Genomic DNA, 70548 nt, shown 5'->3' with positions numbered 1-70548 from the left:
ATTAAAAGGGGAGGGCGGGAGCTACCATTCATCTCAAGGGAGGGGGGAGTTATTTGACAGCAATTATGGGGTTTAATTTAGTCCCCCTGTCCCTTGTTCCCTGTGCGTGTATAATTTGGTGTGTTCTGTTTTGCTCTGCCCCCGTTAACCTGGACCAGAATACAGATGTCTGTCCCCAGACCCATAATCCTTCTCTTGCTTACAAATGACAATAAGTTTTGTGTGATATCCCCGTCTATCCTTAAAAAGACAGAAGCTCCAATAAAAGGGCATGTTTCGCTCTGCTGTAACTACCCGAGGGGCTCTGCCGTTATGCCAACCACCCCACAATCACCCCCGACCAGGTACCTACAATGCAAAAATGGCTATAGAATGAAAGCAGGGGTGCCGCGTGGCTTAGTGGGCTAGGATGCTGCGTCTGATTGGAAGGTTGATGGAGTGATGTCACCGTTGCCCCCCCCCCCCAAGTAAGGCCCTTAACCCCCAGTTGCTCCAGCGACTGTCAGACCCTGCTTCCAGTTACATATAGCTTTGGATGAAAACGTCTGTTAAATAATAAATAAGAATTTGTATAGCAACTGTACAATTTATCAACTTCAGAACAAAGTGCTCAGTGTAATGATAAACTTTCACTTTTCCAGTTAAAGTACAAACTATAGTAATGAACTATGCATATCATGTATATTTGTATCCAAATCTGTTGAGGCGTGTATCTAGACTAATGTGCTAAGTTGTGGTTAGCGTTAAAGCTAAAGGGCTACATGCTACGTGCACTGCGAAGAGGTCACTGAACCGGCCAGCTAACAAAGAATGCTTCTGTCTTATAACCAGGAGTTAAGCATTCTGAGGAGGGGGCTGATTTCAGCACCTGGGGAGGGTACCATCCACATTTTACTTCCTCCTCACTGTGCGGAAACCATTTCTCTGCCCTTCAGCTGCCGTGTCGTGCCTCCCCAGAGCCATATTTATAACTGCATGTAAAACAAATTACTTCTAAATATAAAAAAGTTTTCAACTCAAGTTCATTATTAATCTTAAAGGTTATGCAACGAGCAGTCACCTTCCACTGAGCGGCGCCGTATGAGGCAGAATAGGACATATTTGAGGGCATATTTTTGGATGTAGTCACGAGGGAGAGGTGGTGAGGTTAATCAGGTAGGAAAGCAGCGGGATTTCACAGGTCATATAGTCGCACTCCATGACGAGCTCGCTGAGTGCTCCGCCAGGCCGGAGTTCTGCCGCCATCCGCTATAGCGCCGCTATTCAGCTTCCAAGCATCTCAAAAGCCTTAATTCAGGCATCAAAACCGCCCCAGTGAATACCTTGCTTCACCAATGGCAAAGGTCTAGAAATCCTCGCTGTAGAAGAGCAGCTACTCATCAGGCGAATAAACCGCTCCACTTCACGGCTTGCCGCCCGATGTTGATGGGGGGAGTCAAAATACGGATTAATCTTCTCTCTTTCTTCATAAACATACATTTATGTCTCTTTCTAATTTTTTTTTGTAGCTTTTTCTGGGCTTTTTCTTCCGATTGGATCGCTGTACAGGAGAGTGGGGTGGGGGCGGGGGTCGAGGTAGAGCAGCTGAGCTTGGAAATAGGAGGGGGCCACACGCTGAGCCGCTTTCCAGAATTTTCTTTTCCCCTTTCAGGAGAAGGCGGCTGCCAGGGAGCTGCGATGGCTTCCACCTGCAGTGGAGGGGTGTTGCAGAAAACGCACGGAGCCGGCCGCCGAGGACATGAGTGGACAAGCCGCTTTCGGGAGCCATTAGCAGCTTGTGAGGGATGGAGCCTTGAGCGAATCGTTATCCAATCAGGCCTGTCTTACCTCTTCCAGCCAAGGCAGAGAAGGGACACCAGCTCTGTCCCCTGATACGGACACAGAGCCGCCCAGAGAGCCACACCACTGTGTCCTCAGTCCCTTTCGAGCTATATTCCATTCAGATTGCCATCCATCATTCGACCACACATGGTATTACGAAATAATGGGATTTTGTATTGTCAGCAATCTCAGGGGACCTAGTTCGAGACTCAGTGAGAAGAGGCTGGCCGGCAGGGTAAATGCTGCCATTTGAGCTCGTTTCTGCGCGGCTCGAATCATATGGCTATTAGAAAAAAAGAAAGCAAGGTGATCATTTGCGTCTCCACGCAGAGGCGGCGCATTTGAGTGGCAGGATAGCATGCAGATGGAGGGCGACCTCACCGTGGCACACAAATGGGGATGCAATCAGGAAAAAGCCCCGGACCGCATGGGGTAAATCATTATTCAGATTGCTTGTAAATAAGTTGCTGATTTACTAGATCCACAAAGCAGATGGTATCTCGAAGCCAGTTCACAGAGACAGAATGTGTTTCAGGATTAGTGCTTGATAATGAGATGCCTCATTAATGGTCGTATATGCCAGTTGTAGGCCTGTGAGATGCCTGCTCAGCTGGAATTCTGGGAACGGCACGCCGCAGTCGCCATTGGAAACCGCATGCGATCAAAAGCACGCTGCTGTGCTCAGTCTATTTGAAGGCGGTCTGCGTGAGACACCGTGCGCGAGGACGTCGGCCCTGTCAAACCGGACCTGGCGGGGCTACACGTCACGGTCCACAATCACACAAGCGTATAATGAAAAAAATCAGATGCATTAAAAGGTAAATAAGTCAAAAAGCAAATAAATAAAGAAAATGAGCAGGCAGTGAAATCTCAAACCCTGTGTCCTGCCCAGACTTGAGCGAAGGCTCCAAAGCCGAGTCCTTTTTGCACATTAGCAGACTACATCACTGTGTACAAAGCATCTCCTGCAGCCTCTGTGAAAACAGAGGAAACTGCAGTTCGGACACGTCGCATGTGACCTTACGATGGCTCCCGGATAACAGCTTCTTGTGCTCGAATCCACGCCATTATTGACGCAACTTTATCAGTTACAAAATACTTACTTCCATAAAACCTTGAATCAACACATCACTTGTATACACAAGGCAGCCAGAGGAGCTACACAAATATTCTCAAGTTTAGCTTCCCAACAGAAAACACGTCCAGCACTTCCTAATGAAAGGCACTGGACCAGAAAAATTTCCAGCTGCAGAAATGCATAAAAATGTATAATGAAATGTATATGTAAAAAATGCATAACTAAAACTGTCCAAGTTCCATCTATCCATTCATCTTCCAGCCACTTACCCAATACAAGGCAAAAGGCAACTTGTTTTGGGTAAAAAGCGCCTCGGCTAAACAAATGAATAACTAATAATCTGCCGCCTGCTAAGCAGCAGTCTGACATCTATCTGCTTTTAGGCGAGAGGCATTTGCATTCATGAGCTTGTGCACAGACAGTGTGGATCTTCTAAGTTCTGCAATCACAGACACAGGTCCCTGCTCATTGGACCCGGTAGATCCAACACTGGGATCAGAGTTCAACAGTCCTGCAAAAGCAGTGTAAGCAGCGTGGTACGATACCACGCACCACACACGATGCACTGGGTTTACAGTACCTACGTCAGCAGTTATGGAGGATTGTGTACAATTACTCCAGGCAGCTTTGTAATCCCCAGCAAGGCCGAATCCAAAGAGTAACTTTAATTCTCCTCGATGTCACAGCTACTTGTCCCTTTATTTAATTTACCCGGAAATGCGATTTATCTGCAGGCGACCGCAGCCATGTGGGAAAGGGACTCAGACTCCAGGCTGCTGACTCCCTGATGGGGGGGGGGTCACGGGGAGGGCACGTGTCAGCACTGCACAGTGTTCATACCCACCTGTGTTGGTGCCTTTCAAAGCCCCCCGTAAGTCACGCTAAAACGGGTAATATTCCACTCCCACAAGCACTGAGAGGGGTGCAGGCCATTCATCTCAGACACCCTGTGGGCTTCCATGTACTTTCATGTCCTTATTCATCTCAACCTTGTTCTTATGATCTTCATTTTCTGCTTATTGCAATTCCTTTGAAAAAATGATCTTCTGCCTTCCGTATTTCAATCAAAGCAACACAACTGCCAACATCTCTAATTCTACCGACTCGTTGGTCAACGTCAAACTATTTCTGTGACTACTTGGTTACAGTGAATGGGCATTTCCTGGTGTCTATCTATCTTTATCATGCAAAACTCATTGCTCTGCTAAGATGAAGAACACCAGTAGTAAATACCGATTCCTTGCATCTCCATAGCAGATTTGTGCATTTAGTGTACGTGGGCCCTGTTTTTGGACATAGTTCAGGTGTGCAGCTCAGAAATGCCCTCAAGGATCGCAGCTCATTACAAAGTGTATAAAAAAGGAGCCCGATTTGAGTCACAGCACACATTTTCATAAGAACATCTGCTGTGTGTCATCTGCGGAGGAGGAGATACAAGGGAGAACCTCGGCGCTTTTCACTTTGGAAAGGACGGCTTCATTATGCCGCAAATCACAGTGATCTGCTTCTTTCATGCATAAATGGGGATGTCGTGTAGAATCCCTTGCAATGTTATACAAATTAAACAAACTAGCCATGTAAAAACCGGTGCAGTTAAACCAGATTTGTGTTGCCGTTTGCCTGTGACTGCGCATTGCTTTTCGACTGCGGCAAGCTGGTTCAGTGGGTAGCACTGTAGCCTCCCACCTCCAGGGCTGTGGTTTGCTTCCTGCCCCTGACTCTGTATGTGTGGATTTCACATGTTGCCATGTGTGGGTTTCCTCTGGCTATTCTGGTTTCCTCCCATAGACACGTGCTTTAGGTGCCTCTGCGTTTTTATGATTGTGGGCCCTACGATGGGCTGGCATTGCATGCAGGGTCCCTGGGATCACTGGACCCTGCACTGGACGGGTTTCTATACACACACACACACACACACACACATACACAGATTCTGCCTACATTTTAAATACCTTTTACAAATTTTCGGGTGCAAAACACAAGGGAAATGCAAAAGGTGTTTAAGCGACGTATGTATGTAGGATTCAATTAATGGCCAAAAATGGTTGTTTGTCCAGTCTACACTGGAGAAGGAAAGAATGATTAAGGGTCTGTTTCTTGCAAAGAGAAGAGAGTGTTTTCTGAATTATTGATGCATCACCTATTTAATTGTTTGCACCCTGTGGACAACTGATGCACAAAGAAAGATCTAACGATGATGCTTGCTTTCTTAGTCATTACTTTACAGCACCATAGAGGATACTAGATTGATTTCTCAGTGCAAAATCGTTGCGCGTTTATTCATAGACCGAAAAGCAAACATCAATGAGAAACATCAGAGGCAAGAGCAGAGACACGTATCAGCACATGACGGTGCTGAGCGGCGATGAGAGAGCAGATCGCCAGCCCCCGGACACCAGCCCCTGTGTGACATCACGCCCTGGTCCTTTTCTGTGCTTGTGCAACAAATATACTCCATTATCAAGAACACATGAATACTTATGTTACCCAGACACGTCGGTTTGAGTACAAGGCTTGAGGACAGAAAGAAAGTTATTTATGAACTCTATGTGTCGGCTGAGGGATTTTTTGTGATCCCTAGACTGCAGTCAGAGCCCCAGGTCACTAGAGTAGAGGGTCTTTCCATGGCACGTGGTCCCTGGTGACTCCTGAGAGTTTGCAATAGCAGAACAAAGGAATTCCTGAGCTGCCATAATCTAAGCTTTTCCCCATGGCTGTAAAGAGGGTCTTGCTCGCTAAGGACTGGACTGTGTGCGGTCTGGAGCTGACAACCGCTTCCCCAGGCAAACGCCAGCCACCATGAGTCTAACTCCCCAGCAGAACGTGGCAGGAGACGCAAAAGGGGCGTGGCTTTCTAGGAAAGCCCACCCTGCACCACCTTGGCACGGCAACGGGACATCAGGCGTGCGGCTCTCTTCATGGCTGCATCACCTGCAGGGAGGTTTCCGAAAACCCAGCGAGAAGGGTACAGCACTCCTGGACGGAAATCTATCAAGTGGTGATGAATCACTAGCCTGCCCTGGCCGGCCGGCCCACCCCCTTCCTGCGAGTAATTACCAGGCGGGTGATAGACGGCGAATAGAAAGTGTCTAATTTCTGTGGCTATATTTACTGCCTGAAAAGGGACCTAATGGGCAGGAGAAGGCTGTCCCACTGATGAAGGACGCACACCGGGAAGAGTCAGGACTATTAAACACTAACATCACAAGTGACACTTGAACACTTCATTAAAAACGAGGGACAGTGTGGAGTCTCAGTGGTTAACACTGTCACCTCGCACCTTTACTGGAGTGGGTTTGAATCCCGCCCCTGCTTTGTGTGTGGACCCATCACCTTGTGTTTCCACTCCCATCCTGCACTGACCTTCCTATGCACCCTCCTAGCCCAGTGGAACTCTGCACTAAGTGAACAGTCATGAAAATCTCATAACATACGATACAGCTGTGACACTCACATTTTATTAATGACCATCATGAGGACCTCTTACTGTTTACTGAGAAATGTCTTTCTGCCCAAATATGATTTTGGGCAAAATAAATACACTGGGTAGGAAATGTCGACAGCTGCCCCCAGCAAAGCCTTCATTAAGCCACGCCCAGTTTGGTCACGCCACGCCCAGTTTGGTCACGCCACACCACGCCTCACCGGAGCCTGTGGTTCACAAACCCATTTACTGGTGGATAAATGAGCGCCTTATTGTGAGGTGCTGTGTGCTTTTGTCTTACTGTATTGCACTGCTTTTCCCTTGTTTTCTCCTTCCTTTCACTCTCCCTGCTACCACAGGTCTGTGCGTGACTTTCACCTAATCTTTGGGTTTTCTTGCTTTTTGTATTTGGTCATTCTTCAGCATGTTTCTCTTGCCGGAGCTACGAATTACTGCCTGTGTTTTCACTGCGGTTTCTCGCATTATCCTTTGGATTAATTTTTTTTTTTTCATGATGCACTTGCCCGCTTTTAATTTTTCGACTACAATTTCTGGACAACGATTTTGGAAATAACCTTTGTACTTCCACATTCGGGTAGTCTCATCATCATGTTGTAGAATTATCATCCATTCAACTTTAGGAAATGCTTACAAATAATATCTTAAATTTGTTGACTTGATTTACTGGGCTTATACTGCATGAATATATTTCCATACTAATATTCCCATTAACAACCCAGTACAGGAAACAGAGAAGTTGTGTTTTGTCATTCAGGCTACGCTGGCAGCTGTCCAGCACCATCATTATAATTAGTTAGCTGAGGAAATTTTAAATCCTTCAGGGATGTGAAAATGCAGCTCATATGTAGAATGTGTGGGATCTGTTGGCACTGACAGAAAACTGCTAAGGCAACCAAAAGGAGGCAAGGAAAGCTTGAAGTGGGGGCTGTCTTCAACAATACAGGTTTCATACACTTATAAACAAACAAAACAGCCAAAAAAGGAATATCAAGCACTGGACTAGACCAACAGAGCAGTAAGCTTCATGTGCAAGAAACCAGCATCAACCGAGATACATTTATCTGGAAAATATTTAATGTAATCTGGATGTTCCAAAAAAAAAATCTGGAGGGAAACATTTATATGATGCACAGCTCCAGTTCTCGCACTGGCAACAAACCCAGTAGATTGCCCAGTTATGCAAACGTATGTGGCCCGTGGACTTTAAACTACTTTCCTCAAGTTTCATGAAACAGCATGTGACCATCAAATACTGTCTCAGCATGCTGCTGATGGACCTCATATTCAAAACTACTCTGAGATATTCTGGGATCTGTTACCCAGGCTGTCAGCCCTGTTAATGTGTAGTTTGACACAACGCTCCATCAGAAGGCCTAGATCTTCTGAACTAGAAGACCTTGAACAGAAGCCACAATAATAAATCCTGGGCCCAGAATTTCTACATCTCCGTTTGTCCTTTTCTGCCCCCGCACTGATTGTCATTTTGCTATGGATGCAGGAGTACACAATAAAATGTGAAAGGTACATAAATAGTTCGCTAATTTGGTCATGTTTTTGTACACGGGCTACTAATCCAATGGGACACCCCTCCCCTACTTAGAGAGTTGCACATGTCATCTGTATGGTCAACAGGAAGGTGCCCTCTTGGTGGCAGACCAAGGTGACATCGCAGCAAAGGAATTAACTGCCTTTTTATAGTGAATATTACAACCTGGCAGCTTAGTTACTACGGATACGCATCTCCATCACTGAGGCTGATGCGATACACATCTCAGTACATACCCAACGATTCGATGCATTAAAGACACATATGAAGCAATTACTAACGCGATACGATATGATTCACCCCTATTGCGAGGCAGTGTGATTTGACACGATATGATTCAACACAATGCGATTCAACGCGATACAATGTGACATATCGTCGGACAGACCTCCAACTTGCACGAGAATTGGCCGAGAGACTTGACAAAAATTGCCCACTGACAGCAGTGAGGAACGGGAGATGAGAGAGCGAGCCTGGGAAAGAGTCTAAAGAGGAGGCATCAATCTAAATGCAAAACAACTGGTCAAAAATGATTGGTCAGATTCCTAAATAATAAAGGCATAGGGCTTATACTAATAATTACATATTAATAAGTTAGATTTTACTAATGCAAAGATGTTAGAAACAATGCAGTTCATGCCAAATTGTATGCTGTGCACTTTTTAAATCGCATCATGAAATTTTATGCTGGTGCACCGATGCGAATAAGTGACTCCTATTAGTTACCCAAACAGCAAAAATGCAAGGCTCCCCTGCTCGAGGGGATGGAGTCCAAGGCCACAAACAGCCGACACTGTCAGACGAGCAGGCCCATAAGTCTGAGAAGCTAATGTGCTGTTTCTGGCCCGTCCAGAAAATGGATCCTACTGACAGCGGATAGATAATTTGCCAGCTTAGCATGGTTGTGAGTCAGCAAGTACGAGCAATACAGAGCAAAGGACTTTCTGCATGCTTGTTGGTTTGCGTACTAAATATAGAATTTTTATATTTATAATTATGCATGATTTTAAAAAGGTGTGAATGCTTTGGGAGTTTAGAGGAACAGCCAACACACATATCTAAACTGAATTATGACGGTACTTGACCTCATTTTGCCTACTGACCAAAAAAGGCATAAAATGGGGGCAATTTCCTGAGAAGTTTGACTGGCTTGAAACACGCTAAAATGAATGTGCTGAGGATCATCTCCATCTGCACCGCTAACACAGTTCTTTGTAATACAAGCGTTCGGCTGAGCAGCCGCTGTGCAGAAGGGCAGGATGGAACGTTCCTACAGCTGTTGAAGGCCTGCTGGTCGGAGCACAGAGCATGGACTCTGAAGACCTCCAGCAAACTTCTGCACCCAGGCAGACCTCTGACTCTACAAGGAAACATTCATTTCTGTTATCGCTAACAGTGACCGACACCCCTACTGGCTCAATGTGCACGTTTTTGATAAAGAGGCGGATCACGCACATGACCCTTCTGGGTTTGTTTATGCATCATAATGAAAGCATCCATCCATCCAATTTCTTAAACCACTTGTCCAATTCAGGGTCGCGGGGGGTCCGGAGCCTATCCCAGAGGCTAAGGGTGCAAGGCAGGGAACAACCCAGGACGGGGCGCCAACCCATCGCAGGGCTCAGTCACACACTATTCACTCACACAAGCACATCTACGGGCAATTTGGTGACTCCGATTAGCCTCAGCGTGTTTTTGGACTGTGGGGGGGACCGGAGCACCCAGAAGAATCCAATGAGAACATTTAATGCAGTTTAGGAAAACCAAAACAGCAGAATCCACTAATCACAATTTAACCATAAACCAAGTACTACATGCCATGCTTGATATATTGTACCAAAGTATTTTTCTTTCCAAAACATTTAATACTAAATGATGGGTAACAATTGTAATTCTGATGTTATGAAAATGCAATGATTGTTCTTTTCCATGGAAAAGACCTCTCTCATCTCCAATCTGACAATACGCACCCAAAATCATATAGATGCCCTTTGGACATTATCTTAATAACCAGAGAGGTTCAAACTGTCTGTCTCTTCACAACTCTACACAAAATCTGTTCACTGTATACAAGTCTGTGGTGCTCCATCATTCAAAAATCACTCAGAGCTCGTCATCTCCGTATTCTCATGCAAAATCCTGTTGTCACGAAGCGACAATTAAAAACTGTGATCGGCTGACAGGCAACAAGAGCGACTGAAAGGGGACTGTCTAAACGGAGTGGATGCAATCTGGTGGCCTAAAAACACTTCTGATGTTCTGCTGGGGCTCCTAGCTGTTATCAAAGCCATAAAATGGTGGCTGGGAACATAAAAATAAGGAGAATGTTATTAAAAAAAAGAACTTGTTGGCACGCAGTGAATTTATTGAAAAACAAACATTAACATACACAGCAGTCAGTCAGCATTATATGACATCGAGTCTCATCCATGTAAATGGGTCTAGGTGTCTCTCTATTACTCTCTGCCTGAGTATGTGGCTGAAAATCAAAACCTGTGTTTGCACAGCAGCTACATCAAAACCAATCTTGACTGAAGGCATCACTACATCTTCCCTAAGCATCACCTATGCATTCATCATGGCAAAAAAATCTACTCAGAGACACAGACTTAATCAAATGAAGAAAACTGGCATGGAAAGCCATCTGGTGCATCCACAACGGCTCACCGATCTAAACATCTAACATCCAGTGACTAAAGCAATGTCAGAGACCAATCATGATGCTACGTGGTGACCTAGAGGTTATACAGTAATGCCTGGGATGAAACAGACAGGGAGAAACATGGGTCTGTCACACAAAGTCCAGATTATGAGCTCAAATTCAGCGGTAGATGCTTTTGCCACTGCTCACCACACAAAATAATAATCAGTGCTTTCTCAGACTGAGACATGCCTTAAAAGCCTATTCTCTGTGTGACTAAACAGTTTTATGAATATTTACAGAGACTAATCAACACAAGACACATAGTATCTCAGTGATAAATGTTAGGGTACTTAAAATGAAGCTCCGCCCTAAGCAGCGTTGCCAATAAAAATAATATGAACCGAAGTTGTTTAAAATTCCGAGCAACTGAAGGAAATCAAATTTCAAGCACTTTTAAAATGAATAAAACAGGTCGATACGCTGTCTTATTGAGACAATAACAACAGTGCCATCCAGAGGTCTTCCCCCTTAGCATCGTCCACCGCCGCTCTAGCAATAATGGTACTAAAAGTTACGAAACTGCTATACAGATATAGTTACTACAGCTATTAATGTGGGTTTCATTCGTTCATTTAATTTCGGTTAATTATATACAGGGCCGTTTATAATTAAACATGTAGAATCACTTAATGCATGATGCGAACTGTCCTAAGGAACGCATTTAAGGATTTGTGTTGTCACAGCAATATGTTGTGATAAGTAGTACCATAAATTTCACAATTACCAAGCTAGCGTTGCTCTTATCACCTATAAGTTTATCTGATCTGTTTAGGGAAACAGGAAAGCAGAAGTAATACAAATAATATTAGTTTGTAGCACTTTTACTGCATTTCCTTCACATCCTTTTACCGTGGAAACACATGCATGATATTTAATCAAGAAGAATTTGATTTCGCATATTTACCTGTGTTAGAACCAATAATATGCTGAAAAAATTACTGGAATTGTGGAGTAATACATTTTTACAAGAGTATAGTACGGTATTAACTTACCTCTTCCACCGTTAGCGGCATACATATTCTGTACTCTTTCAACAACATATTCCGCTGATACTGTAACAGTCCTCGTTGTTTAAAGTATATTCGATATGTATATTCTTACAAAAGTTACCGTATCACGGATGATTTAATTCTACTCCAGCATTTGATATACGAAAAAAGCTTTAGAGCATTAACCCAGACCGATACAGTGTCCTTTTAAGATATATTGTTCATTTTAATTCGGGCATAATTTCCAATAGTAATCGGCTGCTTAACTGCAACGCTAAGCTGGTCTTTTTGTCCGCACCACAACCGGGCAAAAAAAAGGTACGATTAAAATATCAAAACGATTCGACTACTACGGTATGTCCATTCGAAAATAAAATAAAGTGTTTCAGTGGTTTAGACAATGCGATTGTGAAATAGCTGTTGACTTCTCCTGTAATAAAAATTACGACTCTTCAGCTGTCAACTCCAGATTGCAAGGAATGCAGCTTTCTGCTAAAAAATGCACAACAGTAGCTCATCTTTGTTAGTGACCAGCCGTTGTCTCTGGAATTGCGGTCCACTTTACTGCTGTATTCTTCCCGGAGTGAATAATAATCCCGTTGCACTGTGATTTACATCACCGATTATATGGCGTTTCTTTCCGTTAAGGAAATATCGGCTTTGTTTTCCTCTTGATGCCAAAATTGCAAGCGCAGTCGCCCGGGTCACGGCGCTCTCAGTCAGGGGATGTGAGCAGTATAAGCTCTAAGAGCTACGACGTTACACTTCGCTGCAGCTACGGAAACATCTACACTAACCACACGGGGCAGGAAGCGCACCGCATGTAAGCAGACCGTAGTTCACTTTTGTCAATCCATCTGACTTCCATCATCACGATGCAAAATAAAAACATCTGCCTTACAGTGAACACTTTATCTCTGGGGTAGGTTTAGTGGCGTTGTGCGGATGACGCACGCCCACGTATCGATCAACTGTGCCTATATTAATTCACTCAATAACAAACAATCCCTGATATTTCTGCATGATGCAACAACTTAAAGGTACAAAGAATGTAACGTGGCGGCACGAGCATATATTTTACGATAGTCAGCAAATATTTAATTAGAATACAATTTCCACCAATTACTTTCTGTTTATGTAATCAGCCCGAAAAGTTAGCTTAATGTCTTGTGCACAGGAATCTTTCAAAAGGAACCAAATACAAGCGTTTTAGTTTCGTGTGTGCAAATATGCACGACTTTTGGTTTGAACAAAGTATGTACAGTAGCCTACAAAATGGTCAATTCATGTTGGCAGGCAATGGATGAATTTAGGGATTGCAAATATAAAATATAATTACAAAAATCTAAAAACCCGTTATATATTGTACTTTTTTATACTAAACTTGAAATATAAAGTGAAATTTATATATATGTTCTTATTATACGTCACAAAATAGTTTCATTTTAATGGTATTAACCAATTGAGTATAAATTAATTACAAAATCAAAAGATTTTAGGTAAATTGGGTGTTTAGATATTAAGCTCCCTACATACATCTTAAATATCCTAAATCAAAAACCATAGCTGTAACAAGTAAACACAACTCCCAAGTCTGCTTCCCTGCCTCCTCATATCACGGACTGGCCCCACTACGAGGCGCCGATATTCCAGCACAACTCGGAGGCTCATTGCGCAATGATTCGGCAGTTACTTGCGCGCAGGGCGCTCTCTGGCTCCCCCTGTCGTCTCGGCGCCTCTGAACCGTAACATTTTGATTGGTGGACGTTCAGAGACTTCCGGTGAGTCTCGCGGTACCACCGGAACAGAAGGGACTCCCGAAGTGAGCGGTCGGGGCTTCGCGATAGTTAGCTAGCAAAATTTCTTGAGATTTTGCTTTGAGGCCGACCAGCGAGGAAAAGCACAATGGCTGAAGACAGATCAGAACGATCGGACGGGAAGATCGTAAAAATGGAGATTGACTACAGTTCCACGGTGGACCGACGTCTTCCAGAATGCGAGAAAATGGCTAAAGTGAGTGGCGTTCAGATGAATGGCATACGGCGGGCTGAGTCATGCTGTATGCTTTATGTTGTTCAGTTTAGGCCTTGTCGATGATACATTCAATCGCTGATAATTTGTAACTGAGAAAGTGCACATAGATTGAAGTCAGTGTGCCTGTATGATGCTAGTATATTTTATGATTCGCTGGTTGTTTTGTATGCAATTAACTACGTTAGCATGTCATCACAACTGCTGTAGCTTGCTAGTGACAGTGCTTTAAATTTAACTGGTACACCGCAGTAAAACATGAAAAATTGCGTACTAATTTTTACCTTTATTGAGAAAAACCACCTTCAGATACTACGTTTTTTGCATACTTTTGTGCAATTAATTGATCAATGTTGTGATTTGAGCTGTTGGTTGGGTAGCCTAGCACGCCATGTTGGTTATAGCGATCGATTAATGTACGTATTAGAAAATTAATCATTATTAACAGTGAGTATTATTTATCGATGTTTTGTTATAACAATGCCTGTTATGCAGTACATTATGCAAGTATTTGTAATACGTTGACATATTATTATAGTTGCGAAGTGTAATTTGATTGTACACCTTAAATCGTGGTAGCATGTATTTATTGGTACTGAACGTCTATCCTTCAAGTTGCGATACATTATTTTATGCCTTTGTCACAGTAGATTATTATGATGGATGTAAGTCACCAATATGTAAAGCAGATATTCTGCGTGCTCTGTTGATATATTTACATTCTTTTTTTCAAGGCTGGAAGACTCCAAGAAGCCATTGACAATTTGTTGTCTTTGGAAAAGCAAACGAGAACAGTAAGCTTTTAATAATCTGTGATTTCAGTTACATGCTATACTATATATTTCTTTAAGTACCACTATACACAGGCATTGTAGTTGATGACTGCTACAGCTTGCATGCTTTACTGGTATCTTATGTTTATAACAGATGTGATCTGCTACTTCTGTAACAGGCTTCAGACATGGTGTCAACCTCCAGGATACTAGTGGCCATCGTCCAGATGTGTTATGAGGCGAAAGACTGGGATGCACTGAACGAAAACGTCATACTTCTATCAAAAAGGAGGAGTCAGCTAAAACAGGTCATAAAGCTGTTGTACAGGAAAGCCATGTATTATTTTCACTACCAGAGTGAACTGTAATTTCTTGCAAGATTAAATTTTTTTAAATCCATTTGTTTTTCAGGCTGTAGCCAAGATGGTGCAGGAGTGCTACACGTATGTAGATAAGCTGACGGACCTGACCGTCAAACTGCGGCTCATTGATACCCTGCGCACAGTCACTGCAGGCAAGGTCTGGTTTGCACAGATATTTTGCATGTGCGAGATAGATGTGCTTCAGGTATGTTTACTGTAGATGATTGCAGTGTGTGCAGGGTCTGGTTTGTCTTTCAGATCTATGTGGAGATCGAGCGTGCCAGGTTGACCAGGACACTGGCCAACATTAAGGAGCAGAATGGGGAGGTGAAGGAAGCCGCTTCAATCCTGCAGGAGTTGCAGGTAGGACCTCTGCCCTTTTTCGCTTTAACTCCACCATGATTTTTCCCATCACCGAGGGCAGCGATAGTCCAATGTGCTGAGAAGAATCTGTGCACCTTGAGCAAATTAGCATCTCACACGGATGCTTGCAGCTTCCTTGTGGCTGGGCTACCAGCACCATAGCGCTCAGTGGTGGAATGAACAGTGCAGTGGAGCAGTGATTTAAAAAAAAAAAAAAAAAAAAGATTTCCTCCAAAACCTACTGACAGGCTGGTGCTGATATGTCTGGCCGATTAACATGGAAGGGTATATTCTGTTGAGAACTTGGATAGTGTGTCAGTGTTTTTTTCTGTACAGATTTCCTGATATGGGACATTAGTACACAGAACAGTAGTTTTCAATATGAAGTTCAGCTGCACTGATTGTACTTGCTTGCCTATATATTCATTCAGCAAAGTCCTTGAATTCATAATTTCAGCCTGTGAATCGCTGCTCAAAAGTGTGTCATGTATGTGTTTCCCTGTATGTATGTGCTTTTCCACTGCATCAGGTGCTGTACTTTTGATACTTCAGGATAGTACCAAAGGTCTGGTACTTCAAATTGTTGCTTTTCCACTGGTGTAAAGACTGGTATCAGAGCTGAATGACATCACAACTTGAGGCGGGGTATTTTGTAAAAATTGAAAAATGGCTATAGAATCATGTCAGGCTGGATGATGTGCGATATTAAGGCCAACATTGCATGTTATGCACGTGCAATTCTTACATCGCTAGTCAGCAAGATTAAGATCAGGCTTTTTCTTACCTTCAGTTCTGTACAGGCATTATAGTGCAGGGAGTTTAAGTCTCGCTAAAACATTGTTACTCTGTCATACACGTAACTGGACAAACACTGCAATCTTAACATAAATCTTAATCAGTTTATTTGCTGCCACTGCTTTCGTATGAACTCTGCATGTGCTTTCCAATCATTTTAAATCACTCATAGATGAGTATGTTAGAAATGTATTTATTTTGAACTAATTTTTGCTTTATAAATATCCCATTGTTTATTACAACAAAATGACATTGCAATGTTTTATTTTTTACACACACACACACACACACACACACACACACACACACACACACATATATATATATATATATATATATATATATATATATATATATATATATATATCGTGCAGCCATAGTATATTATAGTAAATACTTTATGACTTCCAGACCTTCTGGTTCATCTGAACAGATCGCTGTTCTCTTTATTTGTCCATGCATACAATATTGTTCATTTAGTTTTTTTTTACTTCATCGTAGATGTCTGAGTTTGTAACGTTTTTCCAAAGCAGCATTTGTATTGTGTTTCAGAGGCAGGCTATTTATATAACCAGTCGACAATGTTAATGTTTGCAAGTCCCACCCCAAAGTACCAAAAGAGTACCCCAGCTTTTGGTACTTTTGGTACTGGTTGGTGCTCAAACGGAATTCAATGGAATAGCAAAAGTACCATATCAAAAGTACGGTCCCTTATTCTTAAGCCTGACCTAGCTGTGTATATGCGGTTCTGCTTTCCGAATGATGTTTTTATTATGTGACTTGTTTCTTTATGCACTGCAATGGTGACAGGTTGAAACCTATGGCTCAATGGAGAAGAAAGAAAAGGTGGAGTTCATTCTGGAACAGATGAGGCTTTGCATTGCCGTGAAGGACTACATTCGTACTCAGATCATCAGCAAGAAGATCAACACCAAGTTTTTCCAAGAAGAGGGAACTCAGGTGAGGCTCTGCTGTCATTGTGATCAGAGAACAGAATGAAAGATGACAAACGTGGTTTATTCTGTCTCCTGGGAGGATTTGCAAGCACGTTGAACTTGTCAAATGTCTTTTACATGAATAAATAAATTGTCGTTTTATTTGACGTGTGCACTATGTTTTGCAATTATGTATGATGCATATTTTTTGGTTTGTACCTCTGAGTTAGCAAGTGACTTAATTATTATTTTGTTGCTTCGCTGCATCTTTAATCCTGAGTTCCTGATTTTATTACTGTTATGCTGCTGGATGTTTAACAGGCGTGATTATTCAAATAATGTTGTTAAAGGATGAACACCATGGCCACTGCTTAAATCACATATGGAAATGTTCTGATCACCTTTTTGTCCTTAAGTTTCCATGTTGATTGCTAACCTTTTGCAGTATCCTTTTGTTGGAGTAGAGCACAACAAAGTAAACTTAGCCATACTCTTCGTGTTCCTCATGTTTTTAAGATTGTCTTAAGTGGAGATTTGTACTAAGGTCCCTAGCATTGACCAGTGCGTTACCATGGGGGGATGTTTTCTCTGCTGTGGAGATCACCCATGACAAATCATGTGACCAAAGCACGAATGGTTTAGCCCATCCCAGCAGGAACCATCAGAGACATTTAAAACTGCTCTTCTCTGACGTTCAGTTCCATTCAGCTAAAACCTTTCTCTGATTCATTAGATCTACACTGTTTTTTTCCCTCATCTTGTATCTGACACTACCCCATAAAATTGGTGCCAAAACAACTAACTGTGCTTAACTAGGGAAGCCCTGGTGTCCCTCATCACCCTTTGCCTCCTGAATGTCATGGAAGGGCACATCCAGTCTGGTTCAGCCTTGTTCTTGCTTCGTACCCCATCTCATGCCTGTGCAGCTATCACTTTGAGATGCAGGGATGATTAAGACATTCTGTGACTTGTTTGATGCCTCTGTAACATTCTTTCAGCATTGGCAGGTTTTTAGGCTACAATTTCTGCTTGAAACAATGTTGGTTTAACATTAAACAGTAAAACAACTTTGGCACAGTTGAGCAGAGAGAATTGAGCACATACAGTACTCTGCAAAAGTCTTAGGCAGTCAAAAGAAACGTGTAAAGCTTTATCTGGGTAGAAAGTGCACGTTTGCTCAGAACAAAAAAAAGACACAATTTAGCATTAGAACATATGCAAATTAAGAGTGACAATAAAAACTGGTAAAAATTTCTTCTGTTCTCAAATGATACTGACATCCAGTTGGATGGTTAGATGAACACCGCTTCAGTTCCCAAACCTCTCCTCAGGGGCACCTCAGCCATTCCATGTATTTATTAAATTTCACCACCAACTCACTTAACTTAGTTTAAAAAAATCAATGAGTTATTGATTAGCTACTCGAGTCAAAAAAATACATGGGTGTATTGTATAGTTGCTGAAAATAATGGGGTGATTTTCGCAGAGGTTTTGGAATGGCTAAGCTAACACACTTTGACAAGCATAATATAGTTTTACACCAACATAAAGATCATTTAAACGTTTTCTTTGGCCACTTAAGACTGCACGGTACTGTATACTTCTAGCAAAGGCTTTTAAGAGGCTACAGGAATAAATCTGCATGGTAAACATGTAAATACACATTAAAACATTAAACCTCTCATTTTAATGGGCATTTAAAACTGGTTAGTCCAGTACCTTTATCAATGAATGAGTTAGCAGCTACACTGGGACGCTATGCTCTGCAAAAGATGCTAAAATAAAGAAGCCAATTGGACTGTATTTTAACAGAAGACCATTGTTAAGTATACTCCCCAATTTATATAGAGATTCTCTTTGTAAAATGCTCACTTTAGTCTTTAAGACAAGCTGAGCACGAAACAAATCGTCTGTGCTGTAATACGGCTAAGAGTTTTTGCTGGCTTTTTTATGGCCCCTATCAAATTACCCGGCTTCCCCAGGCTTTTGTAGAAATGTGATCTCTTACATGATGGTTTTTTTTTTAATGCCAGAAAGTGTGGACCAAGAGAGCTTAAGAAGTCCTGGGAGCTCAATGGTCAGAAGATTTCCATTAGATTGAAATGGAAGATAAAAACTGAGGCTGGGATGATACTTATCGAAACTATTGCATTTGTCAGAGAGGTCAGATAAGATCCTTACAAAAAGAAGCAATTGGTATAATTGTGATTATAGTTCTTCATACCCCCCCCCTATTTAAAATTCTAGTGAGATGTGCTTAATGACTGCTTTTCAGTTCATAGCATAAAAGGCATTTGTGGAATTGTTTAAACAGTTGGGCAGGCTGCTTCTTTCCCTCCACCGAATTAGGTTTTAATGATGACTTTTGTTTAATGCTTTTCCGAGTGATGGGTCTGCATGCACTTGCTCCTGAGATCTGGCTCTTTCTTAGGGGCTGCATTTCGATACCAAGGCTCTCTGTGTTGCAGGAATCCAAGCTGAAGTACTACAATCTGATGATCCAGGTGGATCAGCACGAGGGCTCCTACCTCTCCATATGCAAGCATTACCGTGCGATTTATGACACCCCCTGCATCTTGGAAGACAGCAGCCAATGGCAGCAGGTAACACAGGGCTGCTGAAGGTGTGAGACCCAGCTCCTCTGACCCGTTTCATACAGCTTAATTAGGACAAGTAATGAATTTCTTTTATATATGTGCGCACAAAACATTTTATTTAGCTGACATCCAAAGTGCCAAACTAAATTTGACGTTTTACTGAAGCATTCCGGGGTAAGTTCCCTCCTCAAAGCCGCTCCAGCAGGATTCGGATCAGTATCCAGTCTATGTGCTTGACCACGGCACTTCTGCTTTAATGTGTTCTTCCCATTGGCTCCACTAGACCGTAATTCTTACTGCAGAAGTATTTTAACTCTTAGCATTCTTGGAATTCCTCCTGGCTAAAGAGCTACACCAAAGGGGCTGATCTCATGAAGTCACATGCTAGAGGACAGATTAAAGATGGAGGGTGAGATTTGTCAGCATGTAAAGGCTGATTTACGGTTCTGCGTAGTGTCTGTGCCGTGGTTACAGCATAGGTAGAGCATAGCCGCATACTCTACACTGTAGCCTGACGCGCACCTCCCCAGAAATGTGATTACGCGTGATGGTGACGCAGACCATGCACAGTACAAGCTCTGTGCAGGCTTGACGCTGCAGTGTAATCAGCCATAAGGGAGGGGGGGGGGGGGCATTATGAGCCACTACGCCAGTTTCTTTCCCTTCAGTTGCTTGCTTCCTTAACTGCAATTCCATACATCCCGTTAAGGCAGTCCGTGGGGTAGTCCCAGATAGTCCACATTACCTGGAGCTGGGAGGGAGCAAAAACATGGACTGTCTGCAGGTCCCACTGTTTTAAAGAAAGACAAATTTGTTTTAACTTTTAGTGTGATTATATTCCTTTCTTAAGTATGTAGTCGCACCCACACTTAAGTCAGGGCGTTGCTAGGATCTTAAGACATCCCAGGTTTAGCCCAGAGACCTAATCTGGTTCTCAAACTGAGAGGGTGGTTTTTCAAACAAAGCTAAACAAATCATTCGGGGTGGGGGCGGGGGGGTCGCTAGGATACATTCGGGGCTTTGGCCCCCGAAAGCCCCAGATTTAAGACTCGTCTGACCTTAAGTTATGGATTTTCACGTATTATGAATCCAAGGACTGTCAGTGGTGGAGTAAACATTGTCTGTTGTGCTGCAGGCCCTGAAGAGCGTGGTGATGTATGCCATCTTGGCACCTTATGACAACGAGCAGTCTGACCTGGTACACCGAATCAGTGCTGACAAGAAGCTGGAAGAGATTCCCAAATACAGGTATGGGACCATGAGCAGAGACCAGACACAAGCCCCTGATGAGTATATCCTCAAGCTATACTCAAAAATGCTCTGATAATACTAATTGAATGAGCCTGAAAGTACTCAGGCTAAAGTCAGATAATATCAAGCAGTGATACACCAATACAGGAGAGTGCACCCTGGTCTGTTTAGTCTAGGCTCATAAAATGCCTCCCCTTATTTCCAACAGGGACCTTTTGAAGCAGTTCACCACCATGGAGCTAATGCGTTGGGCGTCTCTGGTGGAGGATTATGGGAAGGAATTGAGGGAGGGGTCCCCAGACAGTCCTGCCACAGATGTTTTTGCCTGTACTGAGGAGGGCGAAAAGAGATGGAAAGACCTAAAAAACAGAGTGGTAGAACATGTGAGTCAGACCGGTTTTGATTGCAGTAGAATGCCTGGTGGGTTGCCGTAGGTGCCCGTGGGTAATTGCAGCCCTCTTTTTGACAGCATTGTACTGTTCTGATTTTTGTCATCCCCAGAACATAAGAATAATGGCAAAGTATTACACAAGGATCACAATGAAAAGGATGGCCGGACTTCTCGATCTTTCTGTCGATGTAAGTAAATTTGAACTTTTCCATGTTTGTTGGCACTTGAGCCTAGCGTACCTTCCTAGCTGGAGATTTTCTCTTGGCACTTTCTCGTAGCAGAGTCTCGCAGGGTCTCATGTTTATCTGGGGCAAACAGAACAGTGTACAAAAGCTGTTTTTATATATTTTTTTTTCATAATGTAAAAATCAGCCGCGCTTCTTTCATTTGGCAGGAGTCTGAAGAGTTTCTTTCCAACTTGGTGGTGAACAAGACGATTTATGCCAAGGTGGACAGGTTGGCCGGTATCATCAATTTCCAGAGGCCAAAGGACCCCAATGATCTTCTGAACGACTGGTCACACAAACTGAATTCGCTCATGTCGTTGGTGAACAAAACCACTCACCTCATTGCCAAAGAGGAGATGATACACAACCTTCAGTAGAGAGTGCGGCAAGATCAAGTGCTTGGTTTTGAAACGGATTTATATAGATTTACGTTCCGTGTCCCTTCCCATGTCATGGATAATGAACACCAACTTACAGACCCCCTTCAATTATGATTGGCTCATTGTGATTTCACTTTGAGTAAATGTTTTCTTGCAGATTCTGATGACAATACACGAAGTTCTTTGTTTTTTAAAAATATATATATTATAAATCTGTTCTGGCAGTCCCGTAACATAAATCTGAAAATTAAAACACTTGGGCCGACCATTAAATACAAGCTTTGTTGATTGGACACCGTCTCTGGGTGGACTATGTTAATAGTAGATTACAGAAGGTGTACCCGTTTTCTACATTTTGTGAAGTGTTACATTGAATGTTTTGTTTAGTTACATAAACTGAGCAATATACGTTATATTAAAAAAATCCTCTGTTCTGATAGACTTCATTTATTGCAGCATAAGCTTTCTTTACGTGGGCAAACATATCCTTTCCTACACAAATGTGGTTCCTTCAGTTATCTACACTTTTTTTACATGTTTTTACATGCGTGACACTTTAGAATTGGTGTCTGATTTAAAATTTCATCACTTCCCATATTCCAAAAGTTGGGATTTGGCTTCATGCAGAGCAGAATGGGGCCTCACACATAGAGTATCTTCAGTACCTGGATAACAAATCGCCAAACTGGTGAATTTTGATCAACCATTTTCAAAACACACAGATGCATTTTTTTAATGGAAGTAGCTGTAAAGGCCCCATCCAGCATTCATCCAGTAATTCAAGCTATCGGCTCTTTCCTCAATGCATGTGATCAGTTACTTGGCTATACAGCACATCCCGGTTTTTATCAAGGAAACGAAGGACATGGGAGTTAAGATGACATCCTGCAGTAAAGGATTTCTGCTTCAGACATCTGATCAGATATATAAATGCTGAGGGCAACTTGTCACTGAAATCTTGTCTTTTTGTTGAAGCTGCTGAAAAATTTGGTTATTTTTACCACATCAGTCTTTTTTTTCCCCGGGTAAACATATGCAGGGTATGGTGTGAGCGGAGAATAAGAATGTTACACGTTTATTAGATTTTTATCAAATATAATTATTTCTAGCTGAAAAACGATTGGCTAGCTGAGTGGGCGGGACTGCTGCCTCACAGAGCCACTGCTCTGTATGTGTGAGGAGTTTGCATGACCTCCTGCGGTCCAAAGGCATGCATTTGGGCCCAGCAACGGACTGGCATCCCATCCAGGGCGTACCTTAAGCAAATGATGCTCATTAGTGTCAATTAGTTCCACTTAAAATGAATAAAAACTAAACATGGTTGATGCTTGGTAATTGTAGGGTCATTATCCTTGGAGCACTGTGGGTAAAACAGTACTGTGCAAAAGTCTTAGGCAGTCAAAGGAAATATTCAAGGCTATTTATTTAGGAAGCAAGTGCATATTTGCTCAAAAAACAGTTTAACATTAGAACATATGCAAATTAACAGTAACAATAAAACAAATTTTTCTCCCGATCTCCAAAAAGTTACTGATATCTTGTTTGATAACTAGATGAACATCGCATTGGTTCCCAAACCTCAGGGGCACCTCTTCCATTCCAGGTATTAGCTCAATTAATTAATGAAATAACTTAATGAAGTACTGATTAGCTAAACATGGTGGGGTAGCAGTTGAGTCAATAAATATATTTGGTGTATTAGATGGTTGCTGCAAATACTGGGGTGATTTTAGGAGAGGTTTTGAAAAGGCTTTGACATTGTACTTTTAAACAGGAAGATCATTTTCTTTAACTGCTTATGACTTTTGCACAGTTCTACAATACAAGCAGTAATGAAGCTCATATAATTTCTGGATAATTATGTAAAGGTCAGTATATGCCTTTACTTTGTGATATGAACTTTTCCTGAGTCATGTGCCGGACCTTATTTTCTGTTTATGTAATTGCTTTCAGTAAAAAATAGGCTTAATCAAAAGAACATAAGAAATTTACAAACGAGAGGAGGCCATTCGGCCCATCAAGCCGAACCATGAAAGAAATTCTGTTAAAACGAGGTGAACCAATGAGATACCGATATAATCTGCCCTGTGCTAAAAGTAGGAATTCATACAATATCACTGTTCCCTAAGGAAATGAAAAGATTCTCCTGTTCTTAGATAAACTACGAATTACAAGAAATCATTTTCTTTTCTTGGATATGCACAATAGAGCATTTGCCATTTGTCCATTCTCACGGTATTTCTAATTGATGCAAGGCTTCATTCTATTTTGATTGATTTCCTTTATTGCTGTTGCAATTCACCATGTCACTAGTCACAAGTACCAGCGAAAAGCAGGCCATCAACCCGACCATACATACACAAACATTATAGGGGGTAGACAGGTCAGGAAGACAGGGGACTGTAGGAAAACTCAGAGAAACAAGATTACGTGAGGAGAGTGGAGGTGAATAAAAAAGACAGCCCCCAGACTGTACTCCAGTAGGAAGTACAATGTAGGAACAGAAAAAAAACACCTCAGCAATAAGCACATAGTCACCACAGCTCACAACACCAAAGTCGAGACTTGCAACAGGGGTGGGGAATGGGGAGGTGGAGGTAGTCCAGCATAGACAAACAGCTGTCCGGTCCTGCAGCCAAACGGCGCTGTACATAGACCCGCTCGTTCACGCTGGGGGTATGAAGCGGCGAAGGCGTGGGATGGGGGTAGGGTGTCCTTGTGGTTGGGGGAGAGGAATGCAAGAGAGTCTCACTGCCTTGTTCTTCAGGGGGAGATGTTGAGCTCAGCAGAGGCCTTGGCCAAGGCCCGTGCTGATTAGGGGGCAGCCAAAAGCAGATAGAATGGGCTTGTTTGGGTTTTCAGGCGAGAAACTGTAATTTCGCAGCTCCTCTAATTCAAAGATACACCTTGAATTTAGACTTTGTCACAGGTTTAATCCTAAATGGCTTTTATATGCACCATTATTTATGTCACCACATGTTTATTATTGAAAACACAAACTTCCTTCTGTATTGGATTAGTCAATGTATGTAGGTTATAAACCTGCCCATTGACCACCTCTATTTTGACATTTCTGTAACAGTAGATACAAAAGTAACCCTGCTCTTACATTTACAGTTCAATATCAGCTAGTAAATGATTATTTGAATACATCTTAAACACAAGATGTGGGTGTGTGGTACAAAACAACTGTATAAATTAATTGATTATACATGGTACATACATCCATCTTCGATAACTGCTTATTCAGGGCAGGGTTGCGGTGACTCTGGAGCCTGGACAGGAAGCAGAGGACAGGAAGCAGGCCGAAGCACTGGGCCTAATTCTGGTTAAATCTTATCTAAGTATTCTATAAAATAAGAGAGGGAGAGTATATCCATTCATCCTTTAAAAGCTTACCCTGATCAGAGTAATAGGGGGCCTGGATCCTATCCCAGGCAGCACACCCTGGATGGAATCCCATCCCATCCTGGTACCTACGCACCCACACACACTACAGGCAATCTACAGACGGCATTTAGCATAACTGCAAATGTTTGAACTTTGAGAAGAAAACCCACACAGGCAGAATCCCCCCAAGTCTGGAGAACCACCATGTCAAAAGAAAAGTATAGCCAAATAAGAAGAATACTGTATCTAGCTCATCAGTACTTTATTATAGCACAGTGTTTCCCAATCCGGTCCTTGGGGGCCCCCAGACAGTCCACAGTTTTGCTCCCTCCCAACTCCCTGCCAGACAGTCCACAGTTTTGCTCCCTTTCAGCTCCTGGTTACCTGGGGTCCTTGAGGGCCAGGTTGGGAAACACTTAGCAAATCAAATACAAAACAATACACTTTGAACATAAACAAACCTTTTGGCTTATAAAATAATTTTACAATGATCCTTTGCATTAGTGTATATCATGTTCCGTGTTCTGGAAAACTTTTGTAACAACTGGTTTTTTAACTTGAGTTCTGTAAAGCATTATTTATCCATCCATCCATTTTCTGAAACCATTTATCCTAATCAGGGTCATGGTGGGTCCAGAACCTATCCTGGAGGCTATGGGCGCACGGCAAGGAACATCCCAGGACGTGGTACCAACCCATCGCTGGACACACTCACACACCATTCACTCACGCACACTCACTCAAATTAAGGCAATTTGGTAACTCCAATCAGCCTCAGCATGTTTTTGGACTATGGGGGGGGGGAAACCCCACAATGACACGGGGAGGACATGCAAACTCCACACACATGGAGCTGTGGTGAAAACTCGAACCCAGTGAGGGTTTTAGGCAACAGTGTGAGGCAATAGTGCTAACCATTGCATCACTGTGCTGCCTGCATGATTTATTCATAACCCAGATGCATGATTTAATTTCATTATTTTATTTGGTGTTTTATTTTATTCGATCTCTGCTAAGCCTAGTAGTCATGGTGAAGGCCCTAGCCTCTGCTCCACAGAACAACCAGCCCAGGCGCAATGTGGCTTTCATGTACCAGGCCTAGCCAGCTAGCAAAGCCACAACCTGATCCCCAAATGGCCATGACTAACCACAAAAGAGTCCCAGAGCACAGTCAATGCATTTTCGTGAGTTCTGACTATAATAAGGCAGGCAATTCTGGGATGTATCCAGGTGGTAATATTAGTATCCATAACAATCCTGGGGGGAGACACTTTTGGAAAGAAAGGTGCTGTTTTTCATACAGTGGTGTACGGTGACAACCAAAATAGAGGCAGTTGGCAACAACTACATATAACATGTTGTACGCTTCGAAGTTACTTACAAACTGGGGTAGCTGAAACTGGCAAAAACAATGTATTATATATCACTATAGGACGTTCATGTTAAAATAAATTTGCGTTTCAAGACGCTAATTTCATATAGAATAATGAGAAATAATAATGCGTTACACATGTCCTACACCAACTGACAATTTTGTCTGAATCAACATTGCTGAAATTTATAACTCACGAGCACAACTGCAACCTCTCCAAGTAGCGGAGACAGTATGTCCCACAATGCATTGCGATAGCCTGACAAGTGGATCCAAGATGGCGTAGAAAGTAAAGGTAGGTAAGTATAGACTTCCCATTTTCAGCCGCTTCAGTTTGCCTTTTTTCGCCGCTGTTGACCAAGTTTGCAGTTCGTTTGTAACTCAGATGTAGAAAACATAAATCAGGACAGGCCTATCTTAATGCAGGGAATTCTGACATGTTTATCGTTTGGAGATAAATAGCCAACCTAAATAACAGGCCTGCGTACCGCTAACTTAGCTGTTCTGTTCGTTCGTGCGAGCTCGACTCGGGGCACTATTTTCCCCATTTTTTCTTTGACGTGTAGTCAGTACTGTTCACCTCTCTCTGGAGCGACTATGTTTTCGGGCCAGGAGGTAAAAGGAGGCGCGGGTAAATTGACAGGCCGAGTCGCTTTTACCTCGGGAGTTTTCGAGGCGCGAGTGTGTTGCGCAGTGAGTCCAGAGAGTATCACCACTTTTACCAGCTAGCTACACTGCAGCACTGGCTAAGCGGCTAGCATACACAGCATCTGTGCTACCTCTGCCTTTGGCCAGATGTCGAGTGGGAGAGGTGGTAAACGTGAATACGCAGCCTGGCTATTAATGCAATGCCCGATTCCCGTACCCCCCATCTGAGGGTCGTTCCGGTAAACAGGACGGACAGTGCCAATACAGTGTTAACATCACACACTGTTTACGGTGTTATCTCCCCTGTTAGCTATGTTGTTTTTCTTCTTCTTGTTGTGTGTATGTGTATTTGTGTGTTTTTTACGATGGACAAGGAGCAGCTCTCAGTCGGACATAGATCTATTATTAACCGACCCCGAATCCAAAGATAGTTTGTTTATATTTTTATCGCTGTCTAGAAATGACCTTTTATGGCGTGATCGCGTCAGACAATACCTTAATTAATTAAAGAAAATCTAGCTTCATGTTTTAAAAAGTGATTAGCCAGTTGGCAGGCATTTCATGTAACCACGCAAGAAAAATGGTCGCACTTTCAAGTTCCAATATTTTGCTGGTCGAAGAAGTTTAGGCTCCTGGAAGATGATGACTCGGGTGCAAAATTAGATTTTAACTTTTGGTTGAAGGTGCAGTTAATGGTCACTGCTAGGACTAAGGTCAGGCTTAATAACACGTTTTGTAGTTCCTGCCTGCAGTATAGATAATTCATAACACGTTAATGCAGCAGGAGTTGCTCGCTCTGCTGTCTCGCAGCACATGGAGGCTGCACGTTTTCCTTCTGTTTGTGTTGATGATCAGGGTACAGTGTCGTGGCAGGCTGGCATGTTCTTTGCCTCCATCTCGAGGCTCGCTGAAAACCCTTATGTTTGACGAGATTTTCAAAGCATTTGACGTTACCAGACGCGCGCACCAACCGGTCGAGAAGTCACGTTGGAATCGTAAACCTCTAATTCACAGTCCAGCGCGACTTCTGGCTGATATTTTTCGAGGTGTGAATCAGAATCGACTTTATTGACCAGGTACGTCTGCATGTACTAGGAATTTGTTTTGCTAGTATTGCTGCATGTATTCACAGACAACACAGAACATAAATTAAGAAAAATAGAGTAAGTAGAAATAAAATGAAAAATAATACTTTAGTATGGAAAAAATATGGGTTATAACCAGGTCCCCAGTATATACAAATGGTTTTATACCCTGAGAATGGATGTACACACACACACAACAGCAGCAATATGCAAAATACCCAAGTATTGCTAGCTGTTTAATGGTGGTTGTTTTAATGATTTGTTTCTGGATTAATTTTAAATGTAGTATTTTTGCTATGCAAGAGAGAATGATTTTGGTTTTTAGCACTAGGCATGCAGTAATTTAGACATGATAAAGGCTATTTAGCCACCAGTAATTCATGTCTGTATTGTTTATCCAAATGATTTGCTCTGCCTGTTGCTGCAGAATACAGAGTGGCGATGACCTTTGTGAACCACAAACACGCTATTTACAGAATTATCAATTTCTGATATTGATCTTGTAACAAGAGGAGGATGTGAAATCCTCTCATTCTTCCTTCTTTCTGTATTATACCATTATTTGTCTGTCTGCTCTAAATACAGTGCTTCCTGCCTTTTGTGTAAATGCAGGTTAAGCTTATGTCAAGTTGTTCTAACCTACTTTTATATCCTAGAGTTGTAATGTACTTTTTGTTAATTATCATTTGTTGCTTTTTTTTTTTTTTTTTTTGCTTTGTTGTATAGTTGGTGAAATTAAGGTTATTTGGTCAGTAATACAGCAGAAGGATTTCCTTGAGACTTGAACTGGAAACCTTAGTTTGGCCGCAGTGCTCCCTGGTTTGTGTTGTGTTGGCCAGGATTTGAGGTTCCTGTGTTTGAAAGCAGAGCATATGCCTGCCGTTTGTTCTGTTAATGTTACTCTTATTGCACTGGCGTGGGAAAAGCTTTATAGCTGCAGGCCAAAGTAGGTTGGTCCAGTGCTTCGCCTGTTGAATGCCCAGCGGTGCCTCACCAGTTTAGATAGTGGCCTGCTCGTGCTGGGTGCGCAGCAGTCCGGTTTGGCCCTCGTCAGGCAACCTCACAGTGTGCCGTCAGAAATATTTCGGTCCTGTACACAGAGTCTGGCCCTTGCAGAAGCATGGAGGTTTCTGCACTCTGCCTATAGTTTATGAAGTCAATACAGCACTGTTAGGGTCACTTCAGTGGAATTAAGTCTAGTTAGTATCTTCCTTCCCATTTGCATGTCTTGATACAAGCCTTTCTGCATTACACATGTTGGCCAAAATGTGTATTTAAAAAGCAATGAATCGATGCACACACAGTTTTTTTTTATGAGTCCCAGGGTGTGTGCCTTTTTGGCATGTCACTGTCATGCCGCTTGGGGATCAACGGTAAAGTACTTGTTGTTGTTCTTACCTTTCCCACCTCTAGTTAATGCAGAGAGTATATGCGGCTTGTAGTTACGCAGGATGCGATTCTGCCTCCGTCGTCTTAAGAGTTTGAATGGCGGCTCAGCTGTGTCTCAGCTCGGCTCCAGCGTGTTTGTTTCTGCACCGTTTTCAGTTTTTCAGCGCGAAGGTAACTAGGGGCATGAAGCCAGTTCCTGTGTGTTGTCAGTGTCTTGACAGGAAGACAGATTTGAAACCGCTCATAGTGTCATAAGCTGCAAGTACGAGGTCGCCATGTTGGTTTACATTTGTGATTAATTAGAACATAGCAACGGCATAGTATTAGGAAACATTATAAAGCGATTGAAGGCTAAACTTTGTGTGCAACAAAACCACAATATCCTGAATAAACGCTGAACATTCAGTGTGTGTGGGCTTGATATACCACCAGCTCTGTCATCTGCAGTACATATGAACTAAGTTTTTGGTGGGAGGGAGGTTTCTCCCTCCCACTATTTTCATGGAAGTGAAATGCTGTCTATAGTAAGCAGCCTGTCCTTAACTTGAGTCTTTGAGGGCTATGGAGTGCACTGGTTTGTGGTCTGCTTCAGCTAACTCACTCTGCTGTAATAGTTATTTCATGTAACTTCAGTGGTGTGTTATGTAAAATTTTGGAACTAAGTAAAATATAGGTGAATCATTTACTGTGGTAGTTGATGGGGTAGGTGCACTATTAAACAATAAAGCTGTCCCATGTTACTGTCATATTATTATTAAGGTTTTGGGGGTTGGGGGGAAGCTTTTTACATCAAACGGGTTTCAGTCACTATCTTGCATTAATTGAAAACTTTGGTGAGATTAAAAATTTTAATGGGAGATTTAAGAACGCTGTGCTTGTCTTGAGCACCTTTGTCTTATAGGGTAAACTAGCCTTTGTACCCCACCCCCTCAATTAAAAAGAAAAACACCTATTTTATAATTGCAGATTAGGTAAATCTAGTGTTAATTATTACATGATTTTTTTAAATTACTATAGACATGTACAGATTATTAGATCACATAATTAGGCAATAAGTAAGTTGGTGGCTGTTTAAAACTAGCAGGGAATTGGGTGTGGGTGACCTGTGCTGTGAACGGAATGGCTTTCACAATTAAAAATCTAGAAAAAGGATCTGTCCCTTCAGATGTGAAAAGCAGACCCTTAGATAGTAATGTTTCTGTCCGTTTGCAGGGTGATGTTCAGTCTGTGAGTTTGAACGGCTACTGCTCCACCTATTGGAGCTTTGGCTGTATTTGCTTTCTGCCTTCTGCACTGTGTGGGCTGTATTTCTGAATTCTGAAGTCCGCCGCTCTCTGTGAAATGAAGGTTTTCTGTGATGCAGGCATTCAAGTCAAATTGAGCTGTATTGTCCACCTTGTAAGTAAAGAAATCATCTGCTGTCCATGCGGTATGGAGGCTCTGCCCGATGAGTGGCCTTTTACCCTCCATTATTCTTTGTTATTGAGCAGGACCACTGACAAGCTTGCCAAACAGACGCAGTGCTGTGCAAAGCCGTCAATTTGAAGATATGAGTCTGTGCCATTAATAGTCCAAGCCGTGTAATCGGGGACTGACATGTGGCTCTCTCCCCTTCCCCCGAATTTCAGAAACTGTCCCTGAGTCATGGCGGACAGGAGGCTAGAGGAGTCATGTGAAGAAGCCTGCGAGTCATTAGTGAGGCGGGAGTACGAGGCGGCCGTGGGCCTCAGCACGGAGGCGCTACTCGCGCTCAGCCTGCAGGCCCCCAGCCCCTCGTTGGTGTGTCTCCGTGGTCGCATCCTGCTCTGCCGCATCGCCGGCCTGCTGCAGCTGGTGAGGCCGCCTGCACATGCACGTCTGGTCTGGTGACACATCTTACTCATATTCCATGCACCCCCCCCCCCCCCTCCCCGGCAAACACAGGCGGACAGTTTCAGGTGTGTCACTCACGGGTGACATGTGTGGTCCCCGCTCAGGTAACAGGAGCTGTATTCTGAGACACCGAAACGTGGCACTAGCTACTACACCTTGCCAATCCTCCACAGTTTGCACATTTAAGTTGCGCTGTTGGACAGTAGTTGTTAGTCGCCTTTACTCGAATGGCTAAGGATTCTCTCGAACCCTGTGGAGTTTGGCGAACGAGCGGATAAAGCATGGCAGAAATAAGTCGGTAAGTCAAAACAGGGAGCCATTCAGAGACGCCCGTAAATCGGAGCAGGGCTCTCAGCAAGTGGGGACCCTGTCACCTGTCAGCTTGTGACGCACGGCCAGCTGAAAGCAGAGCCTTTCCCCGTCACTCTGGAAGGCTGTAGCTGGGTTTATATGGTGGGTGGTATTATAGTATAGAGGAATTTTTGTGTGTGGGTGCCTTCACTGTTGACCTTAGGAAGGGGAAATTACCAGCTAAAAATGTTCAATAAATTTAGCTTTCGAAGTGCATGTTACCTGTCTGTGCTGAGGTATCAACGTCTGCCCTGTAAGGTTCCTCCCAGAAGCAGTAGCTCCTCCCGTGTTGTTTTTAATCACGGAATTGTCATTTTTGTTTTATTCCCAATCTTTTTTTTTTCCCCATTATGTAACCGAGCCTCTGTTTCTCTGCCAACAGAAAAAGTACGATGAAGCGGACGAGGACTGCAAACGCGGTGAGTCTGTGGCACCGAGGAAGCGTATCAGATCTTTCTGTTCCTCAAGTTCTGCTGTGAGGAGCTGGGCCAGGCGTGATCCCGAGTCCTGTGTGTGCTTTTGCATCTCGGGACCTTGACTTGCCGGAGGACCTTGACTTAACCGTCGGCGGCGTTAATCCGGTCGCTTGCGGATCAGTTGGCTTCTTGGCGTGGCGCAGATGGATGGATGGTGCCTTCACGGTGTCCTCTCTTGTGCTTGCAGTGCTGGCGGAGGAGTTGGCGAAGGGGGATGGCGCATTTCAGGCCGGCCTGCGAGACATGGTCCTGGACGGCAGCCTGCAGGAAGTCTCTGCTATCCTCTCCAAGTCGCTCTTCGGGGAGCCCCTGGTAAGCCGTCACCCCTGTCGCTTGCGGTGTATCGCGCTCCTTGTGATCCTGTCACGGCTTCACATGTAGGGGGAGGCAGAGCGGTGCTTCAGATGGAGTGCAGAACCTAAAGGGAGACCCTCCCCACCTTGGTGGTGAGGTCACCTGCCTTCTGATAGCGCTTTTAGGTGGTTTATTGGAATGTATGGATCTCACATGTTGGGAATGTGGAGCGCAGTGCTCTGGACCAGACAGTTTTCTGATCTCCGAATAAAGCTACATGTTTAAATTCAAAGCAAAAATAACATGATTTGCACGTCAGATGTGAAATACAGACCCAGAATAGAGCTGATGTTACTCACTGCTCTGGCTCCGCACCAGGTCCTGGCCGTTCACCACTGTAGATGTAGCTTTAAGCACGTTTTAAATAGAGCTGTACAAAATGCTTGTATCAGAATGTTCTGTGAAGTATTAAGGAGTAGGTTGTAAATGTTACATCTTTTGGCGGAGAGCTGTATTGTGTTACTGGGACTTCATTAGGAGGCTATTTCACCTAAAATGAATGTAGCAATATTATCTTTAAACTCTTTGCCTAGAATGGGATCGTGACAAAGGATTTAACCAGATTGAAAGTGCTTCTGTCAGAAATTCAAGTAAGTGCTTCTGCGTGTGTGTGTTTTTGTGTGTGTGTGTGTTTGTGTTGGCATTGACTGCTCTGCCCACATGACTGTCAGCATGCACCTATCTCTGTGTGTATTCCCATGACTTCTCTCCTTTTTTTTTTTGGGACTGACATGGTTTTGTTCTTCACATCCACACTGCAGATCTCCTTATGCTGTGAGCTCCTCACGTACGGCACGGATACTGTGTCAGTTCATAGCTGAATATATTTAGAATTTAAGTCCATCGAGTTAAATATGATGCCCCTGGAATAAGTTAATTGTGCTGCCCTTCCTTTTACTCTGACCGTCACTTGTTTTTGTGTGTGTAGCTCATAGTGACCTTTGCTAGGTGATGTTCATTTTTCAGCCACCGGTCACATGACATGCTCTTGCCTGATATTGTGAATTGGTGAATTTGACTATGAATTCTATGAACTGATAAGAACTGTTGTTTTTTGTTACAGCTTTAGAAATATGATGGGTCTCTCATAAGGGAAAGCTATTAAGCGTATTCCTTATCCACTATATTCACAGTTACTTATTTAGCTCAAGCTTTTGTACAAAGGGATGTACAGTTGGGGGTCAGAGAGCAGAGGCCAATATCCCTGGAGCAGATGGGATTAATGGTCTTAATTAAGGGCCCGATAGTCATATTACTGTGTGAAGCAGTGGGGTTTGAACCTACAACCTTCAGGATATGGGCACAGAACCCTAGCCGGCTGAGCCACACTTTCCCTTTTCAGCTGATGTGAAGTTTCTGCTTAAAATGATCTTTACACACTAAATTCAAATGAGCATAAGGAACCTGTATTAAAATTCTGCCGTTTTTATGACCAGATTCTTCCAGTTCTTCGCTGTTGGCGTCAGTTGTGGGTAGAGCTGTCCTCGTCACGCGGAGTAACGTCTACTTTTTCGGTTTGATTTTGCAGACATTAAGCAGCAAGATGGCCTCAGAGTATAGTGAAGACAATGAAGAAGGTGAGCGGTTTATGTCTCTGTGCCGCAGCCGGGTTGTGACCCGAGTGGCTGCAGCGATGCCCGTCTCTGGCTCCCACACCCTGGCGAGGTGATGGCGGGTAGCATGGAGCTCATTAAACTGGACTTTCCATCGGAAGGCTGATGTTGCATTACTGTCAGGGCACTGTGATTTGCATGTGCAGGCTTTTGTCAAAACTCCTGCTTTAAGGGGATTTTCAATACAGTACAATGTTCTCTGTGTGTGGGGGGGGGGTGCATAGAACCTGCCTGACACCTTTGGACATGTCAGTCTACTGAGGGGATGGGCTGCTCTGGCTGCAGAAGCAGGGACAGTGTGAGAGTGAGTGGCCGCGTGAAGCCACTGTGGCCCAGTGCGTCCGCAGGGCTGAGCCACGGGGCGGCGGCCTGTAGACCAAGCTCATGTTTCCGTGTCCCTGCTTTTGCAGACGTGCAGGATGGCTGGCAGTTTCGGCCCCCGCCCAGAGGGGTGACCAGCAGTGAGGAGTACACCCTGTGTAAGAGGTAATGCTTTTTCACGCCCCCTGCATCTGTCTCTGCATTTCCCACCAGGATGATTGCCGTGGATTTTTCTGGGTCCTAAAACCCAGGGAGGGAATTCCATTGTTAGTTAAAGGGGCCCTATTCTAATTTTCACTCTTCTTAATATTATTTTAGTGGAATAGATTTACATTTTCAAAATGTTCCAAAGACACATTTTTCTCATATTGTACATCTTAGTCTGTCTATAACTCTATGAAGCACTCAAGCCCCACCCTGATGAGCCCAAGGTGCTCTGATTGGTCAACTTTCCCGATTGATCAGTTCGTCCTACACTTTCTGCCTCCTGCAGTCTGCAGACAGTCTTGCAGGTAGGCAGCCAATAAGGATTGTGTTACGAGGTGACCTCACCACATCCCAGAAGGCCTGGAATTCCAGCAAGGCATTTCAGGCAGATCAGGGAAGAGTGGTTTCTGTGATGAGTTACTCCCCTAGGTATGTACTTGGGGCCTTAAGACTTTGCACACCGTTTACATGCACATAAAGTTATATAACACACTAAAGGAAAGAGGAAATAAAGGAAAAGCGTAATAGGGCTCCTTTAAAATCTGAGGCATTTTATAACTTGTGGCTCATGCATGTGGTCTTGCATTTGTCTGTCAAGCAGCAAATCTTGTCAAACTAAATTTCAATGGGCAAGATATTTGAAAAACCACTTGGAAAATATCAAACAAGCAAGCCAGCATATGGTCTGTCACTTCATTGGTTGAGAGGACGTCTGGCAGTGCTGAGACCCTGGTGGGATTGTTGGTGTTTTCTTGCCTTCAGGCCAGGTCATTCAGACACTGGGCAGCAGAGGTGGAAAGTTCAGGTTCAGAAAGTACAGATCCAGCCCAAGATTTTATTTCAACCAAGCGGTTGAGTGAATGTGACTCTCTATGCCAAACTGGTTGGTTGAAATAAAATCTTGTCTGGATCTGTACTTTCTGAACCTGAACTTTCCACCTCTGCTGGGCATCGCATTGAACAGTATTATCTGATGCTTTTTTTAGACTGGGTTTGCTCCTTGCCCCGTGTTGCAATTTTAGCCTCTGCTAAACAGAAAGGTTAAAATGAGTATTTGCGAGCGGTTGACCACCTACGGTTGGCTCATCGTGATGTTGGGGCAGAGCGGCGATGTTGAAGGTTCTTGTGGGCCTGCACGCAGGTTCTTGGAGCAGGGCCTGTGCCGCTACGGTGCCCAATGCACGTCGGCCCACTCGCGCGAGGAGCTGGCCGAGTGGCAGAAGCGCTACGCCTCCCGCCTCATCCGCCTCAAGCAGCAGCAGGAGGGCCGCCACTTTGCCGAGAACTACATGGAGGCCCTCATTGAGAAGTGGATGAACTCCCTGTCCCCGGAGAAAGTGGTACGCCCCGGCTCCACCACGTGAACCGGCGGGGGTCAGACCCCCGTTTCCCGTCGCCTCTTCCGTTTGACCTCTAGCCGCCAAATCCAACATGCTGACTCAAATCGAATGAAGACGGAAGTAGGCAGTGCGTAGCCCGTAGGCTGAACAGCCTGAGGCGGTCGGAGCAGAGACAGCAGAGCGATGTTAAGTAAACAGACGGCCTCTGCTGAATACGCAGAATACCAGCCCGACAGCGACGAGCTCGCGAATTACCGCTGCGCTCCCTCTAGTGTTTTGAGTTCCGTGGTATCATGATATTATCTGCAGTTCATCAGCTTATACTCTGCTAAAGTATGTTTTGGATTTCTGTGTTTTACACTGTCCTGTTTGTGTTTGTGTATGTTCCATATGTCTCTGTGTATAAATAACATCGTTTTTTTGTTGTTTTTTTAAGTTGAGTGAATATTTGGATGGCGTGAGTGTGGAGCACAGCTCGGATCTCTCAGTAACCGTCACCACCAAGAAGTCGTCTCACTCCTGGACCTTCTCCCTCTTCTGCAAGGTGGGGGGCGTGTTTGATCCCGGCGCCTCCTGTTCACCTTCCATGTGCATATTAGACTAGCAGACTAGCGTGGGAAGTTTAATTCTCATGTGTCCTTGTATGAGTTAGTACATTATCCTGTTGCTTTCTGATCATGGACTATCTGCGTTTATGAGTTATGAGATATTTATACAAAGAAAAATAGCTGTCAGTTTCACTGAGAGGCCGGTTCGGATGGGTCCTGGAGACGCGGGTCGGCTCTGAGGGTGCCTGGTTCCGGTGCTGACCGTGGGCGGCGTGCTGTGCCCTGTGCTTCTCCCCCAGCCTGCGCGGATGCTGTACCGCGTCGCCCTGCTGTACGACGCCCACCGCCCACATTTTTCCATCATGGCAGTGATGGCGGGGGACTCGTCCGGCCAGACGCGGCAGGAGGTGCCCGAGGCCTGCCAGGAGTGGACCGGCGACAGCCTGGCCCAGAACGGCACGGACCACTGTGTCTATAAGGTGGAGGTGGCCTTCAGCACGGAGATCTTTGGCACCTTCCGGCAGACCATCGTCTTCGACTTTGGCTCGGAGCCAGTGCTGATGCAGAGAGTTATGGTGGATGCTGCTTCAATAGAGGGTATGTCTGCTAAGGGCTGATGTTTTCATTTTATTCCTTTTCAAAGCATTATTATTATTATTAATATAAATATAATAATAATTTTATTATGACCACCACTTTGCAAACTCCCTTTTATTGTTTTTCACCCAATGGTCATTGCTTTCTCAGTCTTCACACCAAGGGTAGTGAGACAGATATGCTCACTAGCTTCACCACAACCTCGCATGCAAAGTCCCTCATGCACAAACACTGGTCAGCCAATGAAATAGCAGAAATGAAACCGACAGAAGACCTCTCCTCTGCACTCGGGCGATGTCTGTCGAGACCGGCGTTTCGTGTGGCTTGTTAAATAACACATCATTTTGGTGTGTTTGGCATTAATCCGGCAGCAGCGGCTCGTTGACACACACCCGGCACTCGCGGACGCAGGCCTTTGTTCCAGCAGAAGCACAATCCTCACAGGCAATCCTCAGGCACACAGGACAGAACAGGACATTTTAATAACCTCGCGCCGTGATGCATCTGCACTTTCCAGCTTCTGTGCCGGTTGTTAACGCACATGCGTGTCGGGAATATGCGGTTACACGACGCTGTTCTCCACGAAGGGTGCAACATGAGTCTTGGTGAACTTTCTGTTGTATGAAAGCTGTTGTGAATTAAGTGAGAGCAGACTGGCTTTGTACTTAAATTCAGGTTGTGGAGCTGACATGTACCGAATGGTGCCAAGGTCGCTATGTCACCAAATGGTAGATGCTTCCCCCCCCCCCCATACCTGCCTGCCAGTTCTTGAGGCCCTTTAAGAGAGGGCGGGCCCTGCATGTGAGAGGTCTCGCCTTTTCATGCGTCCTCATTGGCTGATGGACACTCGTGTTTGCCAAGGCTGACACTAGGCGCTCTGTCAGGCAGAGAGGCCACGCAGAGGGTGTCACCCGCAGCAGCCCTTGATGGATCCCTGCCAGGCGGGCAGGCGACCATTAACGCCGCCCCGGCTGCCATCCTCCCGGCCTCCACGCCTGATTGGCCCCCGGGCATCATTAAAAGCAGCTGCGCTTGTCATTACGGCTCTTTGAGGCAGTCAGTAGCTCAAGGTGTTAAAGATGCAGGATCGGACGTGCGGGTCAGGAAGGCTGCCGTTTCTTAACCCCAGGAGTACCGCTCCGGGGGTGCTGAGTAAATGGCCATCCCTGTGCTCTCGCCTCTTTATGCGTGTTTCTGTGTGTCTAATGGAGCCGCGTGAAATATGAAATGATGTAAAGGTGCATTGGAATATACAGCTCTGGAAACCACAGCAAAATTTTCACTTTCCCTGTAAATATAGACCAGGGCTCTTCAAATCTGGACCTCAATTCCAAATCCAGGCCTTGTTTTCAGTTCTCCCAGGTAGTTGGTTTAATAATTACTGATTCTGATTGGTCAGAGGCTTCACACCTGGCTCACAGGTAAAGGAAGGCTGGAAAACCAGCAGTGCTCGGACCTCGAGGACCGTGATTTGAAAAACCCTGATATAGACTTTTTATGCAAACTCCAGCCTGGCTCTTCCCTGCTTCTCATTGATGAAGGGTTTCTTCCTCACTTTAGGGGACTTCGGTCCTGCTTCTAGGAGCCTGTTATGAATTGTCCTAGCAGTGCACTTGGTGTCCTTGAATGTCACCTGGTGTCATCTTCCGATTTATGAGGCACTGCCGGATAAGTTGACGGTCATCTCCGGCATTAGAAGGTCGTTCCTGCCCTCCACCTGGCTGGTTTTTGGTCATTGCCAGTGTCTCCTGCTTCACTTTGTCCTTGTGTGCTGCTGTCTTAGAAACTTTGAGCCTGGAAGCAACCTGCCGCACAGTGTAGCCTCTGCCAGCAGAACCAGGATTAAACCAGGATCAGAAAATGCAGATCTCTTAATTTTTTCCAGTGGTGTGTGTGTGTGTATACACCTTACTGTGTGTATACACACACACGTACAGGCACACAAAAGAGAGCACAGGGTAAGGCCGTTTATCTGGAGCTTCTGCAGTATTCCAGGGGGTTACCGGCGTCACTAAAGGACGGAGCCGCACGCCAGGCCACTGTGAATAAGTGTAAACCAAAGAATTCCTGTAAACCTGCACTTGTACGAATAAGGGACAAATAAAAAAGGATCTTAGAGTGTATCCGAGTTTCAGGTAACCACTTTTATAATGGGTGACAGCTCTTGAATATGTTCACTTATACATGGATTTTGTGAAATGGCAAAGTCAGAATGTATGAATGTGAAATTACATGATAATGTGTCCTGCAGCACATATTTGGTTTTCATTTTAATATAATGTATTAAGATGCAAATTCTTCACACGCATGACATATTCCTTTACAGTAGTTATGTCACAGATGGCTTAAAATAGCATTTTTCATTTTAGCGCGAGTTTAAAAAAAGGCCTCATTTTTTTCCCCCCACGTGAAAGTGTATTTCAGCAGTCAGTGTTTTTACATTTTGCATAAGGTAGCCTTTTCTGGCCTGACATTTCCTGCATTAGGTAATATGGGCTTTCATCTTATTTGCTGCTGCTTTGACAGTAGACAGGAACAGCTGTTACAGAAGGGAAAACCGGCATGTTTTGTGAGGGAAGATCCATAAAACATAAACATTATACATTTTACGACCGAGCTTATTATGATGCTACTTGTGACTTAAACAGCCCATTATTATTTCATTCTGTAGGTGGATGTGCTGCTTGTGTAATTCGTGTCATTAGCCTGAGCTACAAAACCTGCATGACGAAGCTAATATAAGCATGTCCTCTGACTCAGAGTAACCCTAATGAATTACTGAAGTGTCAGATTGCCAGCCTATGATATGTGAAATCATCAGGAAGTCACTTAATTGGCATTAACACTCCTGGTGTCTGAAAATCCCTGTCAACACAAGGTGTTCTCTCATAATGTGTTTCTTTAATTATTGCCAAATGTTTGTTCTTAAGCACATGCAAAGTATACACTACCAGCTGGCTGGAGATTAGCTATTCAACTTTTTTAAATTGATTTTCCCCCTCTAGGAATGACAGTTAACATGTGGTAAGGTATGTTGTGGAAGATAAAGCTTCTCAACACAATGGGCAGCAATACTGCCAGGGAACATTTCGCTTTTTGGTGCCGATCGCTATGGTTTGTGTTTCTGGCAAATGCAGATATTGTAGGCTTTTGGATTTTGAGACCTTTCATAGTGAGAAGGATGTTTACTGTTTTCATATTGGGTCCTATGTTTGTGCTGAGCCTAACGGTTATATGTGAAAGTTGTTTTAAAGTATTTGATTGGTTACAATATTTCCTGTTTATATGTTTTAATTGTTTGTAAGTTTGGATTTTAAACCTTTCTTTTTCCTAACAAAGTTGGACTGTTCTATACCTTGAAGATTTTTACAAAAATAAATTTGAGGTTTTTGGCCAAGTGACCCACCAGGACCCACCTTGGGGTTCACATGGATCTCATACCCGGTCACAGGTTCCGGTTCGGTACTATGCCCACTGCTGATGGCTTATTTGACCCCATAACACAACGTTTCCCAACCCATTCCTCAGTGACCCCCCAGACAGTTCATGTTTTTCTCCCTCCCAGCTTCCTGCCAGACAGTCCACATTTTTGCTCCCTTCCGGAGCTGGAAGGGAGCAAAAACATGGACTGTCTGGGATTCCTCCGACGACCAGAATGGGAAACGCTGCAATAACAGAGCGTGCTCTGTCTTCACCTTGCACAGACCTGGAGCACCTGATGCATGCTCGGCAACAGCTGCAGATGACCGCCAAGCGCTGGGACTCGTCCTGCAAGACCATTGTGGAGTTCGGGCCCAGCGAGTCCATGGAGCTGGAGCGTAGTCTACTGACCCGCTACCAGATCCCCCTCTCCGCCGACCAGCTCTTCACCCAGTCGGTCCTCGACAAGATGCTCACCAAGGAGAACTACCAGGCCCGTCTGCACGACCTGCTGTACATTGAGGAGATCGCCCAGTACAAGGAAGTCAGCAAGTAGGTGTGCCGTCCACCAGGACCCACGTCTCATCCTTTCGCCTCCATCCTGCTGAGTTCCCGTCAGTCGTGCCTGCCGATTCCCCACTTCTATGTGGCGAAGACGGTTTGTAATGTGCCAGTGACCTATTTCCGTTCCAGTTACGTTTACGCTTCACTGGTTTTTTTTCGTTGGTTTTCGTGCTCTTGCCTCGATATGCCGTCGATGAGACCGAGGGAGTTTTGGACTGCGCTCGCGTCTCCTCCATCCTTTTTAGGAATGCTTGAAGGGGGGTGGCTGCTACCTGGAGGTCTCGCTGTGGACTGCATGCTTCACCTGACTGACGGGGCTCTCTTTGTTGTACTTGCAGTATGTTTTAAAATGGCCTTCGCAGTGAAGCAAACGGCAGAAAGCCTATCGAGCTGGAATAAGGCCTCCAGTACTTTTCAGTCTTAATGCTATTTGCATATTTTTCCATGCGGCTTGATGGATCCCTTATGAATTGCATATTAGTTAAAACGTGTCTCTTCTCTGACAGCTTATTAATGTAGTTTTTCCTGTGTTTTGATACCTTTTTCCCCTCCTGTGATTCTCTGCCCAATTCATTCATTTTCAACTCTGTCACATGCTTTTGTTTGAATTAACGCCCCCCCCCCCCACACACACACACACACACACACATCAGATTGGAGATTGGGAGCTACGTTCTGATACGTCGCCCAGCACCTCTATGAAATGCGTGTGTGCCATACGCTCCTAGTGACTAATCGAATGATCCATGTATGCTACTTTAATATGATATCAGTGCAGTGGAATGCAGAAATATCAGTGCAGTAAATGAATACCGCTTTGCCATGAGTGCAGGTTTGACAGACATGGCTGCGGTTCTCCACATCCACCACTAGGTGTCAGCATAGGTCTTCATCCAATTTGGCTCGGTTCAGGGGGTCTCTGATGCGGCCCTACACTTCCTTATGGAGCTGACATCTCGGCAGGCGCGGAGGAAAGGTGCGATGAGTGATGGTGGCTTTCCCCTCCCTGTTGTGGGTGTGTGGGTCGCTGATGGGGGGGGGGGGTGGTCATACGCGGGTGATCTGACATCACTTTGTTACCCTGCTGACCTTTGATAAGTCTGCCGGCGTCTGTGTTTTGAAAGTCGAGGTGAATTGTTGGTAATGACCGACTCGTTAGAGGAGAGCAGGGCAAAGGACACTGGCTTGTGGAAATGTGTGTGTCTTTTAAATGGGGAGCTGGTGGCTATTTCTTAGGAGAATCTCTTCAGCATCTCTAAGACTTGAAGCGCGCGCGCGCTTGTTGAATTGAAGTGATTTGCAGCCTCTGTGCTAATTCACCTCCTGCTGCTCCGTGTAACGAGGCTGCAGCCTGGTGGGGTCGTTATGGGAAGCCCCCCCCCCCCGTGCGGATTATGGCCGGACAGGAGCCGTCACGCCACCCGTCAGTCAGCGGTACAGCGCTAACGGCCCCAGCCGTGCCCCACTGCTGATTGCTGGCTCCAGGCGATTGTTGTCTGATCGTTTATTCTCAACTGTCTCAATGCCGTGAGTCCAATCCCTACTGTGTCTTGTGAGAACTTTGGGGTAATTAGGAATTTTTCTCTCTCCCCCCCCCCCCCCGTAACTGTGAATTTGAACAGCACGTTAAGCAGTTTTTTGAAGCCTTCTCAAAAAGCGAACGATGGCAGTGACAGGTTTTCTCGCAGCACACTGACAAGCCATGTATGTGCACATGTGCGCCCCCTACAGGTTTAACATCAAAGTGAACCTGCAGCTGGTGACGAGTTTCATGCTGACCGGCGTCTCGGGCGGCGCCAAGTACGCCCAGAATGGGCAGCTGTTCGCCCGCTTCCGGCTGACGGAGACGCTGTCGGAGGACACGCTGGCCGGCCGGCTGGTCATGACCAAGGTGAACTCCGTGCTCCTGCTGCCCCTGGGGCGTGAGCGGGGGGGCCAGCCCCCCGGGGCCAAGGAGAGGGTCTACGAGGCCGTCATCGAGGAGAAGACCAAGGACTACATCTTCCTCCGTATCTGCAAGGACTGTTGTGAGGAGCTGCATCTGCAGCCGGACCGGGAGCTGCAGGTACGTGGCATCGCCCCGTTGGCTGAGCCATACTCGACAAATGTTCTGTGGACCAATCGGGTCAGGTGGTTAAGACAAATTGTGGTTGTGCGGTTTGCCCTCATGCTTTTGTGCTGCGATTTCTACATGGAACAGGATGAGTATTGGTTACAGCTGTCCTGAGAAGGTGTTTAATGAAATCCTGGGAAGCAGTTAATACCATTTCCAGAAAACAAATCCCCCTGCCTTGTGTGAGTGACTGAGCCCCGCATCAGAGACACGGGTTTTTATCTGCTGAGTTTCTGCCTGGAGGCATAACCTGTCCATCATCTTCGGGATTGAGATCAGGAGTGGTGGGGGGAGGGGGGGGTCACGGAACCACATTGCTCTGTCCTGTCCTGTTAGCAAACATAAAGGGTTTTATATTAGGTACAGATTAGGTTTTCCCCTCCGGCTACAGGCTGGGGGCCTCAGGAGAGCAGTGGGTCCGGCCTACGGCCGTGAATTTAAGTAGCTTATTTCAGAATAAATGCTTAAGCTATCAAGTATTCAGGTGTTTTACATGTGAGGAATTCTGTCTGACTTGCATTTGTACGTAGCACAGTGCTGTGGGTTGTCCCGCCCGCGAGGCTTTACTTCTGTTTCGAGTGCCTGTGAGCTTCTGCCTGTGAGCTTCTGCCTGTTACTGTCTTTCTGTGAGTTTTATACCCATTTCTCACGGTGTTCATCAGACACACCATGCTGGCACAGAACAAGTCTGCTGATTGTTTACTCCAGTTAAATGTTCAGGTTGGCTTTTGCAAACTTTCCACTTTGCGCTGACACTGGAGACTGACACCCCCCCCCCCCACCCCCCCCCACCATTGTCACCCCCCCCCACCATTGTCACCCCCACCTTCGCCCTCCCAGGTGGAGCTGCAGTTCCAGCTGAACCGGCAGCCCCTCTGTGAAATGCACTACGCCCTGGACCGCATCAAGGACAACAGCATCCTGTTCCCTGACACCAGCATGACTCCCACAATCCCCTGGAGCCCCAACAGGTAGTGACCTCCCTCGCGCCGTGTCGAGCGGCACAGCGACGCCGCCCGTCCGTCCGTCCGTGTCCCCCATACGCTTCGCCCTGTACAGGCGCTGGTGCTGGCGATCGGCGGCTCGTTTGGCTGCACGCTGGCACTGCATGGTAATTAATGATTAAAGTCTAACTGGAGTGGCCCTTGGTGTCATTCGGCCCGCGGGTTGCCATGTTGTGCTGTTACCGGGCAGTTTTTCAGCCACTGTGACATAGCAACTTGAAGCTCACTGTGGAATGTGCAGCGTCACTGAAAAGGGGTTTGACAGGGGGGGGGGGGGCGCCACCTTCTTGAACCTGTACTGATATTACTGCTTCAGGGGGGACTGTCATTTTGCAGGTGTCATAACTGAAGTTCCTCCCCATGAATAAATATGAGCAGGACCTGTTTAGCTACCTCAGTGGGAAGTGGGCAGAAAATCAAAAGAATTATGGTAAATTCTTATGGCTGTAAATCATGTGCTGTACCTTTAACACAAAGCCTTGTAGTGTTGCATTTGCTGGGCCTGCACGTGATAAGGTGATATGAGAGATGGCAGCTCCCCGTGTTGTCGCCTGCTTTAGCAGCACATCTTCAAGGCCTCATGGTGTCGGGCAGGTCCCCAGCATGCCTCTCTTCATCTGGGTCACACGAGCTCTGTCTGGACTGGAACGTGTCGAAGCCGGAAATGGCTAATTGTGTTACTCGATGGCAGCTGAGCAGCGTAAAACGATCAAAAGAAAGATTGTGGATGGAGATGTTCTTGAGGACAAAAGCAGGTGTTTAAGGCTTGTTTTTTTTCCCTCATGTTTCAAGGGGGTTATAGAGTAATTCTAATGCCACCAGCCATGGCTAATATTGCCCCTGGTTTGTGGTCTGCTGTGGCAGTTTGTGCACCAATGCTTTGTGGGGTCTCGTCCGCTCTGTTCTGTGCTGTATCCTTGGGCTTCCAGGTGAGTGACTACCTCGGATTGAATGGGCCGTTTCAGTCATCAGGTAGCTGTTTCTCTGACTGCAGGACAGGTGCCCATACGGTGGGGATCTGTGAGCGAGCGGGCACCAGCCAGTGTGCCCGATCTCCAGGTGTTCTGCTTTGATTTTTCGGGTGCAGGGAGCTGTGGCAGGCGCGTCCTTGTGAAAGTCGGAGGCACCACCGCTGACTGTGGCAGCTCTGATGTGTGTGTGTGTGTGTGTGTGTGTGTGTGTGTGTGTGTGTGTGTGCACGCGTGGCCCTGGACGGCGCCGCTGTGCTCCTTTCACGCGGCCGGGCCTGACGGAGAATCACACTTGGTGACTCTGCCTTCAGAGAGTCACCTTGTCAGAGTGCCCGTACCTTCAGGTGCAGTAAGATCATGGTATTTTAGTAACATTCTTATTACATCGAGGGTGGCACCGTGCCGACGCGGGTGGGACAGTTTCCTCACACCTCCAGGCCTGGGGGTTTGAATTCCCACCATGGATCCCCTGGGTACTCGAGTGGCCTCCCACAATGCAAAAATGTGGTTAGATTTGGCGTCTGTAAAGTGCCCATTGTGTAAACCCGATGACAACGTTTCCTCACCTTTCCCCTCCATCAGATTCCCCATCAGACATTAACTGAATGTTTTGTATCTCTGAATTCTGGGATTCTGTGCAACATCATTCACGTCATTTACAACTAGGAAATAATGCTATAGGTCTCTATTAAACATCTTTGCTCATACTATTTTAAGGCACAATAGAAGCACATCAATATAAACGATATTGTCTCATCTTGTGTCTCATTTGAAAAATATATCGATATGCAGTCAAAAATCAGCCCTAGTGCCCACCCTGCAATGGACAGACATTAACTCCAGTGTGTTCCCTTCTCACAGTTCATTCTGGGATTGGATTCAGGCTCAGTTTGACACTGTACTTGATAAAGTGTAGGTCAGTGTTGAGACCGGAACTCTATTTTAAAATCCATTCATCTGTCTCATCTTACAGCCACTCACTCAGGACAGGGTCCCAAGATTCGCACCCACGACCTTGGACGTGTGAGACTTACGGTAGTGCGCTACCCATAACATAGAATCTCCATGTGCCATTTATCTTAACAATAGTAAGCAAGCTTTGCTGTCCTGTATACAGTCATTGACAGCATCAGTGGGGGGGCTCAAAGGAATTTCCATGACTTAATGAGTCTCTCTTTTGACCTCTTTGGGCCCCCCCCCCCCCCCGATCAGGATGACTGGCAGGAATGGTAGAGGGCAGAATTTCAACATGCTTCCGTCTCGTGGTGCAAATGAAGCAGTCGTATGCATTGCCTTTGATGTCTTCCCCTTCACCTTCATCTCTGCTGGTGGCAACGAGAGATGAAAAGAGCAGATATTTCATCTTGCTCAGTCTGAGCAGAGTTGATTGCCGGGGCATCCAGGCAGCCAGCCCATACGGTAATGAGGATCCTAATGTTAGTGCGTCGCTCTAGTATGCCAGATCTATGTTTTGTATAGCTCTCCGGTCGATTCTCAGGGCGCACTTGTAAAGGTAGCTTTTGTAATGCAACCAACTCCGTGATTTATCTTTGACCTGGAAGGGCGAGAGGCTTGAAGAAATTGATCCGGTCACAGGTGTTTCTGCTTCTGTGTCAAAAGTGGAATCCTTAGGAGCTCTCATGGGGTTTTAGGGTGGGAGCAGGACTGCCTGTGTATGTGCAGGCTGCCTCTGTGTCTCACCCCCCCTCCTCGCGATCAACAGGCAGTGGGACGAGCAGCTGGACCCCCGGCTGAACGCCAAGCAGAAGGAGGCCATCCTGGCTATCACCACGCCCCTCTCCATCCAGCTGCCCCCAGTGCTCATCATCGGGCCGTACGGGACGGGCAAGACCTTCACCCTGGCTCAAGCGGTCAAGCACATCCTGAAGCAGCAGGAGAGTAGGTGGGTGTGACCGCGCAGCTCTGTGACATCAGCTCACTCGGCATGTGCGAGAGGGGAGGAGCTTGTGTTGGCAATGTCAGCACGTCACTGGCCGCAGATGTAAGGAAGAATCGTACGACTTTCTTAGGCTTTTAACTTATCTAAAGCGCCGGCTTATGTGCAACAAACTGCTTTGCAAGCTACCAAACACAGTTTGGGTTCATAAAGGCTCTGAAGGAACGGACTATTTGCAGTCGACCAGTCCACACAGCTTCTCCATTCTGATCGAATTTGGATAAAGGCCATGATTTCAGAATCTATCTGGATGTGAGGCCGTATTTTGGCTGGCTGGGGCAAAACTCAGGACGCTAGCAGCGTGGAGAACTGACGCCATCCGACACAGACGAAGCATTTTAATATATGCATACTTTGGAAAGGGTGGAACACACTCTTTTGTCCCCTGTTTTAATATAACAGGTTAGCTAAGCAGCCCTAGCGATCTTAGCTTTTTGGGTGTAAACCGCATTCTGGGAGCTGCGTGAAATACAGATGACACTTTAAGGGTTAAATATTCTCTGAGTCGCTAGTTTTTTCTTCCAGGAGATTCTTTAACGATAAGCGTCGCGTTTCACTTGAGATGAGAGGAAATCTTCTGTGGGGCGGCTTTTAGGATTAGCTGTGATTTTACAGTCGCTGCTGTGGTTCTGTGTTAAAATTTGCAAATCCTAAATGCAGTAATTATTCAGTCAATCATTTCGTTAAATGGCATTTAAAAGAAAAGGCTTTAGCTCTGGATTTCTGATTTGTAATGGAGAAATAAACAGAGCCCAATCCATTCTTGTTCAGCCTCATTTTTGGCACCACAGTGAAGAATGCACTTTTAATATTTCAGATGTTCACTTTCACTTTAATTAATGACAGTTCTTACTGATGGTATTACAAGTAAATGATGCATTTACATTGCAAAAGTTGTGAAAATCAACAGATGGCGCTGTTCTGCATTATATTTGAAGAAAGAAAGGTAGATAATGGGTGTGTAGGGTTTGGGTGCAGGGAGCATCATGCTTGCGCCCCCTGCTGGCATGAGCCCAAAATGCAGTAGCCTCAGAGGGTGTTCTGTGATCTGCCTAGAGCGCCCCCTATGCCTCGTGGATATTAAAGATGGCACCTGCTCTCTTTCCAGGGTCCTCATTTGCACTCACTCCAACAGCGCTGCTGATTTGTACATAAAGGACTATCTACACCCATATGTCGAAGCGGGCAACTCGCACGCCAGGCCACTCAGGTGAGGGGGTTTTCCTTTTTTTGGAAAGAGCCGTGTAAAATAGGCCCACGGTACCAGGTGGGGGAGGGGGCAGCTCTCATGTGGAGGAAATAAGTGTCTATGCGTGGGGTTCCAGTCACGAGGCTTGTTTGTGCTTAATCATGAGCGGTGGGGGCAGGGTGACCCGCCTCCGATGGTTTTTATGCTGTGGAAAAATCAGACTAATTTTAGTCCTCCCAGGTTCTGTCAGCGCTTGTTTATGTGCTTAAACAGCAAGAGGTTTTTTTTTCTCCCTGCCGTTCTGGCCTGTTTGTAGCCCCGTTCTTCCGTTTAAGTGGACGGGCCTGGCTGACACACGTCAGCCTGCTGTCCCACCCCCATGCTCCCCTCCCTGTACCCGTGGCTTTCTCCTCTTGCTTCCACCCAGGAATTTCCCTCAACATCGAGCTGAGCTCAATTACTGTGTTTTCCCCCATCAGAAAGGAACATTCTGGCAGTCTGATCCCATTTGGTGTCTAAAATGAGCGGATGCTCTGGGGTTTGCGTACCGAAAGTGGCATTTTGAGATGGGCGTCGATTGACGGGCCCAGTGCCCAGGTCCATAGCCGCCTGCGTCCGGGTCGGTTCGGCTTGTCCTGGGCAGCCTGTAGGCCTCACTCCCGGCCTCGGGTCACCAGGAGCCTGACCGCCGGTTCTGCCTCCCTTCCTCCCCAGGGTGTACTTCAGGAACCGGTGGGTGAAGACCGTCCACCCCATCGTGCAGCAGTACTGTTTGATCTCAAGCACACAGTTCACTTTCCAGATGCCCGAGCGAGAGGACATCATCAAGCACAGGGTGGTGGTGATGACCCTCAGCACCTCCCAGTATCTGTGCCAGCTGGACCTGGAGCCAGGTAGGAGCCTCTGTACTCTTGTGACATCCAAATGGGACCGTTCAGAGATGAACGGAATCATTTCCACCATAAAATTCACAATTATGATAATGCTTTGGATTTGTGAAGGAATGTTCCTCCACGCGTGTGTCTTCATTGGGCCTGAAAACACACATGTTTTGGTAATGTAGCCCCCCCCCGAATTTGAACTCCGTAAAGTCCATAAAAAGACCCTAAAACCCAAAACAATTTGTCAGGAGAAGCTAATAACGGGTTTTACTGTGTCAGCTGAGAGGTTTGTCTGTTGCTTGGAAACACCATCTGTGTTTCTAATACACTTCACATCATTAGCTCCTGCCTCATCTCCCCTCGCAGTGCGTTCGCTGTTGATGAAGATCTGATTTCGATGAGCCTTTTGGGGGCCCGTGGATCCTTCATGTTTGTAGTGAATCACAGATTCTGGGCCGGCCGGCCAAGCTGCCCTGGTCCTCCTCTTGTATCTTTGATTTGCTCAGTTGCCCCGTTTTGAAAAGCTGCCTGTTGCTGAGAGATATACCCCCTCCGCCCATCTCTAGCAGCATTTCAGGGTGGGGGTGCATCACACTAAAGTCTGTAAGATCCCCCCACCCCCTGTCCGTCCGTTTCGGCTGTGGTTGCTTCACTGCGCGGGTGTTAGCGCCACTGCTAACGTGGTTTGCGAATAGCTCCTGGAAATGCAAAGCGGCTCTCAGGTGCCTTGTCGTGCACCTAAACCACAGGTGCTGTGTTCGTGGTGCCTTCTCGCCTCGTCTCTCGGTAAGCGCCGTTCTCGGTGCCTTTTCGTCTGGCCTCTCGGTAAGCGCCGTTCTCGGTGCCTTCTCGCCTCGTCTCTCGGTAAGCGCCGTTCTCGATGCCTTCTCGCCTCATCTCTCGGTAAGCGCCGTTCTCGGTGGCTTCTCGCCTGGCTTCTCGGTAAGCGCCGTTCTCGGTGCCTTTTCGCCTGGCCTCTCGGTAAGCGCCGTTCTCGGTGCCTTTTCGCCTGGCCTCTCGGTAAGCGCCGTTCTTGGTGCCTCCTCGCCTGGCCTCTCGGTAAGCGCCGTTCTCGGTGCCTTCTCGCCTCGCCTCTCGGTAAGCGCCGTTCTCAGTGCCTCCTCGCCTGGCCTCTCGGTAAGCGCCGTTCTCGGTGCCTCCTCGCCTGGCCTCTCGGTAAGCGCTGTTCTCGGTGCCTCCTCGCCTGGCCTCTCGGTAAGCGCCGTTCTCGGTGCCTCCTCGCCTCGCCTCTCGGTAAGCGCCGTTCTTGGTGCCTCCTCGCCTCGCCTCTCGGTAAGCGCCGTTCTTGGTGCCTTCTCGCCTGGCCTCTCGGTAAGCGCCGTTCTTGGTGCCTTCTCACCTTAGCGTGCGGTAAGCAGTGTTCACAGTGTTTGCAGTGCCTTCTCGCTTCCGACTGTCCAGCTAATGAAAGCTGGCCCTCGACGGTTGAGGATAAACTGAGGCGGAGACTTTGCGTTTTTAGGGTGGGGAGGCAGCTTTCGTGAGCAAGTGGATTGCGAGGGGGGAAGAGCTCTGATTAGAGTGTCCTTCTCTGTGTGAAACTTGCGTGGCTGCACAGATTTACTTACTCTAACTGCATGTGTCTGTTCATTTACTTGCATTCAGACACTTGCTTGTATATTTATGTCATAATGTGAGATGGTCATAATTACCCCTCATTGCCTTGAGGACCATAGACTAAGAGAGGAGTGAATTTTCCACGGAGGGTTCAGTCTCTGCCGTGTGCTTGGTTTTGTTCCTTTGATGCATAAGCAAACATCAGCCTGGTCTCCATTCATCGCCGCACCCCGTGGAGGCCTCTGGCCGTTAGTGTCACATCTTTCCCTCCCGTCTGAAGGTCTCTTCACCCACATCCTGCTGGATGAAGCCGCTCAGGCCATGGAGTGTGAGACCATCATGCCTTTCGCCTTAGCCAGCAAGAGCACCCGGATCGTCCTGGCGGGAGACCACATGCAGGTAAATGATGTGTGGGGCGGAGCCTGGGCGTTACTGCTGCAGCCTCTGATTTGGTTAAGTCTTGGGTCTGTGTTGTATTAAGATAATGAATTGCTCCTATATGTGTCATGCATGTATGTAGAGCTGGTGCTGTGTAGCAGTGCAGCCTCACAGTTTCAGGGTCTGTGGTTCTCTGTGGAGTTTCTGTGCTCACTTCCTGAGAGTACTCCAGTTTCCTCCTGCTATCCAGAAGCATGAAGTTAGGTTTCTCGAAATTGACTATAGTACGAGGTTGTGAAAGTATGAAATTAAATTATGAAATTACCCTTTACCATCTGGTACAAGTATAGGTACAAGTATAGGTACATGTTTACAGGTGAGAGTGCAAAGTCAGCCATATATCCGGCACCTCTGGGGCATCTTTCCAGGGGGTTAAGGGCTTCGCCCAAGTACCCACTAGTGATGCGATTCTTCTGCCAAGTTTGGGATTTGAACCAGTGACCTTCTGACCTGTGTCTCTGCCTTTTGATGAACTGACATGCTATCCTGGGCATACCCCTGCCTTGTGCTCTGTGCTTCCAGGACTCTGAGGCTGATTAAGTGGTTATTTAAGAAAGAAGGATTGAAATGCCATCATCAGTTTGCATTTACAAGCTGTAGTCCAGTGTTCCTGCCGATTTAAGTTTGCGACTTGTTAACTGGGAACGTTTCCTGGGTCCGGCTGTCTTCAGTCACTCATTATCGATCAGCCTTGGCTCAGCGAGGCGAGACTGCCATTCTGAAAAGAAGGGGCCCAAATCCCCTGTTTCTCCTGCGCTGAGCAGCCAGTCTGACAGAATGACGGGGTGCACAGCCCTGTTTAACGCCGTCTGATCGGTCATGATGTACAGGACCGTTTCGGGAACACGTCCTCCACGGGGAGGGTCCTGGGAGTTCCACGCGATAACGGCTTCGCCTGTGCCAGTGTCTTCCTATGGGAAGGGCCAATGAAAAGTGCTTTGTGGTGTCAGTCCCCTTGCTGAATTCACTCTGCTCTCCCTCATCCTGAGTCTTTCCATCCATCTCTTATTTGCCTCCCTTCACTCTTTACTCTTCAGCATGCTTGTTGCCAAGGTTTATGGAGTCCCCCGCTCTCTCTCTCCCTCCCTCCCTCCCTCTCTCTCTGCTTGTCAGGTTTGTTGTCATCACTGGATGTGTCTGTATTTATTTTTTCACTCGTCAGGCTCTGAATGTTAGGTAGAGATTGTCTTCACTCGGGTTTTTAAGGTGACTGAACCTGTTTTATCTTGTTTGTGAGGCCCCTCTATGGGGTCTTCCTGGCTTGAGGCCTGTTGAGGATCCCAGCCTGAGTGCTCCTTGAATATGATCCAGGCCAAACCCTAACCAATCTGCAGTCACCAGTGTTAGCCAGTCAGCCTTAATCTGTCACCTGAAGGTGTAGATGAGGTGAAACATGTCTCTGTGCAGCAGCACTGAAGCCGGTGCAGATACCAGGACGTGTCGTCCTCGGGAGAATGAGCCTGCTGGTGCCCGTCAGTGCCGCGGCACCTTGAGCCTGCTGGTGCCCGTCAGTGCCGCGGCACCTTGAGCCTGCTGGTGCCCGTCAGTGCCGCGGCACCTTGAGCCTGCTGGTGCCCGTCAGTGCCGCGGCACCTTGAGCCTGCTGGTGCCCGTCAGTGCCGCGGCACCTTGAGCCTGCTGGTGCCCGTCAGTGCCGCGGCACCTTGAGCCTGCTGGTGCAGATTGAGAGATGCATTTTGCCCATCGTTCAATCAACGAGTGTGTTTCTGCTGATGCTCGCAAAGCCCTTGAGGTGCTTTTCTGAACCCCGCCCCCGCAGCTCAGCCCGTTCGTGTACAGCGAGTTTGCCCGGGAGCGGAACCTGCACGTGTCGCTGCTGGACCGTCTGTACGAGCACTACCCCGCAGAATACCCCTGCCGCATCATGCTGTGTGAGAACTACCGCTCCCATGAGGCCATCATCAGGTAAGGCGCCTGACGCCCCCAACCCCCCACCCACCACTGCTCCCGAGATGACCCGCATCTGCCCTCCCCCCTGTGTCGTTCCGGTGTCTGGCAGCTCTTGTTCCCATGCTCGTTCCCAAAAAGTTAAGTCTTTGGAAGTGAAATGGAATGCGCAGACTGACCTTGATTTGTCTGCCGAAGTGTTTAAAGGATAATTAATACAAAGGCTGTGTGGATGAAGGAGGGGGGAGCGGGGGGCAGCCCGCTCGCATGCGCACGCACGCACACGCACACGCACACACACACGCGCACAGAGCATCTGTTTGCCCTGCCGCTTTTTGCATAAAATCTGCATATCTATCACCTATCAACACATTCCGCCTGCATTCTGACAAATTAACGGGTCGCTTTTCTGTGAGAGTGGCGCCGCTCCCGCGGAGGGCTGGGCCGCTGTTTGTGCGCGGGGGGGCGTGCGTGTGAGCCTCCCTCGGCTCTGCGGGCACAGCCCGCCACAAACAAAGGCATACAGGCAGCAAGGCCCTCGGCGGATCGCGGGGCCACACCCTGCGGGATTCTCACGCACTGCGGCCGGTCGTTCCAGCCGGTCCTGATGCGGTACAGTGGTAAAATAGCGGTTGGGTGCCGGGTGTACGTGTGATGTGTGGGTGTAGGTAGCCCGTCCCCAGCTAACAGCGGCCGTTACTCCAACAAAGCGGGTTAATTGGCTTGGGAAATAAGGCTTGGGGGCAAAGCCACTTAGTCATACTGTTAATTTCAATGCTATGTTATGGTTTCCTTCTCCTGGTGTCAGTTATCATGCTAGCCGGGTATGGCTAACTCCCTCCCCCCCCCGCCCCCCCAGCTATACATCAGAGCTGTTCTACGACGGCAAGCTGATGGCCAGTGGGAAGCAGCCCTCTCACAAAGACTTCTACCCACTGACCTTCTTCACCGCACGGGGGGAGGACGTGCAGGAGAAGAACAGCACCGCCTACTACAACAACGCCGAGGTAACCCCGTCTGCTCAGCTCAGCACGTGGAATGTTCTGGAAGAGACCGCTGGCGTCCGTTTTGCAAGTGTGAGCTGTTATTTAGCGGCTGGGAGCTTTCCAAGAAATAAAACTCTAATGTTCTCATTTAGGAGTGACATTTATCTCAGGATCACTTGATGAAAAGCCAGATGAACCACCTTTTCCAGCTGTTTTTTTGGGTCGTGTCCCCCCGCCCCCAGTCACAGGCAGAGATGGGTGTGTGTCCCGTCTCCACAGGTGTTTGAGATCGTGGAGCGGGTGGAGGAGATGCGGAAGAAGTGGCCGGTGGCCTGGGGAAAGCTGGACGAGGGCAGCATTGGCGTGGTGTCCCCTTACGCCGACCAGGTCTTCCGGATCCGGGCCGAGCTGCGAAAGAAGAGGATGCCGGAGGTCAGCGTGGAGAGGGTGCTGAACGTGCAGGGTGAGCCGCTGGGGGGGGCCGAGGGACCTTACGCACCGTTCACACGCGGGTGACGAAGGGTTGCCAGAAATTGCCAGCACTACTGCCGCACGCTAATTAATGACAGCTGCCTCGGTCTGTTTGAGCTCCTATTGGGCTCAGGGTGTTTCCCATGTGCAGTGTGGAGGAGGCTGCAGCAAGAGCAGATAGATGTGAGGAGTCACTCATGAGGACAGGCCAGCATGCATCTCTGTGCATAATCGAGGCTCTTTATTGACCTTAACAGAGACAAGGCTCAGACGTGCCTCCAAGCTCTGTTAGAAAGTAATAAAGAGGAGTCGTGGAAGAGAGCCAGAGACTCTGTAGAGGAAAGGTGTGACGCCCTGGGGGTGGGGGGTGTCTCCGCCTTCAGGCAAGCAGTTCCGGGTGCTGTTCCTGAGCACGGTACGCACGCGGCACACCTGCAAGCACAAGCAGACGGCTATCAAGCGCAAGGAGCAGCTGGTGGAGGACTCCACGGAGGACCTGGACTACGGCTTCCTTTCCAACTATAAGCTGCTGAACACGGCCATCACACGGGCCCAGTCCCTGGTGGCTGTGGTGGGAGACCCCATTGCGCTCTGCTCTGTGGGCAGGTGCAGGTCAGTACCTTTTTCTTGTATATTTGAACTTTTGCCCTGTCCTCCCCCCCCCCCCACCCATATGTCCAAGGGCCTTTGAGGCTCAGGCTTCTGGTCAGGTGTCTGAACCAGCCAAAGGCCGGCATCCCTCTTGCTGCCTCTCGTTTACTGAGAGATGGGGAGGCGGAGCTTCCTCATAGCGGGGACCCTTTTTATCATCATTACCTGCTGATGCTAACAGAAGCTCCCAGTTTAGGGCCCGCACAGTCCTGCCAAACGCACGACTCCGCTGGTCCCGGTCCAGTGCGGAAACCCTGTCGGCTGGTCTCCTGCAGCAGGCCTGGCTGCGGTGGGGACACAGAGGACCTGCTGGACAGGAACCGGAAGGTGGCAATTTGTGGCAATATGCCGGGGTAATTTGTGGGGGGGGAGGGGGGGCTGGTTCTGAGTTGCTGGAGCAGTTTAATGTTGGGGGGGGGGGGGGGGAGTGGATTCTGAGCCCTAGCTGGCCTGAAGGACACATTCCTCATTTGTAAACTTAGGCTGCTGCAATTTTCCTGGTTTGGGGGGGGTGGCTGGCGGGCTGGCACACACTGGTCCCAGCTGCAGCGCCCCGGTCACCATGGAAACTGCCATTTGTCAGCCAATCGCAACTCAGCTGGTGGTGGCAGTTTCGGAAATGTCAGCCAGAGAGGCTCCAGTCGAATCCTCGTGGGTAATATGGGGGGGGTCGGGCGGGGTTGGCCCACAGAAGCGTGGGGGGGGGCACCCGTCGATCACACTCATCTTTTCAAAACAGGACGGAAGCTTGCGGATGGGTAGAGACAGGGCATTGCTGCGTGTTGGGGTGACCACCCCCTACAGGGATTCCCAGGAGTGTGTCTGAACTTTCTTACTGGTGCCAGAACTGTGGTGGATTGCTGGTACTGTAAAATGACAGCTCACGCTTCCCGTAATCCCCCAGAGCATTAACGCTCACACCGCCGCTGGCCTGAATCATGCAGGGTCGAAAGATGCAGTGAAAAGGTGTGATGATGGGCAATTAAGTCTTAAGAGCTCGGGGATGGATGAACCGGATCTTACAGGCCGCCGCGGATCGATTCCCGCGTACGGAGTGGGACTGCGAACGCCACTGGCCTCACTGCCCCGCGGCGACAGTGCAGAGCCTTGGGCACAGTGCCGACCAGACCTCCCTCTGCACAAAATACCCTCAGGAATTGTTTGCCTTGGTGATTCTGCTGTGAAATACCTGCCTTGTTCTGCTGCCTCTTTTGTCCTTCTCCCTCTGAGCGTCCGCGGTAAGGCGGTATGGAGGTCTCATTAAAGCACCATCACCAAGCCCTTTCTGTTACAGTTTTCCTTTGCTTCCGCCGGCTGTTTGAGCGCGAGTCTGTCTCCAGGAGGCTCTTAATTGTGTATTTTCAGCGGCTCCTCATGAGCTCGCCTGCGATATTCTTTATGAGTGAGCCTTACGCTGACATGCCCGCACCCCTCCTTAAATACTGCTCGCCCGTCTCGTTGGTTTCCCTTATATCCCCCCCCCCCACGCTTAAGGATGTGGGGGTGTACAGCAGTGCACGTCATCCCAGAAGTGGCCCTGCCCAGCACATCAGACAGAAGCAGTCACCGCTGTAAGCCGTGCAATTATGCTGCTCTTTCGCTGACCTTAATTACGGTGATGTCACCGTGATACGTGCGCTTTATTTATGGCTGCACATGTTGTTTTGAAAAGAAGTGAAAGAGGGATCCCTTAATAAATATCCCTGTGAGTTTTGGAAAGTGTCAGTAATTGGGTTTGTGTCCACCTATGTTCTGTACTGCTGAATGAGTGTGGGGTTACGGGGAGGTTGGGGAGAATCCCATGGGACCCCAGTCCATCATGAGGGACACATACACACACAGAGCTTAGAGACACTGTGTTTCTGGGCTGTAGGCAGAAAGCAGGGTATCTAGAGGAAACACTCACCCGGAAGCCTTAGGTTTACAGTGGCACTTATGAAGGGGATTTAGTTTAATATACAGTTGGTTTCTTAGTAAGCCAGTGTTTCCCAATCTGGTCAATGGGGACCTAAAAACAGTCCATGTTTGCTCAAAAACGTTTCCTGTCTGACAGGGAGCTGGGAGGGAGCAGAAATATGGACCGGCTATGGGTCCCCCAGGACCGGATTGGGAAACACTGCAGTAATCCCTGATCTGGTCGTTACGCGGGTACCGGAAGTGTCCCTGGGACGCGACTTTAGGATGGGCGTCTCTGAGCCTGGCCGCGCTCTGTCTTCACGCAGGAAGTTCTGGGAGAAGTTCATCTCCATCTGCCACGAGAACAGCAGCCTGCATGGGATCACCTTTGAGCAGATCAAGGCGCAGCTGGAGGCCCTGGAGCTGAAGAAGACGTACGTGCTGAACCCGCTGGCCCCCGAGTTCATCCCGCGAGCGCTGCGGCCCCAGCATGCACAGGGCCCTGGCAAGCAGCAGCAGCAGTCGCAGCAGCAGCATCAGCATCAGTCGCCCCCCAAGGTAAGACTGACTCCGCCCCCTCGGTGCGTCACAGCTGCTGATTGGTGCGTGACCAGTGTGGCCCGCCCCCTGTCTTCCCCAACCACAAATAGTTTGTCTTCGAGAACCATTTATCGCCTGTTGAACATACTTTTGTAGGTATGTCAGAACATAAGGGCATTTCGCTCTGTCGTTAGTGGAGCGGTTAATGGGAAATAAAACTTAACTCAGGTGTTTGCCTGATACCTCGTTAGTAGCAGCCTTTTAATAGTGAAGGTTAATGGTGGCACGACAGCTGGCAGGCTGCGCGAGCCGTGCACGTTTGGGCCCCGCCTCCTCCGCTCTGATTGCATCTCCCCATCAATAACACACGCCGCCCCCCCCCCCCCCCCCCCCCGGAGAGCTTTGTCAACACGATCCTTTCTTCACATGCATAGCGATGTTCAGAGCATGGCAGAGTTCACTGTGCAGCTGACCTCTCCCGGGCTCTGGTCAAAAATGACACGAGTGTTTCCGTGAACGCTGCCGGGACAGCTGTCGGGGTCGGACGTGAGTACGCCACTCTCATGGAGGCCCCGGGGGATTGGGGGGGGGGGTAGGTCAGTGGGGGATTACAGTGTAGGCTAGCCTTGACCAAGGCAGTTAACCCATTGAAATGGAGCTGGCCTGGGCGTGTTGATCTGAGTGGTTGAGGTCAGACTGAAGGGGCTTTCCTCTCTGCTCGCCATCGGGAATTCACACGGCGATCTAACTGGCTGGGGAGGGGGGGGTCGCCACCTTGAGCCAAGACACCAACATCAGACAGTGACAATAACAGCAGTCAGTACGTGGTTGTATTGTCACACAGGAGCCGATGGAGATCTCCGCCGTGGCGTTAGTCACAGCCGACTCGCGGCCCCCTATTCTGCTGCCGCCTTTGCCACATGCCTGCGGAGCGCGGTCTGGTCTACAGACAGACCCTGCGTGTGAGTGTGTACGGTGTGTGTGATGAAACGCGTTCCCAGGCAGCCGGCAAAGCCTTACACCTCTCTGAGATAAATTCCAGTCGCTAGCCTGTTTAATAAAACATGGCAGGAACTGAGTTAGACTCCAGAATCGCAGCACCCGCTCCTCCCCCCCCCCGCTTCGACATCAGCCTTTTTATCGTGAGAAAAGGTACAATGAAAGAAAACAAAACGGAAGGAGGCTCTGAAGCTGCTGCTTTAGCAGATGAAAGGTTGGATAGTTTTCAGTGCTACGCCTCTGCAATCACGGCGCGGAGGAACAGGCTGATTCCGGCGAGTTTGCCAGCCGGCGCAGGATCTGAAAAGCCTGACTCTTACCTAACAATACTGACTCCTGTGCTAAATAGTGACTTCCGTCACCCCCCCCCCCCCCTCTTGTTACTTCATCTTTGTAGATTAAGTAAACAGATTTTCCTCTTCCTGGTCTTTGGGTTGAATAGTGAGGGTAGCTTCGTGCTGCTCTGGAGAGGATAATTAAGGAGGTATATCCGCTGGAGTGCTCTGTGGGGGGTAGCTTGGCCGTTCTGTGTTGTTCTAATGGCCCCTGCTTGTTTGCCCCATAAAGCCGCTGTCGGCTTGTACTCGCATGTGACAGCTGCGTCCCCCAGACAGCAGCCTGCTTTATGCAGCTCGCTCATGCAGCCTTATTAAAGCCGTGAGCCGCGGCATTACTGCTAACATGGCACCACTGTAAATGTTGCGGGGGCGGATTGGCCGTATGGCCGGGGTGCCACGCTGTAGCAAGTTCGTCGGTGTTTACCGCGAGAGGCACCTGGCCTTTTGGCGAGATCTGTTTCTGGATGGCGCTACAGTACCGCATGGGCCTACTCCCCCCCCCCACACAGTGCTAAAAAGGCATGAGCACGAAGGCATGGCAGAATCATTGCCTCCGTTTGATCGATTTCATCCATGTTAACTTAAAACCGAACTGCAGGCCTCCTTAGAGAGATCAGGATAACGGACACTGTAAGACTTGAAAATCATTTCTGCCATCAGTGTGGCTCGGGCAGGGTTAGGGTGCGGCTTTTGGGTCGTGAGGCTGTGAAATCACATTCTTCTAGGCAGAATGATGATAATTAATAATATGCTTCTTTATTTTTGGCACAAAATGTGACTGAGTAAAGTTTCCTTCAGTGTAGTTTCAACAAATGTTTCAAGCTGTTGGTGAGATTTGAAATTTTTTTGTTTGTGTGTTTGGGACATAAATGGCAATTAAGCCATTTAGAAACGCCACAGAAGGACACAAATGGGTATAATCAGAAGTAACAGATTGAAACCATCCGTGCTTTCAGTCGCGTTCGCGAAGCCTATTAAAGCAATTTGTAATCTCCCAAGAAGTCTTCCCTTTCTGTGTCTGCTCCCGCCCTCCCAGCCAAGCTGCCGACGGACTCTCCTGCACGCCTTGCGATCGCAGCTCAGTGTCTTGCCAGCTGCTGGTGATTAGGGCTCGCACGCCCAGGGGGAGGGGCTCCCACAGGCGTCTTTATTTAATAAACATGCTCTTTCCCAATGTATCGGCCTGGCTGATCTTCGGTAGCTCAAACTTGCTCTGACTTTGTTTCTCTCCGCCTTCCAGGGTAAAGGGCAGCATCCAAACCAGGCTGAGCACTTTCCACCTGAGGGATTTGGTGAGTTTTACCCCCCCCCCCCCACAAAAATACTCATAGTATCCCCCACCTCAAAAAAAAATAAACATTTGTATCAAACTGCTTATCCTGTTCTGAAGAATTCATTATTTTGATGAAGCTGATCAAACCCAGATGCTCCTGCATGACGAGGAGGAGTGGGGAGGAGTGAGGAGGAGTTGGGCTTCCCTGCAGGACACACCCTGTCCTCCATTTCCCGCTGATGTCATGTGACCTGTCTGTCCTGTACTGTTATTCACCTGCGGACGTGGCAGTGTCCAGGCACCAGTGTTAATTTTGACAGCAGATTTCAATTTAGTTTTAGTCATAGTCTTTTGACTAAAATGCAATTTTAGTTTTAGTCATATTTTAGTCATCTGTTTTGTTTTAGTTTTAGTCTAGTTTTAGTCGACTAAAAAGCATAAGATTTTAGTCGACTAAATCTACTGTAGATTTAGTTGACTAAAATATATTGGGTTTAGTTTAAATGTAATTTAGTTAAACCGTGGTAATATACAAAATATTCTAACTTAAAATTAAATAAAGCCAAGTCTCATTAAATATGTGGAATATCGTCTTTCCATAAAAACCAAAAATTAGATATGCATTGTTTAGAACTTGCATATGACATTCTTCATTCTGTAAAGCAAAAGTGCAACTCCAAATTATTTAAAAGAAAAACTGTATTTGGCAGTAATGCCATTGCAAATACTGCATGACCTGAAAAAATTACCTTGCAGATGTCGCTTTAGATTTGTTGTATTTTTACCAGCGATTTCCGCTCCACACGGTTTACACAAGGTCTTGTTTGTCTTGACATCAAACGTGAAATTATTCCATATATCTTCTCTTCTTTTTCTCCCAGCCATTGCCATGTCATTTTAGTTTAAGTCAGACAGACACCCACCAATGTATGCAAGATGTACTGTCGCATCTCGCGTCGCAAGGTGAATCAGTATCTTAATTTTCCAAATGTGCGTGTGCGTCTCACCGCGCCACGCACCAAGATTAATTCTGATTGGATCATTTCCAAAAACGTCCCTCACTCACATTTTCGTCTCGTTTTTATTAGTTAACGAAAATGTCAATATATTTTTATTATAGTTTTCGTCATCATCACTTAATTTTTATTTAGTTATCGTCTCGTTTTCGTCAGTGAAAATTTGTCGTTGACGAAAATTATAACGAAAATATTTCGTCAACGAAATTATCACTGCCAGGCACAGTACATAGCGTATTATGGGGGGGTGTCTGATGTGCGGGCTGACTGCTGGGACACCTCAGGCCATCTCACGGGGAGACTCCCTGCGGGGAGACCCCGTGCCGGGAGACCTTGCAGACTCCCTGGGAGACCCCGTGCCAGGAGACCCCTTGCAGTGCCAGATAAAGACACTGCTAATCAGCATCAGCTCTCAACCCCCCCCCCCCCCCGCTCTCATATAACAGTGAACTTCCAGTAAACCTTGTACTAATTTCCTGATCTCTCTTCTTGATTCCAGTTCAACCCAGTCCAGCAGTGCTGATGGGAAACCCCATTCGCGCCTTTACACCACCCCTTGGGGGCAACCCAGCCATGGGCAAGTCCCCCAGCCCGGTCCAGCGGATAGACCCCCACACGGGGGCCAGTATCCTGTATGTCCCTGCCGTCTACGGGGGGAACATGGTGATGCCCGTGCCTTTGCCCGTAAGTTTACCCAAGACTCATCTTTGCCTCTTCTCCCCCTGGTGTGGTGGTTAAGGGCGCCGACTCATAAACTGCCCCGGGAAGGAGTCCTGCTGTTGTACCCTTGAACTTGTATGGGGATGTTAAATGGAGGATGTGAGCACGGGGTGTCTAGGTCAATCAGAGCCTTGGTCTCTGACTCGGGTGCTGAAATCAGAACGTACTGACAGGTGTTAAAGCCGCACCGTGTCACTCAGCCCGTAGGGGCCAGTGTGTGTTGAGGTGGAACAGGACTTTTTCTGTTATCAAAAGTGAATATGGTTCAAATGTGGAATCTGGCAGTGACTAAGGAGGCTGTAGTGGAAGGTCCCCTGGTGTCTGACCGCTCCCCACCCTGTGCAGTTGCCCTGGCCCGGATACCAGAGCCGCTTCGCCGTGGACCCGCGCCTTGTCAACCACCCAGCCGCCGTGGCCTACGGGATGAACCTCCTGCAGGCCCACAGCCGGGGCTCCCCCGTCCCGTACGGGGTCGGCCACACCTCGCCCCTGGGCCCGTGTCAGCAGTCCAGCCCCGACAAGGAGCTGCAGCCCGAGATCAGCCGCAACGGTACGGCGGGGTGGCTGGGGGAGGGGGGGCGGAGCTGGCGGTCCACACGCTGTTCGCAAGCCTCACCTGCGGCGTGCCGGCCTGTTTCAGGGAAGGCAGACGGGGCTGTGAAGACGGAACCGGGCCGGCTGCAGACACCGGAGTGCAGGGCACTGGATGCGAAAGACAAGCAGGTGCCTAATCCCTCCGCCTCAGGCCGGGGGGGCTCCGTATTACTATAAAACGTCCTTAATTATCTCCCCTTCGCTTTAATTATAGATTCCGTTAATGAAGCAGTTTGTTTCCTTTAGATTTCGAGGTCACGGCAGAGCGTAGGCTATCAGTACAGTGCTGCCCATAAACAAACATGCTGTGTTATATTAATTTAATATGGTGTTACTTCATATAAGCTTGTGTTCACCCCCCCCCCCCTCCAGGGAGAACCAGATGCAGGTCAGAACCGGAGTCCAGAATCCCAGGACGGTGTTGGATTCCTGAACAATCGGCTTCCCCGGAAGGACAATCTGGGCCCGAGGCCCCTGAATTTCCACCTGGCCCCCCCTAACGCTACGTTCCCGCCACACCCCGGCAGCAGGCAGTTCCCGCACCCGTACCCCCTTCCCCGGCTGCCCTACAGGGGTAGCCTGCTCCCTCAGCATGCCAGCCCCGCCCCCCAGCCCCCACAGCACCCCCCCCACTCAGCACAGCTGTCTCCCGCCTTCCCAGTAGGCCACGCCCCCTCTTTCTTCAACGCCTCGCTGCCCCATCGGGGCTTGCAGTCCCCCAGCCCTGAGGCCTTGACCGGAGAGCACCCAGGGCCCGATGAAGTGGCCGGCCCCCTGCGTCCCGTCCCCCAGCAGCTGGGCCATGCGGCGCTGCCTCAGCCGGGCCGCGCGGGCGGCTTCATGGAGGAGAACGCCGAGGTGGTGCTGGGAGACGGCCTTGGTACGGGGGCATCGAGAACCGGCTACTCAGTCATTGTGTATGAAAGGCATCGTGTCGCTTTAACAGAGCCACTCTCCCTGCCTTCAGACATGCAGGGGCCGTGTGCCCTGGAAGCCCTCGCCCAGCAAGCGCGGCTCAGCCAATGGAGCGAGCATGGCCACTTCCTGCCGGGCGGGGTGGCCTTTCCGCTGCCCCCGCTGGCCCAGCCCAGCCTGCGCTTCCCTACTCAGCTGCTGCGCCCCGGGGGCTGGAGGCTGGGCGCCGAGGACGAGGCCAGCCTGCCGTTCCCTAGGTAACCTCCGCGTCCCTCAGGACGAGGCCCTCGTGATTTGTGCAGAAAATGACATTTTAATATTCACTGGGAGAACATGAACAACTCACACACACACACACACACAGTAGCACTGTTGCCCCCAGGGCTGTGGGTTCAAATCTCATCCCTACTCGGGTGGTGTGTGTATGCCCTGTGCTGCCTGGGATAGGCTAAGATGTCAGGGTTACCATTTACCAAACTGAAAAAGGCACATCATTGGCTGATGTAATCGGCGTGATGATGTAATAGGCGTGATGATGTAATAGTCCGGCTGCCTGCCCACCCCCGTCTCTGTGCAGGTTTCCCAGTTTGCTGCGAGAGATGGCTTCCCAGGAGCCGGGCGAGCAGAGGGACCCTGCCGAGATGCCCCCCCCTCAGTCACGCCTGCTACAGTACCGGCAGGCTCAGCCACGCAGCCCCGGGGAGCTCCCCTCCCCTTCCGCTGCCTCCAACCACGCCGGCCCCTTCCCGGGACACTTCCCGGGCGCCGGGCGGGAGCTGGAGATGATCAGCAGCCAGGCGCTCCAGCAGATGTACAGCCCCACCTTCGGCAACCCGCCCGGCCGCTCCAGCCCGCCCCCACTGAAGTACCACCACACGGAAGGCCAGTGGGCCGCGGGCCACGCGCTGGGCCAGGCGTTCCCCTTCAGCCTGCCCGTCATGGCCCTGCGGCAGGAGCAGGTGCAGCTCATTCAGCAGCAGCAGAAGCAGCAGGCACCGGCTCCGGCCCCCGAAGCCTTTCACCCGCTGTCCCCGCGCTCCATGGCCGCCAGCTCCCTGCACACCATAGACGAGGTGAGGCCAGCGACGGCCAGGCTCCTCTGCCCTGTACGTGACAAAGGACGTGTCGCTCTCCTCACGGACATCCTGCTTTTGCCGATTTCGTGTCCCTGGGTCAACAAGGGAGGGGCTCGTGTTTCACTTCTTTAACAAATAAGTCTTCATTCATTGTATTTTCTCATTTTCAAAGTCGAGCCGTTGAGCCGAGGAGTGTGTGTGTGGGTCAGTGAGCTAAACCTTTGTGCTTGTGATCGATCGGAAGGTTGCCAGTGTAAGCCTTGTTTTTTATTATTGTTATTATTATTATTATTATTATCATCATCACCATGAAATAAATATACACCCTGACATGGCTCCATACAGCCTTCGCTGGTAAGCATGACTGCCATTGGTTAAAGAAGTGAACGATAAACCCCTCCCTTGTTAACCCAGAAACACATTGAATTCTGCGAAATCAGATCGTGCCTCTCCTGAGTACCCCCCCCCCCCCCCCCCCGCCTCCGCATTTCCAGCCCTGTCTTATCTGAACTTGCTGTCGACTTGAAGTCGTCTTGCGGCGGCAGCCTTGTCCAAACGGGCGCCTCTTTCAGACAGAAGGCGACGCGGCCTTAATTTTTTTGCCGCTAGCTGACTTCCTGCGTGAATTAATCAGCCTTCAGTGTTATTAATTTTATATGACGATGCGAAATGAATAAATGACCTGCCCCATTGTTCCGCACGCTGACTCTGTGGGCCGGCGATTGCATAAGTTAAAGGAGGGAGCCCGCATGATGAATCGGGCAGAATGTCACCGGATTCATGTGGCTCTCATTCGGTTTGAGGGCTGAGCAGCTGGCGCGGGTTCGAGGGTGGTCTTCCAGGCAGCACGCGTATGACTGCGCAGACAATACAGCTGCATTGTAGGTGGGGGAGGGGATTAGCAAAGGGGTGCTGTTAGTCAACACACCCGTGTAGCTGGGGGTGACTTGGGCACCGCAGTTTGCTTTGATATGTGATCAAGCAGTAGAGTGTCATGTTTTCTGCTCGCTCTACAAATCTATTTGTGAGAGAGTCTGCTTAGGAATGGATTCCCAGGAAGCTCGGATTCACTGGAATGTCATTTTAAACAACTGGAATCCACGATTTCCCCTGAATTTTTCTTCATAGTAAGAATGTACCTGCTGGGTGTGTCACTGAAAATACCCCCATACAGCACAAATGAAAGTTTTGGGCTGTAACATGCATATGTCTATATACATATGTTTGTATGTATATCTGCTTAGGGAATGTGCTGGTTTCTGTTACATATTTCTCATCTCCTCACTGTCACTGAATGCATTAGCCTGCAGGCCTGGAATTCCTATGCTGGCTGTGTGACTGAGGACACCAGGTCTGGTTAATCCTCCTCCTTTAGCTTTATGTGTACGAGAGCAGCTACAAGTTTGAGCTCTCGGGTTCAGGCTGTGTGCGTGTGTGTGTGTGTGCGTGTGTGTGCGTGCGTGTGTGTGTTCGCGTGCTTGTGAGACAGTCTGGCTGTAGGTTCTAGGCGCACCTGTCCATGCACGCACCCGCCGAGCTGACAGGCGTCTTCATGGGAAAACCCACTGGGCGAGAGCTTAAAAAAAAAAACCGAATCCCACCTCCTCAGACTGCCTCTTCGGAGCTCTTCCCGCTTCGCTTGCAGGCTTTAAAATTTCATAACTGTCATTTCCGTAACTTGTCAGCGAAGCCGTCCAGTCAAAATACCTCCGCCTTTAAGTCATTCATCCGAGACGTCTCACGCGGAAGCTTCTGATTGGCTGTTGGAAATGGAACGGCCGGCCTCGCCTGTAACGCATTTGTCATCGGCCGTTTTACGGGGAAATAAAAAGACAATCGCTTGCTGAGGAACTGCTGTATTCAAAGCTTTTACCTCGAAATTTTCCCAACTGCGAATATCTTAGCAGAGGCAGTGGCTTCGTGGGGGCGCAGAGGCAGCGTGCGGATGAGGAGGACCGGCTGAAACCCCCCAGTCACCCCGTCTGGGCTTTTTGAGGAGCTCTGGGGAGGGCAGCGGCCCCCTGAACTCAGGGTTAATGCGCGATGGCCCTCCGCCGCTTTCAGCCTCCTTTAATCCCATGGTGCTTAGCTGAGGTAATGCTGGGTAAATTGGCCCGGAGCGGCTCCTAGTGAAGGACTTAAAGGTGTATGAAGTTTAAACCCCAACGCGACTCAGACACAGTCTGTCTCAGATTCTGCTCTTACCTGATTTATAAGACCGCCTTTGCTGCTGGGCCGTGTAACACTGTTGTGCTGCTGTTGAGGGGGGGGGGGGGGGGTGAGAGTGTAGGGGACAAAGGATGGATGTTTACCCAGAGTGTCCCTCCTCCGTTTGTCTGTGTTTTTTTTTTTTTTTTTTGGACAAACATGATGCTCATCCTATTATATATTTTTGCCATCTGTTATATTTCGCCTTGTGCAGTTGTTAAATTGGTATTTTTTTAAGCGTATGCTTAACATAAGGGAAAAATTTAACCCTTTTCGGAGGGTAGCGACGAAGGTTTGTCAGCGTTCCCAGTGAGAGGGCATGTCTGCCAGCCTGCCTGTCTGGCTGCTCCTGGCCCGCGCTCCTCCACACCTCCGTGGGGAGGGAGCGTCACTTGCAGTGAACGGCCAACAGTACCGGCAGTGCTGAGATTGCAGGGAAAGCGTGGGGGGGGGGGGGGGTGTCCACGGCAGCTACGCCAGGGCGCCATGAGACGGAACACTGCGTGATGCCCCCTGTCGCCAAAGCCCCCGGTTCCACTGCGATGGAATTCCACGCTGCGTGGACCGTGGTCGATGAAGGTTCGAGCCGTCTGCTCCCGTTTCCGCTGCAATCGCGTCCCTGCAGGCGGCCTCCAGCCAGAGGCTGAACACGGCTGGATATGAACCAGCTGTAAGAACGGGGATTATGTGACTCAGAACTAGGCTGCCGATTGCCTCCCCCCCACCAGTTCTGACATAAGCCATGAAATGACTCAAATAATGGAAGTGAAATGATAAGACCCAGATTTCCTGATTCTCCCTGTCACTTCATCTGTTCTTTCCTCTCTCTCCCTCCTTCCCTCCCTCCCTCGCACAGTATGAGCCCCGGGGGCCCGGCAGGCCGCTCTACCAAAGGAGGATCTCCTCAGGCTCCTCGCAGCCATATCCGGACGATGCGGGAAAGACCCAGGGAGCAGAGGCGCCCTGCAAAGAGCCGCAGGACCGCACCAACCTCTTATATGGCTACCCATCGACGGAGCGCTGGCCCGGCAACGGAGCCCCTGTCTCCTTCCAGAACATTCCATGCAACGGAGCCACTACACTAGTTCCGCACCGGGACCTTTTCGGTAGGTGATAGGGGGCGCCGTAGAGCTTTGGGTTCGGGTCCGAATTCAGCCCCACAGCAGTGCATGTGTGTGCTTCACAGGCTGTAGAGTTTTCATTAGGATTCCCCCGGCGTTTCAGTGTCCCCTGCCCCACCCCCCCCCCCAGTCTTTATGCACAGGGGTGTCTATGCACAGGGGTGTCTATGCACAGGGGTGTCTATGCACAGGGGTGTCTATGCACAGGGGTGTCTATGCACAGGGGTGTCGGTGAGAGGTGTCATGGTGGGTTTCTGTCCCTGGTACATTTTAAGTTAAACCCTTAGTTTCCTGGTAGAGGCTCTGATTCACTGGGTGAGTGAACAGAGACCAAACACAATGGCATCAGATGCTAGTCTAAGTCTGTAGTCAAGGGTCCATCAATAACTTCACGTCTGGGCTAATTATCTTAACAGATTCATTGTGTTTCTTCCGATCAGGATGGAGTGGGTAGTTCCTGCATTCTGATGTCTGCATCTCTCCTGCCAGGTCCCATTTAAGGCTGGCTCCTCTTGGCGGCTACTCAGAGGCGTGATTAAATTAGGCCCTGACAAGCCTATCAAGGGACTGTCCTTTCTGATGATGTTACAAACGGCAACCGTGGCAATGGAAAAGAAAAGGGGGATTCTCTGCCTGGCCGCTTTGTCTTTTTAAATTTATTAATTTTCTTTTTGGTCAGCTTCTCCATGCACGGGGCCCTGTTCGGCTCCGGCTCAGGAGTTGGCCTGGAGGGCCGAGGTTTGGTTTAGTGCAGCCAGTCTATTCCTCGGCGCTTTGCTCCAGAATGATATGAATTGTTAGCTGGCTGGAAGTACCAGTTGCTGATATAACCCTCCGTACTGTTTCGGTTTAGCTGTTCTTTTATGGTTAATGGTAACGATGCTTTTAATTCCTGTCCCGGAAAATCTATGGTGCCTCCCTCGTTCAGGCTTAGTTCTCCCTCGTTCAGGCTTAGTTCTCCCTCGTTCAGGCTTAGTTCTTAATCACTCTTGATTAGGCTGTAATCTAGATTTTTCTCACAAAGCCTCTAAGCAACAGGTGCTGTTGGGCTAAACTGTAGTTTTCATTAACGCTGCAGTCAGATATAACCTGGTCATAATTTAGTTTATCGGAGAGCCTCGAGCGAAACCATGCAAAGTGGAATTCAGCATCAGGAATATTAATCAATCATTGATGATGCTAACAATTAAATATCCATTAATAAATAAATAAGCGAACATTAATTCAGTGAAACCGCATTAAAACTGAATTAGTTTTAGCATCCCTTATTAAGGGGCGCACATTTTTTTAGGAACAGAAAAAAATCTTATTTTTTGTCACTGCAGATACAGCTCTATCAATATCCTTTATGAACATTTCATAACTGTCTGGATCTGTCAGATTGCATTAAGACGTGTCTGTCAGCCGAGCTGCGACCGATAGCGAGTGTTGCGTGTTCCAGTACTGGATATTAGCTGTAGAGAGAGCGCAGTAAGAGCCTGTCTCCGCCCCCCAACCCCCCCCTCCACCTCCCATCATTGACCTGTCACCCTTTTCTTCCCCCCCCTCCCCCCCATGAAGCAGCTTCAGCAAAGGCAATGCGTGAGGCCGAAGATCCCCTGAAGGCAGACAGCCCCCAGCCGCTGGTGCACTCCCTCGGCCCCCTCCAGCACCTCGGACAGTTCCCCCCCCTCCTGCCCAGCAAGCAGCAGTCTCCTGACCCTGGCGGTGGACCCGAGGGGCCTGGCGCGGGGGCCCTCCAGGGTCCCGGCCTAAACAAGACCCACACAATGTCATACGCCAGCGCCCTCCGCGCCCCCCCCAAACCCAGGCCTGTACCTGAGCAGGCCAAAAAGAACAGTGACCCCCTATCCTTATTACAGGACCTTAGCATAGGCAGTGCAACAAGTAGCAATGGCTATTATTCATATTTTAAATGAGCATAGCAAGTGGGCATCTCAACAAAAAAGACAAAAAAATAGTAAAACTTTATTTAAAAATCAGAAAAAGTCCTTTTAAAAGTTGTTTTTATAGATAGATGATGAATTAGTAATGGTCTTTTCTTTTACAGTTTGAAATATGTGATTAAAAAGGCAACGTGTGTATATGTGTATATATATATATATATATATATATATATGTGTGTGTGTATATATGTGTATATATATATGTATATATACGTATATATATATATATATATATATATATATATATATAATTAAGTAATAGAAAAACTTAAAAAAAAAAAAAAAAGATTTGGCTGACCTTAATGCTGCCTGTTTTGTTTTCCCCTCATTTTCCTTTTGTTTGCCGGTTTTTTGAAAATCAGCCACAAATGTTTTGCTTGATTTTTCTTTTTTTTTTCTTTTTCTTTTTTCAGTGTTTCTTTTTCCCCAGCAGTGCTTTACTTTGGGATCAGCTGAGAGGTCAACCAAATCATACAAAATATATGAAACATTGTATAGAAGTAGGTTCCTTTTCTCTAACCTGT

The 70548-nt window shown here is 47.5% G+C and overlaps 3 protein-coding genes across 6 annotated transcripts in view; 2 read left to right on the top strand and 1 right to left on the bottom strand.

Moving 5' to 3' along the window:
* Positions 1–12613, bottom strand: part of LOC111848066 (cytoplasmic phosphatidylinositol transfer protein 1) — a 71766-nt gene extending 59153 nt beyond the window's left edge. The window contains exon 1 of one of the 2 annotated variants that reach the window (XM_023819787.2): positions 11587–12613. In XM_023819787.2, coding sequence (XP_023675555.1) covers positions 11587–11634 — 48 coding nt within the window. In that variant the 5' untranslated portion in view covers positions 11635–12613. The remainder of the gene's footprint in view (positions 1–11586) is intronic. The other variant, XM_023819805.2, reaches the window with a different exon arrangement.
* Positions 12614–13360: 747 nt separating this feature from the next.
* Positions 13361–22129, top strand: psmd12 (proteasome 26S subunit, non-ATPase 12). The gene is made up of 11 exons (XM_023820724.2): positions 13361–13596; positions 14349–14408; positions 14567–14695; positions 14799–14906; positions 15008–15112; positions 16718–16867; positions 19311–19445; positions 20575–20687; positions 20899–21073; positions 21192–21269; positions 21476–22129. Exons 1-11 carry the CDS (start codon positions 13489–13491, stop codon positions 21683–21685), a joined length of 1371 nt encoding a protein of 456 aa, XP_023676492.1. The 5' UTR covers positions 13361–13488; the 3' UTR covers positions 21686–22129.
* A 4557-nt stretch (positions 22130–26686) lies between these two features.
* helz (helicase with zinc finger) lies at positions 26687–70183 on the top strand. 3 transcript variants are annotated; one of them, XM_023820388.2, is made up of 31 exons: positions 26687–26749; positions 31201–31405; positions 32178–32214; positions 32459–32583; positions 33159–33215; positions 34154–34202; positions 34649–34724; positions 35908–36106; positions 36543–36650; positions 36954–37251; positions 40956–41223; positions 42967–43300; positions 44189–44319; positions 47047–47226; positions 48389–48490; positions 49184–49362; positions 51209–51327; positions 53147–53292; positions 54134–54281; positions 54540–54723; positions 55115–55343; positions 57605–57836; positions 60396–60447; positions 61944–62128; positions 62510–62714; positions 62805–62887; positions 63131–63638; positions 63726–63930; positions 64251–64746; positions 67814–68063; positions 69642–70183. In XM_023820388.2, exons 2-31 carry the CDS (start codon positions 31217–31219, stop codon positions 69995–69997), a joined length of 5730 nt encoding a protein of 1909 aa, XP_023676156.1. In that variant the 5' UTR covers positions 26687–26749; positions 31201–31216; the 3' UTR covers positions 69998–70183. The 3 variants fall into 3 exon arrangements, with proteins under 3 accessions (XP_023676156.1, XP_023676139.1, XP_023676146.1); XM_023820371.2 differs by having other exon boundaries at positions 69639–70183; XM_023820378.2 differs by having other exon boundaries at positions 26690–26745; positions 69639–70183.
* Positions 70184–70548: the final 365 nt, after the last annotated feature.

Source organism: Paramormyrops kingsleyae, chromosome 5 (assembly GCF_048594095.1).
Source record: "Paramormyrops kingsleyae isolate MSU_618 chromosome 5, PKINGS_0.4, whole genome shotgun sequence".
Lineage (NCBI taxonomy): Eukaryota > Metazoa > Chordata > Actinopteri > Osteoglossiformes > Mormyridae > Paramormyrops > Paramormyrops kingsleyae.
This window is presented reverse-complemented; position numbering and strand designations above follow the sequence as displayed.

Bases quoted from the DNA above. Each gene is read 5' to 3' on its own strand.
- helz (XM_023820371.2), top strand. From the start codon at position 31,217: ATGGCGGACAGGAGGCTAGAGGAGTCATGTGAAGAAGCCTGCGAGTCA. The intron at 47,227-48,388 runs GTGGGTGTGACC...CTCTCTTTCCAG, and splicing joins CTGAAGCAGCAGGAGAGTAG to GGTCCTCATTTGCACTCACT. The intron at 63,931-64,250 runs GTAACCTCCGCG...GTCTCTGTGCAG, and splicing joins GCCAGCCTGCCGTTCCCTAG to GTTTCCCAGTTTGCTGCGAG.
- psmd12 (XM_023820724.2), top strand. From the start codon at position 13,489: ATGGCTGAAGACAGATCAGAACGATCGGACGGGAAGATCGTAAAAATG. The intron at 16,868-19,310 runs GTGAGGCTCTGC...TCTGTGTTGCAG, and splicing joins TCCAAGAAGAGGGAACTCAG to GAATCCAAGCTGAAGTACTA. The intron at 19,446-20,574 runs GTAACACAGGGC...GTTGTGCTGCAG, and splicing joins ACAGCAGCCAATGGCAGCAG to GCCCTGAAGAGCGTGGTGAT.